Below are 72,089 nucleotides of genomic sequence, written 5' to 3'. Positions count from 1 at the left end.
CTTAGAGGCTCCGTAGACACTATGTGGGTTGTACATGGGTGCTAGAAAAGTCAAACAGATTATGTTATGTTTTGATCTCTTATTCCACTTTAGACTATAAAAAGGTATGTATTTGAGATATTAAAGATGAAGAAACTAATAGAAAGGTTTTGGTATTGTATATATATGATCTTCCTACTGTCTAATTAATGAAATCATACCTTCTCTTGATCATGAGTGAGCTGGCTAAAAAGTGTCTAACAGGCTTGCTCGACCGGGTTCACTCGGTTGAGCCCCGATCGCGCTCCCCGAGTTTGGGGCGTGACATTAGCAAAATTAGAAGTTAATAAAATATATGTATTTTTTTACATGGATATTTTAATGAAATAATAGTGTATGTATTGATTTTAAATGGTATAATAATTTATTGATAGTAGTGGGTATAAGGCCATATGTTTGGTTCAAATGTTTCTACGTGTCCAATTTTTGTACAACACTTGGTTATAATAGTAGTGTAATGTAATTAGAGGTGGGGGCTACGTGTCATGTATTTAGGAATTGGAAACAAATGTTGCACCATGATTACTACTATGTATGCCTTACTTCCACATGTTTTTGGTCTTATCACAATATGAACTCTTATCTTTAAGTGGGTCCCATATAAAAGAATAACTCTTGGTTATTATATGACCTTTTCTATCATTTTGTAATGGAGAAATAATAAGAATCAATAGCTTCTCACCGTGCTCTTAGCTTTGAACAAATTTTATGACACCAAAATTTACTACGAGAATATTCAAGGTGAGGTTGACTTAGGGATCAATCATGATTGTTTCTCCGGCAATTTTGCGGCTATAACATTAGTTTTCTCTGGATCTTAGCAAGTCAGAGATTAATTCGTACTAAAGTATGATATGTTAAGGCTAATCCTTTCTTCTTTTGGCATGATCCAAGCATTAAATGTCCATTTGCTTTCATTTTGGCAATAGCTACTTATAATATTTACACTTTATTTTGTGCGGAGAATGAATTAACAACATTCAGCATCTTTTTGTTTAATGATTAATTCTTTCATTTGGGGAATTCATGCCAACACTTTGAGGATAAGTTATTTTAGAATAAGTATGATATTGGCATGTATACGTGGGGCCATGACAATATGTAACATATGACTAATATCCTTTATCGGATTTATGAGCGGACATTTGAAAGAAGTTGGTGATATAGTGATATAATGAAGAGGTGGGTGAACCCTACAAACTATGATGGATAAAAACACTCTATTTGGACATTTCTTATGAGAAAGAATTGCAGCAAATATGATCCCCTTATCACTTTAGCTAAATATGGTGTTTCACAAATAAAACTAGGCAACAACTATTTTGGTTCCTTCATTTTCACGAGAAGTAGAAATATTTGAAGCAACCTTTCATCTTTGAAAATTATACATAGCAGCAGTACTACATCACGAGGGATATAGCATCAATGTGAATTTATATTGTAATAGCAGCAACGTGAGTTAGTAATTTATGGAAGAAGAGTGTAATCTTTCTCAAAGACAATATATGGGTTTTGCGCACCATCTCAATCTCGTTGTTTTGTTTTGGCGCATTAGTTAATCCGGGTTTTCTTCAGTGTGAAGTAAGGTACAATAAGAGTATTTCTTGGAAAATAAGGTAAGAATTTTTCTCTCCTTGTTATATTTAAATTCGTCTAGGTCATGATTAAATTGTGGAATGAGAATTATGGAATTAATAGCGGAAAATTACATTTTGACATTGTTGTTATTGTGTCGGCTATTCGGTAATGTTCGAAGTTGTGTTGTGGCTGGAAATCATTGGAGTAACTTGGATATATAGTTGTAGTTGTCATTGATATGTGTTTTTAAGGAAATAAATATTGGAGAAGTATGTTTGATAATCGTAGCCGAGCTTGTAGCTCATTGTATCATAGTTTGGGTTGTAAAACTTGTTGTGGGAGTTGCTAGTTGTGTTGTTGTATTACCTTGCCTATGGTAGGCTTGAGGAAATGATAAGAACAGGGGAAATCATTTCCATTTCATTGTAAGATAGGTTATTTTTTGTTACGTTATTAAGAGAATTATTCGTATGGTTGGCAATCGTATTATTCTTGTTATTGAATAGATCGTGAAGTGGATATGAGTTGAGCTCTTGAGCCAGTTGGTTAAGACTAGGTATGTTAAGGCTATCCATAATGTGCTATATGAGGTCTTTTTGGGACATATTATATATAAAATTGAATATCTACGAGTCTAATTTTCAACACATTAAACCGTTCATCGATACGACATCATAGTAGAGAGATATTCGCGTTTTTGCAAGACTGCGCAAGCAGCTTGGTTGGGACCCACTTGAGATGACCACCGACCTTACGTCTTTTAAAAGATGTTTCAGCCTCATTTCGGGTCATTTGTCACCCAAATTTCGTCCAAAAGCTCTCCAAAACCCTCCCTAACATATCCCAAGATCCCAAGAACCAAACTCAAGGGAAATCAACTCAAATCATCATCAAAGGTGTTAAAGACTACAAGAGAATGCTTCTATGATGTTGTGGTGTGATTGAGGGCTATTGTGAGCTAAGTTGAGATAGGGCTTCGAGTTGTAGCTGTTGTCCAAGATATGTATAACATCATCTTGATTGTTCCTAAGGTTAATCTTGTGTTGGTTGTGTTGTTTGAGTGAAAAACCATAAGATAGCACTTGAAAGAACATGGGATATGGTTGTCTTTTTGGTTTGACTTATTTTTGGCTAAATATATGGTTTTTTGTCACGACCCAAACCGATGGGTCGTGATGAGTGCCCGAATTCTACCTATCAAACACCGTTAAGCATTCGTCTAAGATATAAACATGAAATAAGTGTAGGTCATACATAACGTCTGGAAATAAACTACTGATTCATATGAACAATATACGTGGGAAAACATGCCCAAAAGACATATATATATATATATATATATATATATATATATATATATATATATATATATATATATATATATATATATATATATATATATATATATACGGAATACGGTAGGGCGAGCCGACAAGGCCACATACTATCCAACTATACATGACTGTCTATAGACCTCTAACAGAGTGTACAACTGTATAAAAGATGGGACTTGGCCCCGTCATACCCATACATTTACAAAAGTATCGTACCAAAACTCAATAGCAGCTCCGGATCAAATGGAGCACACCAACTCTCGCTGAGCCGATAGCCTACTAGGAGGAGTGCCAACCTATCTATCGAGACCTGCGGGCATGAAACACAGCATCCCCAGGAAAAAGGGACGTCGGTACAAATAAAGTACCGAGTATGTAAGGCATGAAAGCAGTATATAAAATACATGAAAGAAACATGGAGTAAAGGACTCAACCTGTAAGTCTGAATAGCTATGTGAATCATGAAACATTTATAATGTGATACATATGCATATAAATATCATATCATGCATAGGTATATGTGTACATAACATCATCAAGCCTCTGAGGATATCCCATCATATCATCTCGGCCTCTATGGGCAAAATCATCAACGTATATCAGCTGATCAGGTGGTGGTGCATATATAATGCCATAACCTTTCCCCATACCCCATATACATATACTAAACGTGTATATAACGCCATATGGTCATGAGTCAGTATACATGTATAAATGGATGCAATGCTCAATGAAGTAAGTCAATAAGATCTCTCAGATAAACTTTATCAACTTACGTATTTTTTTTTGAGACCCATGAACAAAAGATATAATAGTAGGACATTTGGGGAATCAAGAACATAGGCAACCCTAGTACTTCTAATAATAGAGTCATTTGTGAAAGTTCCGCGTTTGTTCATTTTGTTTGTATCATATGGATCATGCCAAAAGGAAAGAAGGGATAGCCTTAACATACCTCAAGTCGTCAATGCAACTCAACAACAAGCTTATGTTAACTAGCGCGCCAACCCTATAACAAAGAAATACATGTAGGACTTAGATGGTTCTAGTAGTATATTACGTATCTCAAATGATAACTCGATTCTAAAATAAAGCGGGCAGCATTTTCCCTGATTTTACTGCTCCCTCAAGCTTACTATAGGCGAGATACAAACACAATACAATCAGCAACTCAAAACCAACCTAATTACAATTCGGAACATTCAATACAACAAAAACCCCAAATATACCTAACACACCCAATCAAGAAGTTATCAATTAGCCTGAAACTGCAACGACGAGCGACCGACCTCCTACCCTACCACATGTGGCATTTATCCATGCCCTTTTATCCTTCCAAACTCCATAAATCAGCAGCGCAATAGGCCAACACGAGTGGACTGCAAAATAGTCCACTAAAAGTGGAAAGAAAATCGAATTCACGGCTTCCGATCACCGTCCCGTGAGTTCTAACTATTAGAAAACCAATTTATCAATCTTCCTTGATATTTAAACACTTAAATATAGAAATTATACATTTCTTAACTATCCCTTCTTTCCTTTTGGCATAATCCATATGATACGACGAAACGAGCAAGCACGCCACCTTCACAAATGATTCTATTCCTAGAAGTACTAGGGTTACCTATGTTCTTGATTCCCCGTATGTCCTACTATTATATCGTCTTTTCATGGGTCTCATGATATTCCGAGAGATCTTATTGACCTATTTCATTATGCACTGCATTCATTTATATATGTATATTGACCCATGACCAGATGGTGTTATATACGTGTATAGTATATGTATATGGGGTATGGGGGAAAGGTTATGGCGTTATATACGCACCACCATCTGATAAGCTGGTATACGTTTATGATTTCGCCCACAGAGGCTGAGATGATATGATGGGATGCCCTCAGGGGCTTGATGATGTTATGTACAGATATACCTATGCATGACATGACATTTATATTCATACGCATGACATTATAAATATTTTCATGATTCACAGAGCTATTCAGACTCACAGGTTGAGTTCTTTACTTCATGTTTCTTTTATGCCTTTTATATATTGCTTTTATGCCTTACATACTCGGTACATTATTTGTATCGACGCCCCTATTGCCTGGGGGCCTGCGTTTCATGCCCGCAGGTGCAGGTAGACAGGTTGAAGGCCCCCCTCATTAGGATCCTAGCTCAGTGAGAGTTGGTGTGCTCCATTTGATCCAGAACTGCTATTGGGTTTTGGTACGATACGTTTGTATACATATAAGGGTATGACAGGGCCCAGTACCGTCCTTTATACAGTTTCACACTCTATTAGAGGTCTGTAGACAGTCATCTATAGTTGGATAGTATGTGGCCTTGTCGGCTCTCCCTACTGCATTCCGCATGTATATGTATATATGTCTTTTGAGTATGTCTCCCCACGTATGTTATTCACATGATTCAGCAGTTTAAGGGTAGATGTTATGCATGACCTACACTTTTTTCATGTTTATATCTTAGGCATATGCTTAGGGGTTTTTGGTACATAGAACTCGGGCACTCAGCAAAGTCCATCGGTTTGGGTCGTGACAAAAGTGGTATCAGAGCAGTTCCATCTTGGGGTTGTCTACAGACCGTGTCTAGTAGAGTCTTGTTTATGAGTGTGTTGTGCACCACACTTATAAACAGGAGGCTGCATGACATATAGTATGTTACCCTCCTTTCTTATCTTAGATCGTGCGATATAAGAATTCATTTTCCTAACGTTATGTTATGTTTTCAGCAATGCCCAAGAAGGCTACAGTCGCCCAGAAGGGCAAGTCTGTGGATGATGAGACTACAAGTCGAGCGCCACGAGTTACCAGGGCTCAAGGAGAGTCACATAGTGAGACTCCATCTCAGACTTCACATACCCTACCCTCTCCGGAGGAGATCCAAGGGGCACCAACTCCAGCGCCTTCCCCAGTACCCCCAGTTCCTCAGCCAGATGCATAGGGTCTGGAGATGAGAGATGCTATTCAGCTATTGACTCGATTATTGACCGCATAAGCTTGACGCCAAGAAGTAGGTATCGGTCATGCAGATAGAGCCATCAGTGAGAGGGTTCGCGATTTCATTAATTTGGACCCTCCCGTATTCACTGGAGCAGATCCAAATGAGGACCCTCAGATATTTATTGATAGGATGCAGAGAACTTTGAGGGTAATGAAGGCCACTGCGACTGAGTCAGTTGAGCTATCTTCCTATAGACTTCGGGATGTTGCAGTTAATTGGTACGAGTCTTGGGAGTTGTCCAGAGGTGAGGATGCCCCTCCAACAGTATGGCAAGAGTTTACAGAGGCTTTTCTTTGTCATTATTTGCCACCAGAGCTTAGACGGGCCAGAGTTGATAGGTTCTTGACCCTTCGGCAGGGTAATATAAGTGTTCGGGAGTACAATCTTCAGTTTGATTCTTTGGCTAGGCATGCTCCTACTATTGTAGCTAAGATGGAGGATCGGATTCACCAGTTCGTAATGGGGTTGGAGTCATACCTGCTTAATGATTGTATGTCGGTCTCACTTCAGCCAGGCATAAATATATTTCTCGTATTCAGGCATACGCTCAGGGTGTAGAGGAGCGTAAGCAGAAGTAGAAGCATAGGGCCATTCGTCAGCATGATAGGGGCCAGAGTAAGAGAGCGATATCTTCAGGTCCTTCTAGTGAGTTTTGAGGTGGTCAGCGACAGCAGTACCCGAGGTATCCAGCCCACCTATCGGCTAGTGCACCCCCTCAGTTTTCCAATAGGAGATTTGATCGTTCCACATATTCAGGGCCCAGTCAGAGTACCGGGGCCTCTAGTTCTCAGTCCAGTTATACGCAAAGTTTTCAAAATGTGAATTTTGGCTTGAATCTGTCACGTTCTTGGGTCATGTTGCCTCTAGAGAAGGAATTAAGGTTGATCCTCAGAAGATTTCAGCGGTGAAGAATTGGCCTAGACCTACTACCCCAATAGAGATTCGTTGTTAGGCTTAACAGGATATTACAAGAAGTTTGTGGAGGGGTTCTGTACTCTTGCCTCTCCGTTCACTATATTGATGCAGAAGGCGGTTAAGTTCCAATGGTCAAATGCTTGTGAAAGGAGCTTCCAGGAGTTGAAATCAAGATTGACTACGGCACCGGTGTTGACCCTACCAGAGGGTTCAGATGAGTTTGTGGCATATTGTGATGCTTCAAGAATCGGACTTGGGTGTGTATTAATGCAACATGGAAAGGTGATAGCTTATGCTTCTAGGAAACTCAAAAATCATGAAAAGAACTATCCAATACGTGACATAGAACGTGTGGCAGTGGTATTTGCATTGAAGATTTGGTGTCATTATCTGTATGGGGTGCATGTGGATATATTCACGGACCATAAGAGCCTTCAATACATTTTCAAAAAAAAGGAAATTGTATCTGAGGCAGAGAAGATGGCTTGAGTTACTCAAGGATTACAACATCGATTGTCATGACCCAAACCGATGGACTTTGACGAGTGCCCAAGTTCTACCTACCAAACACCCCAAAGCATACATCTAATATATAAACATGAAATAAGTGTAGGTCATGCATAACATCTTTGTCGCTCTTGGATGAATAGAATAACGAGAATAGTGAGCTTCTCCCATCACCTGCTGGTGCAACCTTGCCACATTAGGAACACATAATCGACCTCGATATCTGAGGACTCCATCTCCTGTAATCGCAAATGGTATCTTCTCCTTTTGAGGGGTTTTATCTCTGTAGTGATATAGCATAGGATCTTAATACTGGCATTCCTTCACTTCAGTTACTAGAGAGGATGTTGCCGTGTCCTGAATAGTAACTCCGGTACCACCTGAATCTAGTAATCAAACTACAAGATTAGCTATCTGATGAATCTCACGAGCTATCTCACTCTTATCTGGCTGTAAATATGATAGGCTACCCATAGATCTACAGCTGAGGGCGTCGGCCACTACATTCGCCTTCCCTAGATGGTATAAAATATCAACATCATAGTCTTTTAGTAGCTCCAACCATCACCGCTGACGTAAATTCAATTCCTTTTGCTTGAATATATACTGAAGGCTCTTATGGTCCGTATAGATATCAACATGAATGTCATACAAATAGTGCCTCCATATCTTTAGTGCATGAATCACCGCAGCTAACTCTAAATTATGGGTCGGGTAATTCTTATCGTGGTTTCTTAGATGTCTAAAAGCATAAGCGACAACCTTACCATGCGGCATCAATACACAACCCAATCCAATGACCAAAACGTCACAATAGATAGCATAACCATCGGTCCCTTCTGGAAGTGTCAGAACCTGTACTAAAGTCAATCTGTCCTTCAATGCTTGGAAACTCCACTTACAAGCATCAGTCCACTGAAACTTAGTTGCCTTCTGATTCAACTTTTTCAATGGTGCTGAAAGACAAGAAAAACCCTCTACAAATCTCCTGTAATAACATGACAAACCTAGGAAGCTACGAACCTCCGTCGGTGTCGTGAGTCTAGGCCAAGTTTTCAATGCCTCAATCTTCTGTGTATCAACTCGGATACCCTCACCTGAAATAGTATGACCAAGGAAGGCTACATAATTCAACCAGAATTCACATTTAGAGAATTTTGCATACAAGTTCCTTTCTTGTAGAACTCTGAGTACAATACATAAATAATCTGCATGATCAGCCTCTGAACGGAAGTAAAGACAAATATCATCTATAAATACAATCACGAACATATCTAGAAAGGGTCTGAACACACAGTTCATCAAGTCCATGAATATTACTGGGGCATTGGTCAACTCGAACGACATAACTCAAACTCAAAGTGCCCATATCTGGTCCTGAATGTTGTCTTCAGTATATCATTCTCTTTAACCCTTACCTGATGGTACCCAGACCTCAAGTCAATCTTCGAGAAACACCTGGAACCCTGTAACTAATCAAATAAATCATCAATTCTCGGGAGCGGGTACTTATTCTTGATCGTCGTCTTATTCAACTGCTTGTAACCAATACACATCCGCAAGGAACCATCTTTCTTTCTTACAACTACCACAGGTGCTCCCCATGGTGATGTACTGGGTCTGATAAAGCCTTTTTCAAGCAAATCCCTCAATTGTTCTTTCAACACTCTCAGCTCTACAAGTGCCATTCTGTACGAGGAATAGATATCGACTGGGTATCTGGTAATGTGTCATTAGCAAACTCAACTCTCACGGAAGGCCTGGAAGCTCATCGGGAAAAACATCGGGAAACTCATTAACCACCGGGATAGACTGAAGGGTCTGTAACTCTGCTTTCACATCTTGTACCCGAACTAAGTGATAAATATAGCCCTTTGTGATAATCTTCCTTGCCTTGAGATAGGAAATAAACCTACCTCTTGGCAATGCAATATTACCTTTCCACTCTAGAATTGGCTCCCCTGGAAACTAGAACCGAACCATCTTTGATCTACAATCAACGTTAGAATAACAAGAAGCCAACCAATCCATACCCATTACAACATCAAATTCCACCATATCTAACTTAATCAGGTCTGCTACTATAGAACAACTATGAACTGCTACTATACAGTCTTTATATACTCGTCTAGCTATCACTGGATCCCCAATAGGTGTAGACACCTCAAAAGGTTCAATCAACTCAGGTTCTATCCCAAACTTACTAGCAACCAACGGAGTGAAGTACGATAAGTTGGAACCTGGATCAATCAATACATATACATCATATGAGGAGACTCATGATATACCTGTAACAACATCAGGTGATGACTCCTTATCTTGTCGACCCGCTAATGCATAAATATGGTTCTGAGGACTGCTCGAGCTAGATACTCCACTTCTTCCTATACTACGACGAGCTGGTGCCTGTGAACCTTGCCCAGGGGGCATACTGATGATGACGAACTGGCTATAGATCTCGCTGACTGAACTATACTTGCACCACCTTGCATCGAAAAACCTCTCATAATGTGTCCTGGATAATGACAAGTATAACACGGTTATTGGAATATCTTACCTTGTTGAGTTGTTTCTCATTCATTTTGTTATTATTGAGATTCTTGTACACATTGTGGTTGAGCCGTAGGTTATGTATTATAGTAACATTGTTATTGTTGATTTGGTAATGTTGTGGCATATGGGCACATGTGGTACGAGTTGATTATTATGTTTGGGATATTGATGTGTATGTGGCGATATAAGGATAGAGGTTGATATACATACGGCGAGATAAGGTGGGATTTATACGCATGTTCCTAGTAAAGGAATTACTTGAAGACACGCAGTGAGATAAGGGGGCTAAAGCGCGTGAAGCTATTTTGGAAAAATTATTTTCAAGAATATATGCTAGGCTCACGCGCCAATATAAGGAAGATTGTGACTTGTAAAATATGAATATGAGGTGTGTTACCTCAGTGTGATTTTGTTGTACATTCTACATTTGAAAGGTTTATTGATTTGAACAGTTATTGTTTTTTCTTAAATCATCTCAATTATAGTTGTTATTTTTGTGTTGGAACGATTGTGACTTCTTATGTGAGTCATGCATTCTACGTGAATTGTTGTGTTGTTTTAATATGCGGACATGTGCCTCCGTGTTACTTGGTGAATTGATTCTTAAGATGAATTTACTTGCGTGGAGTTATTATCTCATACTCTGTTGAGTTGTTGGTAACATAAAGGTTTTAAATAAAAAGATTATTAACATGCTTTATTTTATGTGACTCTTAAGATAGAACTTGTTATTTCGCTCGGTGCTTTGCTACTTTTAAATGGTTATCAGATTTTACTTTACATTGTTATCACGCTTTACTTTAACAAATTCTATATTTTATCGATAACTTATCAGATATTTTACTTATTTTAAAAATGTTAATTTGCTTTACCTTATTGATTTCTAAGCTAAACTCTTTTGATACTCTATTTTACATAAATTGTAATTTATTTTATTTTATTTGTTTTCTAAAATAAACTCATTATCTTATTTGATGTCTCACTTTATTCAAGATTATTATTATGCTTATTACATTTAAATAAATCTCTCGAATATTTTATTTGGCATTTGACGCGTATGCAATGTACATGGTAGCACGTGGACTTTGCAGTGCGAAGATGATTGATAATGTGGGCATGAGGTGTCATGCCGGAATTGTGACTTATGATTTGTGGATTACGAGGTGTGGTGCCTCGGGGTAATTCTTGTTGAAAGTCATACGTTGGGAACGATTTGATTACTTGAATTGTCATATGTTTCCTTAATTGAGTTCATTCATATTTCATCTGTGTTATGATTATGTTGCCGCTTTATTACATGTTACTCCTTGTTGCCAATTGTGTTTCTATTATTCCATTGTTGGCTTTATATTAATAATCTTTAAGTTGTTAGCCTTTACATTGATGTTCTTTTCATTGCTAGCTTTATGTTAATACCTTGCACAAGTTTTATGTCTAGTGAGTGTCTCCACTTACCTCGTCACTAATCGACCGAGGTTAGTCTTGATACTTACTGGGTACCGTTGTGGTGTACTCATGCTACACTTCTGCAAATTTTTGTGCAGATCCAGGTACTTCTGATCGTATTGGTTTTAAGAGTTGTGTCTGTGCAGCTAGAGGCTTCAAGGTATACCCACTTGATGTTCGCAGGCCTCGGAGTCACCTTCAGACATTATCTTTACTACTGCTTATCTTCATTTCAAAACAGTACTGTACTTAGAGATTTTTGTGTATTTCAGTAGAGCTTATGACTCTGTACTACCGGTTCTGGGAATTGCGTAATATTTGTTCATTTTTAGTTACGTTATTTCATTTATCAGTTTAAGTTTTATGTAGTTAAGTTGGTTAACTCTGTTAGATCTCCTCATGTGTGAGGCTTACCTAGTCTTAGAGACTAGGTGCCATCACGATTCCTAAGGTGAGATTTTGGGTCGTGACAAATACCCACCGAGCCATAATGCTCATACTTACTAAACACATGTGTAACCACAACAAGCACGTATAGTGCATAAGCATAACCATGAGAAGATGGATATCATAACGCGCTATGAAAAAGTCCAAGCACAATTAAGGTGCAATAAGCAGATCAGCATCTCAAGAGCCATCTCGCTCAATTATTTCCACAAGGCCTGAACAGAACCACAGAATATGGGTGAATAATCAAGTCGCCTTACAACATATCATAGCACAAGGAAGTAGCACATGAAACAAATCAAGGTATGAATAACATCCATTTCGCCCGATGACACACCCGTAGAAAATGCCGCGCTGAAAGAGCGAATCCAACCCAGTGTAAAATACACATTCTCATAAGGCCTACCAATGGGCCTCCAAAACCGATTCGGATCATTAGAAAATAAGTCAATAACCATTCAAAGGTCCACAGTGACCCCAACCATGATACATACAATCAACTGCTAATTCCTGAACGCACTTCCACAGTCCACAACCAGAGGTATAATATGCCTCTCTGAATTATGATCTCCAAACTGCAAGAGCACCAGAATCTCCATAATGATCTCTAACTCTTTCTCTCTCAAATGACTGACACGTTACAAATACACAATCACCCCATGGGTGATCCATTGGTAAATAAGTCCAAGTATGGTATGTATAATTGATTTATTCACATTCTTGTTCTTTCTAGAAAAGCTAAGGTATTTTTGGAGGTAATGAACTATACTCTTATTTCTTATGTTGGTGACTTTATTATTTTTATGGATGATGATATTTTAATGCATATCTAGTCATTAACCTAATATATAAGTTCAAGTACAAGAGTAATTTTCTTTCTTTTGAAATTGAGTATGACATAGATGATTGTGAATTCTAACTTGGTAGAAAGTGGCATGAAATTTGTAAGAAGAGGCTTGCGAATGAGTTAAATGTTCTTTCATCTCTTATGTCACGACTCAAAACCAACCGTCTTGATGGCGCCTATCATGGAACTAGGCAAGCCAACTACTCAACCAGATTAACCAAATAAAAGCTTTGAAAATTAAACGGAAGCAGTTAATACTTAAGGAAAACCCTTTAAAAACCGAAATAAAACCACAACGCAATACAATCTCTCCCAAAAATCGGGGTGTCACCGAGTACATGAGCATATATACCAGGATACAGCCTACTACAATGTCTGAGAAATAAGAACTGAAATACAAATAAAGATAATGAAGGAGGGTCAAGGCCTGCGAATGCCATGCAGCTACCTCGATAGTCTCTGAGATCTCGACTCCTCAATCAGCATCCAATTTAACCGGAAGCACCTGGATCTACACACGAGGTGCATGGTGTAGGATGAGTACAACCAACTCAATAAGTAACAAATCCAAAATGTGGACTGAAAGTAGTGACGAACTCAATCGGCACAGTTCAATACAAAAAATAACAGTGCAGAAATGTAGACATGCTTTCAAGTTCAATAGATATCTCAAAACAGTAAAAATGGATCAAATCTGAATGATATGAAGAATATAACTCCTCTACTTCTACATGCCAATGCACATACTGTATGTGATGCACCATGCTGACAACCTCATGTACTCACACTCTCAAATGCTCAATCACTCGGTACTGTATATGGCCCATACGGCCCAGGGAAGATCCATCACGGAATATATACATCACTGACCATCCGTCACCCAATACCGAGTAGGACCAATCCAACCCGTGGAGAAGATCCATCTCCAAGTATATAATGCTTCGGACAATATTCATGTCCAGGGAAGATCCATACCTCAATATAATCAACCGCGCTCACTAGGTGTTTGCGTAGACTCCGGAGGGGCTACTTCAGCCCAAGTGCTATCATAAATCAGTATAACCGTTGCGGCGTGCAGTCTGATCCCATAAATTCCACTCATAATCAGGCCCTCGGCCTCACTCAATCATCAATCTCTCCAGTCTCTCTCTCACGGGCTCACAGTGTCATGATACTAGCCCAAAAACAATGATATGATGTATCAATAAATAACAACAGAGACTGAGATGTGATATGAAATGAATGAATATGATTGAGTACGAAATATCAATGAAATCGGTAAGACAACAACAAGAAACGACCACTATGGGTCCCAACAGTATCGGCATAAAACCTAAACATGATATTTAGCATGAATGACAGCTCAATTACTTTATCACACGATAAAAACACGGATATTTACAAGATAGAACCACTAGACAGTGCCATGGAATCGACCAGGTCAAAATTCGCACAGTGCACACCCGCACGTCCATCAATTGGCATGTGCGTCACCTTAATACCAATCACATAACACATAAGTTCCGGGTTTCGAACCCTTAGAACCAAGTTTAGAAGTGTTACTTACCTCAATGCGAGCAAATCCCTACTCTAATATGCCTTTGCCTCGCAAGTCGGCCTCCAAATGACCCAAATCTAGCCACAAGCAGTACAATACAATCAATACGGGCTAAAAGAATAAATTATACAAGAAATTACGAGGTTATAACTCAAAAATCCGAAATCGGCTCAAACTCGGCCCCTCGGGCCCACGTCTCGAAATCCAACAAAAGTCACAAAACCCGAAATCCCATTCACTCACGAGTCTAGTCATACCAAATTCATCAAAATCCGACACCAATTGATCATTCACATCCCCAAAATCAACTCTCCAAATCCCTAGCCTCAAACCCCCAAATTACACCTCAAAAACACACCATCTAGGTGGAAAATCAGTGGGGAATATTGAAGAAAAATGAACACAAGGAACTTACCTCAAGAATCCCCTTGAAAATCCTCTCAAAAACCTCCAAAATATGAGCTCAAAATGTTAGAAAATGAAGAAAATCGCGGACCCTTACGTTTATATGTTCTCCCCAGTCAAACCGCACTTGCGGTCCCAAAATCCGCTTCTGTGGTCCCCCTCTTGCGCTGAAATCTCCGCATTTGCAGAATTCACTTACCCAGCATGCCTTCGCTTATGCGACGCCCAGTCCGCTTCTACGGACACGCTCCTGTGAAGGGCCATCCGCTTATGCGAAGCTGCCTCACCATGCGCCAATGCGCTCCTGCGATCCAACACCCGCATCTGCGGACATGCAGATGCGGAAAGGACCTTGCGTCTGCGACCTCCGCCAGCCTCCTTCTTGACCGCCTCTGTGGCCCCTTCCTCGCTTCTGTGAGCTCGCATCTGCGGTTCCCAATCTGCAGGTGTGATTACACCAGCAGTTGCAAATCTTCAGCAATTCTTCAACTTCAAACCTTGGTCCGTTAACCACCCGAAATCAATCCGAGGCCTCCCCGGGACCTCAACCAAACATACAAAAAATCCTTAAAACATCATCTGAACTTAGTCGAGCCTTTAAATCACCTCAATCAACATCAAAAACACTAATCGCACCCCCAATTCAAGCCTAATGAACTTTAAAATTTCCAAATTCAATAAACGACGCCAAAACTTATCAAACTACGTCTGATTGATGTCAAACTTTGCACACAAGTCACAAATGACATCGGGGGACCTACTCCAACTTCCGGAATCGGAAGCCTACCCCGATATCAAAAAGCCCACTCCCGGTCAAACTTTCCAAAATTCCAACTTTCGCCATTTCAAGCCTAATTCTACTGCAAACCTCCAAATCACACTCCGGTCATGTCCCTAAGTCCAGAATCACCCTACGGAGCTAAAAGAACCATAAAAATTCAAATCCGAGGTCGTTTACACATAAGTCAACATCCGGTCAACTTTTCCAACTTAAGCTTTCCATTAAGAGACAAAGTGTCTCAATTCATTCTGAAATCTCTCTGGACCCGAACCAATAAACCCGATAACTCATGTAGCAGCTATAAAGTACAAGTGGAGTAGTAAATGGGGGAACGGGGCTGTAGCTCTCGAAATGACTGGCCGAGTCGTTACATCTTATTCAAGTGTCTATTGAGTTTTCATGCGATAAATTGCTAGAATATAATTTTTGTTTTGCGATGGGGAGTCACTCTTTAGGTCATGTTGATTGTGAGCTTGTAAAAGTATTTGCTACTAGTAAAGATAATATGCATGATTATTGTGACGCTACTGATCAACTACTCTTTCATGAAACTATCTATGACTCTTTCTATGAAAATTTGAGCAATTGTTTAGAATCCATTGATATTGGACATATTATTGGGAATAATTATAATCATGAGCTTGAAATGTAATAAAAATTTTATTTTGGGATTTATGGGTTCTTCTAACCTTCTTGAAAACTTATGTGTTTCTTTGAATAGATTACATGTAGAAGAATCCATGGGATTTGTAATTGTAGATACTTAGTTATATCATAAAGGTGTCTTAATTGATACGTGTGGTAAAGATACTTGTTTTAAATGGATGCATTATTAATCTTTTGTAATTTCTTTGCCATGCACATTTTTGGTCTACCTTATTGATGAGTTCGAACTGAAAGTTTCATTGCACCGTGCATCTAAGAGAGTTCTTATTGTACTAATTTAAGTAGGCATACATTTTATTGGGATGATGATGTCCATATGCTTTATAAGGGAGTATTTACACATATTAGGCTTAATTGGATTAAGTGGACACATGGTCACTATCTTATTTTATTCCTACTATTTTTACAGATTAATGGATACCAATTACTAGTGTGCGTCTTCTTTTTGTCAGGCAAGGTCGAAATTTGAGGACGAATTTTCTTCAAGAAGAGAGGAACGATAGCATCCTAGGAAGCTAAACTCTATTCAAAGATAAGGATGAAGCTTTGGAATCTCAAAGAGGGTCTTTAACAAGATGTCAAGCTAAAGAGTTGCAAAACAAGGTCACTAGACTTCAAGTTTAAATAAAGAAATTATTAATTGGGAGAAAAAGCTCAAGGATAAAGGATATGAATTGGCTAGGTATTAAAATTATTTTATGGCCCAAATCTATTTCGAAGAAGAAGAGGATTGGATCCCAAGAGACATCCATTGAAGAAGGTCCTAATCAGTCAACTTTTGGACCCATTTGGCACCTAAAATGTGTCCAACTTGCAGCCCAATAAGTCCCATATGAAGCCCGTTTTATAACATAAAAAGGACTTACTTGCGTCCCTCGGGACCACGTCTTGAAATCCAACAAAAGTCACAAAACCCGAAATCCCATTCACTCACGAGTCTAGTCATACCAAATTCATCAAAATCCGACACCAATTGATCATTCACATCCCCAAAATCATTTCTCCAAATCCCTAACCTCAAACCCCCAAATTACACCTCAAAAACACACCATCTAGGTGGAAAATCAGTGGGGAATATTGAAGAAAAATGAACACAAGGAACTTACCTCAAGAATCCCCTTGAAAATCCTCTCAAAAACCTCCAAAATATGAGCTCAAAATGTTAGAAAATGAAGAAAATCGCGGACCCTTATGTTTATATGTTCTCCCCAGTCAAACCGCACTTGCGGTCCCAAAATCCGCTTCTGTGGTCCCCCTCTTGTGCTGAAATCTCCGCATTTGCAGAATTCACTTACCCAGCATGCCTTCACTTCTGCGACGCCCAGTCCGCTTCTGCGGACACGCTCCTGCGAAGGGCCATCCGCTTATGCGAAGCTGCCTCACCATGCGCCAATGCGCTCCTGCGATCCAACACCCGCATCTGCGGACACGCAGGTGCGGAAAGGACCTTACGCCTACGACCTCCACCAGCCTCCTTCTTGACCGCCTCTGCGGCCCCTTCCTCGCTTCTGTGAGCTCGCATCTGCGATTCCCAATCTGTAGGTGTGATTACACCAGCAGTTGCAAATCTTTAGCAATTCTTCAACTTCAAACCTTGGTCCGTTAACCACCCGAAATCAACTCGAAGCCTCCCCGGGACCTCAACCAAACATACAAACAATCTTTAAAACATCATCTGAACTTAGTCGAGCCTTTAAATCACCTCAATCAACATCAAAAACACTACTCGCACCCCCAATTCAAGCCTAATGAACTTTAAAATTTTTAAATTCTATAAACGACTCCAAAACTTATCAAACTACGTCCGATTAACGTCAAACATTGCACACAAGTCACAAATGATATCGGGGGACCCACTCCAAATTCCGGAATCGGAAGCCTACCCCGATATCAAAAAGCCCACTCCCGGTCAAACTTTCCAAAATTCCAACTTTCGCCATTTCAAGCCTAATTCTACTGCAAACCTCCAAATCACACTCCGGTCATGTCCCTAAGTCCAGAATCACCCTACGGAGCTAAAAGAATCATAAAAATTCAAATCCGAGGTCGTTTACACATAAGTCAACATCCGGTCAACTTTTCCAACTTAAGCTTTCCATTAAGAGACTAAGTGTCTCAATTCATTCTGAAATCTCTCTGGACCCGAACCAACAAACCCGATAAGTCATATAGCAGCTATAAAGTACAAGTGGAGTAGTAAATGGGGGAACGGGGCTGTAGCTCTCGAAATGACTGGCCGAGTCATTACATCTTATTCAAGTGTCTATTGAGTTTTCATGTGATAAATTGCTAGAATATAATTTTTGTTGTGCGATGGGGAGTCACTCTTTAGGTCATGTTGATTGTGAGCTTGTAAAAGTATTTGCTACTAGTAAAGATAATATGCATGATTATTGTGACGCTACTGATCAACTACTATTTCATGAAACTATCTATGACTCTTTCTATGAAAATTTGAGCAATTGTTTAGAATCCATTGATATTGGACATATTATTGGGAATAATTATAATCATGAGCTTGAAATGTAATAAAAATTTTATTTTGGGATTTATGGGTTCTTCTAACCTTCTTGAAAACTTATGTGTTTCTTTGAATAGATTACATGTAGAAGAATCCATGGGATTTGTAATTGTAGATACTTGGTTATATCATAAAGGTGTCTTAATTGATAGGTGTGGTAGAGATACTTGTTTTAAATGGATGCATTATTAATCTTTTGTAATTTCTTTGCCATGCACATTTTTGGTCTACCTTATTGATGAGTTCGAACTGAAAGTTTCATTGCACCGTGCATCTAAGAGAGGTTCTTATTGTACTAATTTAAGTAGGCATACATTTTATTGGGATGATGATGTCCATATGCTTTATAAGGGAGTATTTACACATATTAGGCTTAATTGGATTAAGTGGACACATGGTCACTATCTTATTTTATTCCTACTATTTTTACAGATTAATGGATACCAATTACTAGTGTGCGTCTTCTTTTTGTCAGGCAAGGTCGAAATTTGAGGACGAATTTTCTTCAAGAAGAGAGGAACGATAGCATCCTAGGAAGCTAAACTCTATTCAAAGATAAGGATGAAGCTTTGGAATCTCAAAGAGGGTCTTTAACAAGATGTCAAGCTAAAGAGTTGCAAAACAAGGTCACTAGACTTCAAGTTTAAATAAAGAAATTATTAATTGGGAGGAAAAGCTCAAGGATAAAGGATATGAATTGGCTAGGTGTTAAAATTGTTTTATGGCCCAAATCTATTTCCAAGAAGAAGAGGATTGGATCCCAAGAGACACCCATTGAAGAAGGTCCTAATCAGTCAACTTTTGGACCCATTTGGAACCTTAAACGTGTCCAACTTGCAGCCCAATAAGTCCCATATGAAGCCACGTTTTATAACATAAAAAGGACTTACTTGCTTCCCAAGAAGGGTCCAATAGGTGTGCTAGGATCTTGGTTTGAGACTTTCAAGATCCTATCCTAGATTGGTTTTAACTTATTTTCATATATTTTGGTACTATATTTAATGCTTTCCTAGGTAGTTAAAGTTATGTTTTTCTTTTCCTAAGATTGTTGGAGTTACTTTTCAAGATTGTCTTGGTTTTTGCTTCCTAAGGTAATTGGACTTGTTGTCCAAAGTAGTTTGGGATTTTATTTCTTTGTTTTAGGCTCAATTTCGTGAGCCCTTACTTGTATAAAGGGGTATTCTTTGTTTTTAGACTAAGATTATTGCAAACTATTATCAATAAAAATTGTGAGATTTTTCTTGCACTTTTGTGTGAGACTATTCTTGGATTTATTCTTCAACTTTCAAGGCTCAACTTAAGGTGGTAAGATGAATTCTTCGAAATCTTAGATAACTTCTAGGAACTCAATAAAGGTGATAGGTTTAGGAATATTGTTGATCTTGTTATTATAAAGGGTCGGGTTTCACAATCTCTCTCTTGTTTTTAATTCTCTACCAAAGGCGATTAGTTCTTCGTTAGCTAATTGTTGTTGTTAGGATTTAAAGTTCAAGAATAGACTTCTTGAATTCAAGAAACTCTTTCTTGAATTCAATCTATCTTTAATTTTTGTCTTCTTTTTCGTTTCTCTACTTTCTTTTAGCTTCCACACGTTTCTTGTTTTTTTTTAGTAATTTTTGAACCCCTATCGTGTTGTTATCAAGAAGGCTCTAAGGGATTCAAGATTCAATGTGTGGTATCTAAGGACTTCTAGATTTATGTGTGACTAGATATTTAAGATCTGCGTTCATGAAAGAGACTTGGAGCATTTCTGTACCATTATCGGTCCTACAAGGTAGTGTTTGAGAGACGAAGGGAATAGCTTCAAATTCATAGAAGGCTTCTTCAGAACAGGTACTTTGGTTTGAGGTACTACTAGATGTATGAGAGGGAATCAATGGCTCACGAGTCTTAGGACAATGAGATCACTTGGGATGAGTTTTGTTTGAGGTCCATAGTATACTTGGGAAGAGTAGCATTACCGTAAAGGCGGGTCATGAGTAATCTGAAGAAGTTGTGTCCATTATGGTTTGGTTCAACATTGTAATGGAAATGAAAGGTTCCTTTGATGTTATAGGGCTTTACATGTGTCTTTGTGGTAATACTGTTTGGTTTGGTACTCTATGTGACTTAAGTTATTTAGAGGCATTTAGTTTGGCTTGCTTGGTTATGTGCGTATGGATTCCGAAGAGTTTGTGATGATTTCGACCATGGCTTGCAGTTGCTTCCCTCTACAGGCATGGAAATTTTGTTGCGTGTTGTGATTTTTTCCTGAATTGAGCTCAGTCATGATTCAGGGTTTATAATGGGATTCTCGTATTTTTGCGTATTAGCATGATAGATGCCATGAGTTGTGGGGATTTGGGATTGCATGAACAATGTTGCAGTTCAGTTTTGAAAGGAATATCATTAGTTCTAGATAGCATAGAAAATATTGGATGTTTAAGAGAATTCTAGCACTATTTTTGTGTCGCCTGAGAAGGGTGTGTTTCGTCGAAGGTACATTTTGTATTATTTGTGGATGCTTGACTTGTACTACATGAATCGCGTGGTTGGTAGCCATTGACATTCAGGTTTTTCCATTTGGTGTGTCATAAACCTGTAAATAAGGATCAAAATAGTCAAAAGGTTCAATAACAAAGAATTTAATCAAGCTTTTATCTTCCACCATCCAACAAGAATTGATTTCGCCAAATTCATGTTGGAATCCAATTGGATCCTTTGCCACCATCTTTTTCATCTTACCTCCCCTTTCAAAAGGTTTTTCAACACTTGGCTGCACAAAATCACAAGAACTAAAACAAGAAAGAGTTAATAGGTTAGGAAGAAAAGAAAAATATTTCTTGCTTATACTCTCTTTGTCTTTTATCGAAAGACTAACCTTTTTCTCACTCCTAGCCTCTTTTATCTCACCAAAATGCTCTTGTTTCTCTACTTCACAACCTTTTTCTATCTCATGGCCTTCTCTCTTTTATTTTCTCTCAAGCTCACTCTTTTTCTCACTTGACATCCCACTCTCTTCACTCAGCAAAACCTGTCCTTTTTTCCTCTCTTAGGATGTCAACATGCACTCCCTTACTCCTCTTATTGGATTCCAATTTGCTCTTGCCCTTGTTTGTATTGATTTAGGAGAAGATTTCTCCTCAGATTTCGGTCATGATTTCTTCGGAGTAGTAGTTGGTCGGCTTCTCCATGAGCAAAATTGTTGTCTCCTTTTGTTTTGTCTTTCTACCCTTACAGGCAATTCAACTAACTTATTTAAGTTTATATATTATTGTAATTCTACTACATCGGTTATTTCTTTATTTAAACCATTCAAAAACCTTGCCATTGTAGCATTCTCTTCCTCCATACAATTAATTTGGATTATAGCTATATCCATAGCCTTAAAGTATTCATCCACAGACATGGACCCTTGCTTTAAATTTTGAAGGCATTGTTGTAGCTCTCCCTGAAAGTGTGATAGCACAAATCTCTTCCTCATCGCCCTCTTCATCTCAGCCCACATAGCAATAGGGTCTTGTCCTTCTTGCAATCTGTCTCTAGTAATCTTTTTCCACCAAACAATAGCATAGTCAGAAAACTCAACAACAACAACTTTAACCTTCTTACCCTCAGAATAGTTGTGGCAGTCAAAGATGATTTTAACCTTTCTCTCCCAATCAAGGTACAAGTCTGGATCCCTTGTTCCCTTGAAAGATATCATCTTCTACTCTACCTCTTAGTCCCCTCATATCTCTTGCTACCCTATCAAAATCAATATCATCATTAAAATAATCTATATGGTTTTCTTGATTTACAGTGGGAGAAAGGGGTACATTTCTCCTAACTTGGGACCTAACATTATTTCCCCTTCTAAGTTCAGCTATTGTAATATTTTGCTCAGCAATGGTGTCCCTCATCTCTTGGAATTGCAAATTTCACCTTTCAAATTGTTGGTACATAGCTTGCAAGGTAAAATCATTCCTTGCTTCAATTTCGGATTCTTGAAAAACTCTTCGTTCATCATTACTCTATGTGTGAGACATCTTAAACAAAGCAATATATATATATCTAAAATTTGGCTTTTTCCCTCTAATGCTCTCACCTCTCTTGCCTTTTTCACTCAAAGCAACTCTTGGTCGATATTTAGATTTATTATTAAACCTTACTAGTCACAACCCTTAGTGATAAGAATACAAATTTAGAAAAAGAAAAGTGAAGAACCAAACCTAGGAAGAATAGGAATTGGTTAGTAAAAAAAATGCAAAAAATCCAAAACCCACAAGAATAAGGAAAGAAATTACCTTAATCTTCAAGAACTGGGATCCCCTCTTTTTGTTTCCTTTCTTGACTTGGAAACCAAATAATATTTGAATTCTGAAAATAATAATGAGCAATAACACTTTTTTGGGGGGGCTGATTTTCATTTTCTTTTTAGTAATTTTTGGCTCAAAACCTCATAAGATTATCAAGAATAAAATCTTGATTAGCCTATACTCTGATACCACTTGATAACAACAAGATAGGGGTTCAAGAATTACTAAAGAAAAATAAAAAAAATTAAAAAACATGCGGAAGCTAAAAGAAAGTAAAGAAATGAAAAAAGAAGACAGAAATTAAAGATAGATAGAATTCAAGAAAGAGTTTCTTGAATTAAATAAGTCTATTCTTGAACTTAAAATTCTAACAACAACAATTACCTAACAAAGAACTAATCGCCTTTGGTAGAGAATTAAAAATAAGAGAGAGATTGTGAAACTCGACCCTTTAGAATAACAAGAACAACAATAAGCCTAAACCTATCTCCTTTCTTGAATTTCTAGAAATGATCTAAGATTTCGAAGAATTCATCTTACCAACCTATGTTGAGTCATGAAGGTTGAAGAATAAATCCAAGAATAGCCTCACACAAGAGTGCATGAAAAATTTCACAATTTTTATTGATAATAGTTTGCAATAATCTTAGTCTAAAAATAAAGAAGACACCCCTTTATACAAGTAAGGGTTCATGAAATTGAGCCTAAGAACAAGGAAATAAAGTCCTAAACTACCTTGGACAATAAGTCCAACTACCTTAGGAAGCAAAAACCAAGCCAATCTTAGAAAATAACCCCAACAATCTTGGGAAAAGAAAAATATAACCTTAACTGCCTAGGAAAGTAATAAATTTAGTACCAAAATATATGAAAATAAGTTAAAACCAATCTACAATAAGATCTTGAAAGTCCCAAACTAATTTTGGATAGGATCTTAGAAATCTTGAAAATCTTGAAGGCAACTTACAAGCAACTTGGCACCAACTTGCACTCAACATATAGAATGCCTATTGGACCCTTCTTGCAAAGCAAGTAAGTCCTTTTTATGTTATAAAATGTGGCTTCATGTAGGACTTATTGGGCTCCAAGTTTTGACACCTTTTAGGTGCCAAATGGGTCCAAAAGTGGATTGATTAGGACCTTGTTCAAAGGATGTCTCTTGGGATCTAATCCTCCTCTTCTTGGACATAAATTTGGGCCATAAAAAGATTGTAATACCTAGATAATTTATATCCTTTATCCTTGAAATTTTTCTCTAAATTAACTTCTTTATTTCTACTTGAAGTCTAGTGACCTTATTTTGCAACTCTTTAGCTTGACATCATGTTAAAGGCCCTTTTTGAGATTCCAAAGCTTCATCCTTCTATTTGAATAGAGTTTAGCTTCCTAGTATGATATTTGTCATGACCCAAAACCCATTATAGGCCGTGATGGCGCCCAACGACACCGTTAGGCAAGCCAACGGTGAACCATCTAAATAACTATTCATTTATTACTTTTGAAATCATAAGTTTTATTAAATAAAGAATTTAATACATTTAAAATCATAGATACATACAATTTTAGTAAGACATAAAATAAAAGGTGACAATATTAATGAAAATCATTAACATCGACTAGAAAATCCCAAAACCCGGTGTCACAAGTACATGAGCATCTACTAGGAAGTACAATAATAATACAATATTTATCTAGAATGAATAATAGACACGATAGAATAAATGAACATGATGCAGACTACAAGTGATGCGGATCGTATCATGGGATGCAACTCACCTTAAAGTCCCCTCAATAGTTGCACCCTTGCGCCCAAATGAACACCAGAAATATACCTGCATAATAAGTGCAGAAGTGTAGCATGAGTACGTGAATCAATGTGTACCCAGTAAGTATCTAGCCTAACTCCGAAGGAGTAATGACGAGGGGTTGACATTGACACTTTTTACTGGTCCAATAATGAAATATAATAAAGCAGACAAGTATGAAATATGATAAGTAAATAGTGAGATCAGATATAAGCATATAATACGGTCTACAACTGAACAGTGAATGCAAAGTCCTCAAATACCGGATATCTCCTCAAATGGAATATGTAATGGTCAATACCAAATCAATAGTCACATCTCGAGTCAGGAAACCTCATGAGTACACAGACTCCGTATCAAGTATTTCGCACAATTCTGCTGAGGCAAGCAACACGATCCTGTAAGAGTAAAGGCATGAATTCCTGCCATGGCGTACGGCCCAATCCCTTAATCGTGTACACTGCCGAGGGTCGACCAGCATGAACCATAGATGCATATCTTAATATTGCAGAGGCGAACGGCCTGATACCATAATGATACTGCTGAGGCGATCAGCCCAATCCCATAGGAATTGTGAACACTTGACAGGTCACTGACCCTACTCACGAATATACGTGTGAGTTGTGAAATTCAAGAAAACTTTTGGAAAAATACATACAACACGGGAGAAATCCGTAATAGGAAGTCAAATATATATTTCTAATCAAATAACTCTCCATATATCACGATTCGTAAGTCCGATACTTTACGCAAGTCTAGTCTCAAGCAAAAGGTATATTAAAGCAACTAAACATGCAAGAATAACTCAAATATTATAATTAAAACATGGCGTGAGTCTAAGTCTACCCGAACCTAATCATGAATTCTATTATACGCACGGACACTTGTCACCTCATACGTGCGTAGCCCACACAACATGTAGCACATAGCAAATGTAATACCTGCGGGGTAAATTTTCCCCTCACAAGGTTAGATAGGAGACTTACCTCGCTCTGAAGTTCCATAACCGGCTCCAACACCTATGTAACACCTAAAACCGATGCCCATCAATTTGAAACTAGTCAAATAACATGCAAACCAATAAAAATATACCCGAACACTCATAACTAATCAATTTATAACAATTCCCAACTCTACTCGAAAAGTCAACAAAGTCAACCCTCGGGCCCACGTGCCTGGATTCCAAATATTATCAAAAATAATATTACCCACAACTTATATAGTCTATATCCAGAAAATCATCCAATTTCATCCATGAATTTACCCTCAAATCAAGGATTTATCATTTCTCACCTTTGGGGCTCAAAATCCTAATTTCTGCAATTCAAACACGGATAAAAATTATAATCAACGAAAATAATCATCGAAAAACATCAAAATAAAGGTTATATATTTACCCCTTGTTGATACGAGAACAACGCCACATAAATTATCTCAAACGGAGCTCGAGAACTCAAGAACTCAAGATATGCTCAAAATACTAAAATACTCGGTTTATACATTTAAAACATTGCCTAGTTGATTTTTGTTCTTCGCCTTCGCGGGACACCTTCGCATTCGCGAAGAGCAAATTTTTGCATTGACCGATCAACCCAGAATTCCTTCTCCATGTTCGCGGGACCACTCTCGCGTTCACGAAGAACAAAAGTTCGCACCAGAAACCAACAATCTTTCCTGGCACGGAAATGTGCATAACTCTCTCATACGACCTCAAAATTCTATGATTCTTGTTGCTACGGTTCTGTAATTATGATATGGATCTAATGATACAATCTATTCACAAATCAAAGGTGGTTTTCTCAATATGGTACCTTTTAAGCCCAAAGAAATGATGCAGAAACATCAAATAAGAGTGCGACACAACTCAAACCCATCCAAAATACACCCGAGACCCCCGGGACCCTGTCCAATCACAACAACAGGTCCCAAAAACTAACACAAACCTAATCGGGGCCTTAAATCACACCAAACAATATCAAAAGTATTTTGGCCCAAATGAAAGTTTAAAGAAAGGTTCTGGCCGTCGATTCGTCGTTTTGATGTTGGTTGGCGTGATTTGAGGCTTCGACTAAGTTCGTATCATGTTTTGGGTTGCGTTGGTATAGTTGGATGGGGTCCTGATAGCCTCGGGTGCGAAGCGTATTGGAATCGGGTTGAGTTTTGGACTAAAGGAATTGCTGAAGCTTAAGGCTTCTGGTGTGATCGCACCGGCGAGGTTTATGGCCGCAGGTGCGGGACCGCAAAAGCAGCCAAGGGGTCGCAGAAGAGGTTCTGGGTGAGCTGGGCAGTGGTCGCAGTGCGAGCAAGATTTCCACATCTACGAGCCCGCAAATGTGATGAGGCTCCGCAGATGCGGAGTTGGAGAGGCGTGGCTGGCTTCACAGAAGTGGATGGGATCACGCAGGCGCGAAAGCGCAGAAGCGAGGGGAGGGCTACAGAAGCACCCTCGCAGGTGCTTGCTTTGGGCCTCAGGTGCGACTGGTCGAGGGCCTAAGTGACTTCCGCAGGAACGGACTTTTTTTCGCAGGAGCGGACTTTTTTCCGCAGAAGCGGAGCCGCAGGTGCCAAGACGCCTGGGCAGAATATATGTTGCTCAATCGGGATTTTTGCTCATTTCACTCATTCCTCTCTTGCTTGGGCAATTTTTGGGGTGATTTGGAGGAGCCAAATACTTTATCTATCTTGAGGTAAGGAACTTCTACACATTGTGAACTAAGTACACCACTTATATATGGATTTAAACATAGATATGGGTAGAAATTGTGGGATTTTTGGTAGAAATCCTAGAATTTGGTATTTTTGGATTTTGACCATGAAACTGGACATGGAATTAGGAATAAATTATATATTTGGGTTCGTGGCGTTATGTGTAATGATTATCTTCAAGAATTTTCAGAATCAGGGCATGTGGCCCCGAGGGTTGACTTTGTTGCCTTTTCGAACGGAGTTGGGAATTATTATAAATTGTTAAATTATATGCATTGGAGTATATTTTGATTGATTTGCACATTGATTGACTAGTTTCGGATCGTTTGGCTTTGAATTAAAGAGTTAGAGAGGCTTTGGAGCTGGTTATTGGAACTTCAGAGAGAGGTAAGTCTCATGTCTAATCTTGTGAGGGGGAAACTACTCCTAGGTTATGTAATTGTTATGTGCTACTATTTGTGGGTGCTACGTATGCACGAGGTGACGAGAGTCAGTACGTAGCTAAAGTATGTTTATATCCGGGTAGACTCAGGATTCTATCATGTAATATTTGAATTATTTGAACTCCATTTGCTAGCTTATAGAATTGAATTTATAATTGAAATTTGTTTAGAAATTCATATATATATATTAGTCTGAGCATTATCACCTTGAGTTGTTGGCCAATTATTTGAGAAAAGGTAAAGGTTATATTCACTTTACGCTCATGTATTTGTATTGTAAGCACGTGACTCGTAATTCGATAAATTCCTTCCTTTCTTGGGGAGAGGGCCGAACGCCTTGGCAGTTTATTGAGATGCATCTCTGGTTCGTGTTGGTCGACCATCGGCAGTGTACAAACCACTCTGGAGCGGGTCGTATGACCTCGACATAATTGTGCGTTACATCGCTAGCAGTCCGAATATTCACGAGATATTTTCCTTCTACTGATGCCTGGCATTTTATATAGTATCCCTTATTAGTTTGATACTGGCACTTGATATATCTGAGCTGTTGAGATAGAATACGAGATTGAGAAATTTTAATCTTTAAAAGAAATTTTGGAAGATTATGTAAATTACATCCTTACCCCATTATTATTGTTGTGCTTCATATCCGTTTATGATTTATTATACTGCTTTATTGGACCTCTAGTAAGTGTCGATGTCAATCTCTCGTTACTACTTCTCCGGGGTTAGGCTAGATACTTACTGGGTACGCATTGATTTACTTACTCATGCTACACTTCTGCACTAAATGTGCAAGATCTGACAGGTTCATTTGGTGGTCATCTTGGCGCATAGGCACAGTTGCTGAGGAGACTTTAGGTGAGCTGCATTCCAGGCTACGTATCACAGCCCACAGAGTCTCCATCGTACTATTTACTATATCCTGCCTTATTTACATTTCGGACAGATATCGTATTATTATTTTACTCCTTAATAAATGCTCATGCACTTGTGACACCGATTTTTGGAGATACTCCCGTGATTGTTATGGTTCGGCTTAATATTGTCATCTTTTATTTTATATCTTACTAATATTTTAAGTATTCATGATTTTTAAACGCATTGAATCCTTTACTTAATAAGACTTGTGATTTTAAAAATAATAAAATGAATAATTAAGCTAATACTTTATTGTTGGCTTGCCTAACTACGACATTAGGCGCCATCACGACCGATAGTGGGTTTTGGGTCATGACAACTTCCGAATTGAGAATTATTCTTCCAAATCAACTCCGAACTTCTCAAAAAGCAAAACCAACCACGCGTGCAAGTCATAATACATGAAGTGAAGCTACCCAAGGTCTCAAAATGCCGAACTACATGCTAGAGCTCAAAACGGCCGGTCGGGTCGTTACATTCTCCCCCACTTAAACATACGTTCGTCCTCGAACGTGCCAAGAACCATCCTCGAGTTACCCAAAATCACAGTTTAACACCTCGTGTACCTACCCGTGACACCACAACCCATATGAGCACATTAGCTCAAGTCAGACTGAAGGTCCTTCCTTCTACCTTAGGTCGCAAGCCTTAGAACCAAATTCTAACATCCGAAATTCTCTACCAGACGTGATTCTAACATACGAACACTGCCTCAATCTCAACACGCTGTACCAAAACATGATCATGCACCCATGATGAAATCACACAATGCACCGCATAATTCATACGCCCATAATAACATCCTCCAACCACTATAGCTGCAAATTCACGAATTGGATGCCCGTAGTATACCTCATAACACATATAAGTCCAGTTTCGACTCTCGCAATACTGCAATGATGAAAGGGATGTGTAGAAACTCATAACCACCTGCTAAATCAATAACTCATGGAGTATCTCCGCTTGACAAGAACCATAGCCTCATTCTTAACTGATTAGTGATATTTTCCCTCAAATATACATTATACAAATCTGATTGCAGTTATTTCATATCCAACAACCTCGTCTCAGACAGTAAAAGCTACTCGGGCAATAAGCCACCTTAAACACCGTCTAAAATCTTATATGGCTCCAACAAGCCACAACTCAAATGTGACCCATAAGGAATAACGAACTCTGGCAAAGAACTACCAAGCCCGCATAATATTCAAATCAACCAGGAAAACACTATAAACCTGTATCAAGGGTAAGAAACAAACATACGAAATAGTATAATGAACCGTACCCAACATGATATCATTGCGGCACACAACCCGATCCGAAAATCATACTGTGGTAGCATGCCACCCGATTCACACCTAACAATCAATAAGGAAATTCCCGTCAATCCATACTGCTCATATAATACAACAACTACACAGGATCGCAACACGTGTGCAAATAATCAAGCCGCCTTACAACCCTCATGACATGAAAGAGTAGCACCCAAAATAGACGAAGGCAGGAATATCATTCATCGCGCCCGAAATCCCATCCATAAGTGATGCTACACCGAATAAGCACATCTTATCTAGTGTAGAATATGATTTCACATTAGGCCTACCAACGGAACTCAAGCCGATTCCGATTTTCCCAAAATAGGTCAATGACCTTCCAAAGATCCACAATGATCTTATCCATGACACATACGATCTACCGTCCAATCTGGAACAACTTCCACAGTCCGCAACCAAGGGAATATAGTGGTCTCACTGACATAAACTCTCCCATTAGCGATAGTACCAAAATCTCCATACCTGATTTCAATCTCTGCCACTTAAATAACTGACACGTCACACTTATATGGTCATCCCGTGGAAGATACTCCCACAACCTTCTGCACCAGGTAGCAAAATTTGCACATCCATGGATACTAACCATACTATTTCTGTAATGCAATTCAAAAATTCGTGATCCAATAGACAATGCCTCTTCCACGGAACACCATTCTCGGGCGACACAAAAATAGCGCCAGCATACTTTGAACACCTGAGATCTCTCCCCAGCTCTTTCGAGCTCGTGACATTCCTGTCAAAACTGGATCACAACATTGATCCTCAAGTTCCAATTCTATACCGCTCAGTGCACCTATCATGTTGCTACGCAAGAGTACAAGAATCTCATCATAACTCCAGAACCACCAGTAGAATTAATACTTCACCGACTAGAAACCTTTCACTTAACTCATCTCAGAAGAAGAACCCCAACACACAACTAACTTCCCATAACTGTAGAAAATGCAAATCGTAAGTCATGTTCTAAACCACCATAACTCTTTCGGGACCCATTTACACATAACAAAACCATCAGAATCAAATACCTCCAAATCAATCAGATTACGGAGGCTATCGAGCCCGCACGTTCAGCCACGAATCATCTGTATAGCCTTACCACACCAAAGGAACCGATCCTTTCCTTAACCATGTCGATCCAAACCACTACTAGACTGATTCAGCTTCTTCCGATTTACTCTTGACTTGCCGTCGAAATAATACCTTTTTTTCATACACATAACGGACCTCAATCAACACTCATCCCGAGTGACCCAAATCACGAGACCACGTCATCTTAACATCTATAATCCATTTTATACCCCATCATGCACTCAATGGTATCTCTAACTAATACACCTACGCTGATTAGATCTTCTACGAATCTGAAGTTGTTTCTCCCATTTCTCTAACACTGCATTGCATACCCGATGATAACATAGAATACTCCAAGTACCCTTCACACTCTACTGCAAAATCAAATCTTCAGCCACATAACGAACCCGAAAATCCTTAAGCACCACACCTTAAATCTTGAATCCACTATGACCATTATTAAGAGTTGTCCACTATAATCCAGTCCCGATTATTTAATCAAATAACTAGTGCTCCGTTAGAACATGAGCACTCTAATGAAGTAACCGGATGAATCCTTTTCCTTGTACATCACATCCACCAGAAGTATAAAATTTGAATCATTCCACAACCCTCACATATCAATAAGGTTACACGTCGCACACATCCATCAAATCCATTGCTTGAATTACCCCCGATGTTTTCTTCCCTTAGTCATAACTAATCCACCAACATATCGATAACCCGAATCTGCCAAGGCACATAACCACGTGACCCAATCATAGACGGTAGGCTCCCCCACTTAGCTTTAAGCTACAATCATATAAATCCAAAACCCACAACAACTCCTCTTTCTATGCTACCATGGTCTCGCACCGTTATTCAGCCAAAGTTCTCATAAATTCTTGTTGCACTAATCATAATACATCCTGAATTATCAACCACAATCGCACACTCGACCTCTTGACATTCGTACCATCTTCTTAAAGTGATCCAATCTCACATCGAAGTACATACACCCCATTGGATAGAAGGTAGAGCTCTTCATAGGAACTTTACTAGAAATCACGCAACTCCTAACATCCTCAAAGGAGATAGCCCACCTGTGTAACCCCATATCAACATCTTCCAATGACATTGCCCTGGTTACAACAACCACGAAATCAGTTAATCTTCCTGAGCCCACACTCACCCACCAGTTATAAGCGCCCATTCATTTCCATTAATATTAACTGAAGATCCAGCAATGCGTTCAAAACTTGAAGTCATATTGCATCCCAAAACGATAATCAAGCTTTCACATACCTCTACATTCCAAGCAAACACTTCTCATCACATCTCTATCCCTCGTACTTGACCTGCTAACAATAAAACTACTGCGAGACGTAACCCTCCATGCCCTTCCTCATCTTTCGCTAATAAAATAGTGCCTCAATCATAATCCATCTCTGTAGCACCCGAATAATAAATTGCCACCAACTCTAAGCCTCCTTCAAGATCATCTTCCTCGAGCTATCAACATCAGAGACATCGATCTGACCCTACAGTCGCAATACACCGTCATCTCCGGTACTTCTTAGGTACCATTTCAGGACACCTTGCTTCGAAGGCAAACAAATGAAGACCAACACACTGACGAGACTTAATGAATTTAAACAAGGACATCGACACCACATCATAACCAAGGATTCCACCAAATCTAAAAATACCCCATCTTACAACCCTGTCAACCAACGACTGAACATCCATAGTCCAATTACCTCTTCTCCACTGCGATAGAACGCCGAATATCTAAAATATCAACCAAATAATCCTCCTTTTAGGTCATTCACTGCCGCAACACATAAGCAAGTACCCTACCATTCACACCAGCACTACGCGATAACAACACATGCACATCAAATTTGCGGTGCAAGGCCTCGAAACCATGGGCAACACTAACACTGGGCTAAAATAATAGAACACTCCTCCATAAGGAGATGATAATAGCCCGCCTGTATATGCAAAAAAAAACATCATGCACCACATCTGCAGTACCATCACGACTCCTCGATGCCCAATTGATAATAAATGCTCAACATCGTACAAGAATGAGTGCGAAGTAAATGAAGACATAAGCTTCAATGGAATCAAATCGCACGACGAGGAATCAAGTAGGGAAGTTCTCCTAACAGCCTTGTAGCCTCTCGAAGATAAGTACAGATGTCTCCAGGTCGATCCGCAAGACTCTACTAGACTTGTTCATGACTCATGAGACCTAAGTGAACCTAGAGCTCTGATACCAAGCTGTCACAACCAAAAACCCACTATAAGTCGTGATGGTGCCCAACGATGCCGTTAGACAAGCCAACGATGAACTATCTAAATAACTATTCCTTTTATTACTTTCGAAATCATAAGTATTATTAAATAAAGAATTTAGTACATTCAAAATCATGGATACATACAATTTTAGTAAGATATAAAATAAAAGGTGACAATATTAATGAAAACCATTAACATCTACTAAAAAACCAAAACCTAGTATCACAAGTACATGAGCATCTACTAGGAAGTACAATACTAATACAATATCTGGCTGGAATGTATAATAGACAAGATAACATAAATGAACATAATGGAGACTTGCGGATCGTATCATGGGATGCAGCTCACCTTAAAATCCCATCAATAGTTGCGCCCTTGCGCCCAAATGAACATCAGAAATATACATGCACAATAAGTGCAGAAGTGTAGTATAAGTACGTAAATCAACGCGTACCCAGTAACTATCTAGGCTAACTTCGAAGGAGTAGTGACGAGGGGTTAACATTGACACTTACTAGTGCTCCAATAAATCAAATATAATAAAGTAGACAAGTAGGAAATATGATAAGGAACCATTGAGAATAGATATAGGCATATAATACGGTCTACGACTGAACAGTGAACACAAAGTCCTCAAATACTGGATACCTCCTCAAATGGAATATGTAATGGTCAACACCAAATCAACGGTCATATCTCGAGTCAGGAAAGCTCATGAGTACGCGGACTCCATATCAAGTATTTTGAACGATTCTGCCGAGGCGAGTGGCCCGATCCCATAAGAGTACATGCATGAATTCCTTCCATGGCATTGTCACGATCCAATTTTCCCTCCGTTGGGTATCGTGATGGAACCTAGTCTTAGGGACTAGGTAAGCCTAATATTTACTGAATAACAAAAATAATTAAATAAGATCTAACAATTTTTGAAATGGAAATTTCTATAAAATTTACAATTCCCAAAACCGGTAGTACAAGGCATAAGCTCTACAGAGTTCGTTAAAATTTTCTAAATACAACTGTTTGAAATAAAGTAAACAGTGTGAAAACAAGTCAGAAGGTGACTCTGAAGCTTGTGAACGCAACAGTAGGTTTACCTTGAGTCCTCACAGCAACAGTCTGCACAGCTAGCAAATGATCAACTGACTTCAAAATACCTGGATCTGCACAAAATTATGCAAAAGTGTAGTATGAGTACACCATGGCGGTACCCAGTGGAGTAGTGGCGAGGTACAGTCAAGATACCTACTGGACTAAATAACCTGAACAAAGTATAAGTATAGAAACAACAGAGTATAATATCTACATAAAATAAAACTACGCGATATGTCTAACAATACAGTAATTGCAATAGGAAAGGACAACAACAAGTATCAGCGGAATACCAAAATAATGACACAGAAGGATGAACGGAAATGCAACATAAATCTGAAATCACAGATACAGAAAGGACAAGTAATCACTCAACCACAATGACCATTTTCACATCAAGTTTCAGTCAATAAACTCCACGAGGTACCGAACCTCGGACAAATCACAACTCACGTGTTCCAATACCTGAACCATAACACTTGGCATCATGTGCCCTCATTACACTTCATAACCGCACTGACGACTCACGTACCAAATAGAGCCATTCTCACATAGAAGGCAAGTAAACAAGGGTGTTCATCTATACTCAACAATATCAAGAAAACTTCTTAACTGATAAGAGTGCTCAACTACGTGTATGTTTGTGCAAGTGTCCTAACACAGTTCATGCCAGCTAGTAAGTACAGGAAAAGAAATGGACAGCACGTAGAATGTTTTCACATAACTTTCCACAAGATAAAGCTCACACGGGTAAGTGTACCACTACACAAGTATCAACCACAAGAATGCCCCCAGGCCATTACAAGTCATCACAAATCAATCCCTGACATAGCCCACCTTGTCTAGCCACATGTGCAATAGTAAAGTAAATGCCCATCTTGTCTCGCCACACGTGCATAATAATATTCCCACCTTGTCTCGCCACATGCGCAACCCATATATATATCCTGCCTTGTCATGCCACATGTGCAAAATATCAATAGTAACAATAGAATGGCAGAAACCTCGTGTGACCCCATAACAAAAGGATGTCAACAAAGGGCACTCCCGAGATATCGTCTCGTAGTCCCAAAGGTAAATGCTCAATAGGGGATCTCCCAAGGTACCGCCTCATAGTCCCAAAAGTAAATATGCAAGATAGGGGGATCTCTTGAGGTACCACCTCGTAGTCCCAAAGTAAATATGCAAGAACAACAAGTACAACAGCAACAATAACACTAATACAAGGGCACGACAAATAAATCAACTGAGAAATTCCAGAACTCAAAGAAACGGAGGAACTAATTCACAAGGAGTAGTCACAATAAAGAATACTAGTCAAAATAAGGATAGCTCAAAAAGGAAGGAAATAATATGTAACAACGGTCCGCAATGTACAGTTCGACAACGAGGGAGCTAACACAAGGGGAATAATTCCAAATAAGGACAAGTCAACCAAAATATAGGATATCTAACTTCTTTTAAGGTTGGAAATTAAGAAAGAGATACAACAAATTCAATTAGGAATAAGCAGCAAAAAGATAATCATAGCCTCAATTAAGGATGAACAATTACAGAAGAGATAATTATAACTTCAAATAAAGATAAGCAGTTAGGGAAAAGATAACATGACAATAGAAGAGATAACAATTTTAGTTAAGGCACAGATGAATCAAATAAACAACAAGAGTGGATCATGAAGCGATTAACTCTAACTAAAGCAGGTAGAGTTGAAACCAGTAATTAAGAAATGTATTCATAACAAAACAACTGCATATTCAGAAAATACAAGAACCTAAAAACCCTAAAAGGCCAACTTTCCACAAATAAGTCCGAGCGCGTACTCGTCACCTCGCGTACATGGACTACAATTAGCATAGAGACTCAAATCCTAAGGGGTAGTTCCCTCACACGAAGTTAGGCAAGATAATTACCTCGAACCAAGCTCAATCAATCGGTAACAATGCCTTTTCCTCGATTATCCGACTCCGAATGCCCCAAATCTAGCCAAACAATATTACATATCATGAATAAAATTACGAGAAACTAATTTAAATAATAAATCTACGACTTTAGCAAAGAATCGAAAATCTGGCCCAAAACGTCGACCCGGGCCCACGTCTCGGAATCGGGCAAAAATTACAAAATCTAAAAGCCCATTCACTCACGAGTCCAACAATACCAAATTTATCAAAATCCGACCTCAAATGACCACTCAAAACCCAAAATCAAACTCTTCAAATGCCTAGCCTCAAACTCCCAAATTCCACCTTAAATACACACTACTAGGTGGAAATATAATTGGGGAAGCAAGATTATTGATCAAAAATAAGCACAAGGAACTTACCTCACGAAATCTCTCAAACATGCTCTCAAGAAATCGCCAACCCGAGCTCAAAATGAAGAAAATGGCCAAAAATCCCAAAGCCTCGCTTAAAAGGGTTCTGCCCAGGCATTACCGCATCTGTGGACCACCGGTCGCACCTGCGATGCCGCACCTGCAGAATTACCCTCGCAGGTGCAAAAATGACTTATGGAGGCTGGGTCCTCATCTGCGAGCAAGGGGCCGCACCTGCGCGCCCGCTCCTGCGAATATCTTCCGCTTCTGCGATCCTCACGCTCCAGGCCTCGTCCGCTTCTGCAGTCCATCTTCTGCAGATGCGGCTCCGCTTTTGCGGGCCAATCTCACACCTGCACCCACAGACCAAGCTTGACCAAACTGCACCTGCGCTCCTCCTTCCGCATGTGTGAGTCTGCACTTGCGGCCACCCCACTGCAGGTGCGATTACACCAGAAGCTTGAAAGCTTCAGCAACTACACAAGTCCAAATCTCAATCCATTAAGCATCCGAAACACACCCGAGGCCCCCGGGACCTCAACCAAACATACCACTAGTCGTAAATCACCATACGGACTTAGTTGAACCCTCAAATCACATCAAACAATGCTAAAAATATGAATCACCCTCCAATTAAAATTTAATGAACTTGAAACATTAAATTTCTACAACCCATGTCGAAACCTATCAAATCAACTCGGAATGATGTCAAATTTTGCAGGCAAGTCGCAAATAACATAACGGAGTTGTTCCAACTCTCAGAATAACATTCTGACCCCGATATCAAAAAGTCCACTTCCGGTCAAAATCTCTGAAAATTTAACTTTCGCAATTTTAAGCCTAAATCATCTACAGACCTTAAATTCACCGTCCGGACACGTTCTTAAGTCCAAAATTATCCAACGGAGCTAACGGAACTGAGAAAACTCCATTTCGGGGTCGTTTTCACACAGTTCCGACTACGGTCAAAATCCTAAGGCTTAAGCTTCCATTTTAGGGACTAAGTGTCACAAATCACTTTGAATCATCCGGTAATTGAATTCAACCACGCACACAAGTCAATACATATAATACGAAGTTGCTCAGGGCCTTAAGCCACTGAACGGGACTTAAATTCTCAAAATGACCAGCCGGGCCATTACAAGCGTACGGCCCGATCCTATAATACTACCACTGAGGCATTCAGCCCGATCCTATAATCGTGTACACTGTCAAGGGTCGACCGGTACGAACCATAAATGCATCTCATAATACTGCCGAGGCAAACGACCCAATCCCATAATGATACTACTAAGGCGATCTGCCTGATCCCATAGGAATAGTGAAGACTTGACGGGTCACTGGCCCCACTCACGAATGTACGTATGAGTTGTGAAATTCAAGAAAACTTCTGAACAAATACATACAACACGGGAGAAATCCGTAAAAGGATGTGAAATCTCTACTGCTAATCAAATAGCTCTCCATATATCACGAATCGTAAGTCCGATACTTTATGCAAGTCTAGTCTAAGGCAAAAGGTATATTAAAGCAACTGAACAGGCAAGAATAACTCAATTATTATAATTAAAACATGGCGTAAGTCTAAGTCTACCCGAATCTAATCATGAATTCTGGCATACATACGAACACTCGTCACCTCATACGTGCGTAGCCCCCACAACATGTAGCACATAGCAAATGTAACACCTACTAGGTAAATTTTCCCCTCACAAGGTAAGATAGGAGACTTACCTCGCTACAAAGTTCCATAAACAGCTCCAACGCCACTCTAACACATTCAAACTAATGCCTATCGATCCGAAACTAGTCAAATAACATGCAAACCAAAAATAATATACCCCAACACTCATAATTAATCAATTTATAATAATTTCCAACTCTGCTCGAAAAGTTAACAAAGTCAACCCCCGGGCCCACATGCCTGGATTCCAAAAATTATCAAAAATAAATATTACCCATAATTTATGTAGTGTATATCCAGAAAATCATCCAATTTTGTCTATAAAGTGACCCTCAAATCAAGGATTTATCATTTCTCAACTTTGGGGCTCAAAATCCTAATTTGTACAATTTAAACATGGATAAAAATAATAACTAATGGCAATAATCATGGGAAAACATCAAAGTAAATGTTATATATCAACCCCCTTGTTGAGACGAGAAAAACGCCGAGAAAATCACCCTAAACGGAGCTCTAAAACTAAAGATATGCTCAAAATACTAAAATGCTCGGACTGCCATTTAAAACACTGCCCAGGTGATTTTTGTTCTTCACCTTCACGGGACACCGTCGCATTCATGAACAGTAAATTTTTGCGTTGATCGGTCAACCTAGAATTCCTTCTTCGCGTTAGCGGGACCACTCTCGCATTCGCGAAGAACAAAAGTTCTCACCAAAAACTAGCAATCTTTCCCGATACGGAAATGTGCATAACTCTCTCATACAACCTCAAAATTCTATAATTCTTGTTGCTATGGTTCTGTAATTATGATACGGATCTAATGGTCCAATCTAATCACAAATCAAAGGTCATTTTCTCAAATATGGTACCATTTATGCCCAATGAAAGGACTCTGAAACATCTAATAAGAGATCTACACAACCCAAACCCATCTGAAACACACCTGAGGCCCCCGGGACCCCGTCCAATCACACCAACCAGTCCCAAAACATAACACGAACTGACTCGAAGCCTAAAATCACACCAAAAAATATCAAAACTATGAATCGCACATCAATTCAAGCCTAATGAACTAATGAACTTTTAAACTTCTAAAACTCATACCGAACCATGCCAAATCAGCCGGAATGACCTCAAATTTTGTATGCAAGTCCCAAATGATACAAAGGACCTATACCAACTATCGAAACCACAATCCGGACCCGATATAGGCCAAGCCAACTCTCGATCAAACCTATCAATCTTTCAAACCTTCAATCTTCCAACTTTCGCCAAAAAGTATCAAATCAACCTACGGACCTCCAAATCCAAATCCGAACATATGCCTAAGTCCAACATAACCATCCGGACCTAATGGAACCATCAAAACTCTGGTCCGAGGTCGTTTACTCAAAAGTCAAACTTTGGTCAACTCTTTCAACTTAAAGCTTCTGAATTGAGAATTATTCGTCCAAATCAACTCTGAACTTCTAAAAAATTGAAACCAACCATGCGTGCAAGTCATAATACATGAAGTGAAGCTACTGAAGGTCTTAAAACTCTAAACGACATGCTAGCACTCAAAACGACATGTCGGGTCGTTACAATATCACTTCTCAAGAGTTACATACTCAGTCCTAGTTCTGAATACGTAACCAATCATGCCGAATAATTAGTGCTCTGTTAGCACATGGATACAACAAAATGAAATAACCAAGTGAATCCTTCCGTTGTATATTATCTCCAAAGAAAAATATCGAACCTGAGTCCTTCCATAATATCCATATATCACTAAGGTGAAATGCAATATGCAACCAGAAATTCCTTGCTCAAATCATCCTCAAAGTCATCCTCCTAAGATCATATCTAATCCCTAAGCATCCCTTAGTCCAGAATCTATCACAAATTATGACTAGGTGACCCAATCTCCACTGGTAGACTCGCCCACTTGGCTTCAAGCCACAATTACATAATCTAAGAACCAATAATGACTGCCACTTCTTATCTGCCATGATCTCGAACTTAATGAACTTTTGAACTTTCAACTTCCAAAACTCGTTCTGAACCATATCAAATCAACTCGGAATGACCTCAAATTTTGCATATAAGTCCTAAATGACATAATGAAGCTATTCCAATTCTGAGAACTACAATCTGAACCTGATAACATCAAGGTTAACTCCCGGTCAAACTTATGAACATTCCAAACCTTCAAATTGCCAACTTTCGCCAAATAGTGTTGAAACCTTCTAGAAACATCCAAATGCAAATTCGGGAATACACACAAGTCCAACATTCCGAACCTAATAAAACCATCAAAAACTCCAATCCGAATTCAAATACTCAAAAGTTAAAGTCAACTCTTCCAACTTAAAGCTTTCTAGTTGAGAATCTGTAACGACCTGGCGGGTCATTACGAATATTTTAACCCCGATCCCCTAAATTTTTATTTCCTCAATGCTATATCGTGGTGTTGTAACTTGCCGGGGTGTTTGGATTTTGGATTCGGAGTGAAATGGGACACTTAGTTCCTAAGTTAAAGACTTAAGTTTAAAAGGTTAACCGGATATTGACTTATGTGTAAACGATGCCGGAATAGAATTTTGATGATTTCAATAGCTATCTATGTATGATGATTTTGGACTTAGGAGCGTGTCCGAAAAATTATTTGGAAGCCCGTAGTTAAATTAGGCTTGAAATGGCTAAAATAGAAATTTAAGTTGGAAGTTTGACCGGGGAGTTGACTTTTTGATATCGGGGTCGGAATCTGATTCTGGAAATTTGAATAGGTTTGTTATATCATTTATTACTTGTCTGCAAAATTTGACGTCAATCGGACTTGATTTGATAGGTTTTGGCATCGAATGTTGAAGTTGAAAATTCTTAAGTTTCATTAAGCTTGAATTGGGGTATGATTCGTGGTTTTAGAGTTGTTTGATGTGATTTGAAGTTTTGACTAAGTTCGTATGATGTTTTAGGACTTGTTGGTGTATTTGGTTGAGGTCCCGAGGGCCTCGGGTGAGTTTCGAATGGTTAACGGATCAAATTTAGACTTAGAACAATTGAAACTTGTTGCGGCCTACTGATGCAGTCGCACCTGCGGAAATTAGCTCGCAGGTGTGAACCCGCAGAAGTGAGCTTGGCGAGCGCAGAAGCGAATAGGGGCTGGTGAGGCAGAGTGCGCAGGTGCGAGCATTTTTCCACACCTGCGAGGTCGCAGGTGCGAAGGGAAGAGCGCAGAAGCGAAAATGGCAAGGAGGCCGGGCAGCGCAGGTGCAAAATTTTGGGCCGCACCTACGAGACCGCAGATGCGGCTAATTCAGTCGCAGGTGCGAAAGGCCCTGGACAGAACATATAATTCGGGGGTTGTCCATTTTTACCGATTTTTGAATTTTAAGAGCTCGGGTGAGGTGATTTTCAGGAGACTTTTCAAGGGAAACATTGGGGTAAGGGTTCTTAACTCAATTTTGGTTAAAGTACCCGAATCTATGGTAGTTTTTAACATTTAATTGGTGGATTAAGTTGGAAAAACTGTGAAGCTCCCTAAGTTTAGATTGAAGATTTGAGGGTCGAGTTGATGTCAGAATTTAGTAATTTTGGTATGGTTGAACTCGTGGTTGAATGAGCGTTCATATTTTATAACTTTTGTCGGGTTCCGAGACGTGGGCCCCACGGGCAATTTTTGAGTTAAATTTTAGATTTTGTTGGTAAATTTGTATTTTCATATGGAATAAATTCTAATAATTTGTATTGATTGAATTGAATTAATTTTGACTAGATAAGAGGCTTTCGGAGGCTAACTCACGAGGCAAAGGCATAGCGGAGTAAAGAATTACCTGGTTCGAGGTAAGTGACTTTTCTAACCTTGTTCGGGGGAAATTTCCCTTAGGATTGGTATTGATATGATAATTGTGATGTGTTGAAAGTCGTGTACGCGAGGTGACGAGTGTGTACACGGGCTAAATGTGGAAAAGTCTGGTTTCATATTGTGTAGATCTCTGTTACATATTGATCAAATTATTTTATCCGGTTATATTCATCATCATTGGTCTATTTTTACATTTTAAATTTGCCTTATTTTTCTTTTCTTGCTAATTTCTTTACCTGTTTAGTTGAAGCTTTATTTCTTTTATTCTGTGTTCATTGTTTGAAAGTTGAATTTCTTACTTGAATTATTATTAATATGAAGTATTTGACATTTAAAATTTGGTATTGAGGCAAAGTGTTAAAATTGCGAAATATTATTTTTGTTAAGTTATTTACTCCCGAATATTTTTTGAGATTTTGTATTCATTGTGATTGAGACATGAGCTCTTTATTATGGAAACATAATGTTGTTGTTGATTTATTTTGGCAAGTTGAATTATTTGGGCACTTGAGGTGTAAATTGGGATATATTGTGATATTGATACGCATGCGGTGGTATAAGGTCTAGGTGTTGAAACGCATGCGGTGAGATAAGGGTGGCTTGATACGCGTGGCTAGTAGTGTGATAAGGGTGGCTAAAACACGGGATGTTATTTCGAAAAAAATATTTTCTTTAAAATCAAATGAGAAGGCTCCCGCGGTGATATAAGGAAATGAGATATTGTGAATTTATTTATGATTTGGGACTACGAGGCAGTACCTTGGGAGTGCCCTTGTTGATATTTCTTTATGGCTGTATTTGCCTTTGGTTATTTTGTGTTTTCCTTAAAGTTGTAAATTTTTGTTTTCCTTCCGCGAGGTATTATTTTTCCTTATTCTGTGTAGTTAAATTATGACATACTACTGACTTGATTCATTCCCATTGTCATTTTATTATTATTATTATATCGTTAAACTTTCTACCCTGTCTTTTATTATTTCCAGTAGGGCCTGACCTGACCTCGTCACTACTCTACCGAGATTAGGCTTGGCACTTACTGGGTACCGCTGTGGTGTACTAATACTACGCTTTTACACATATTTTGTGCATATCCAGGTACTTACTATTAGACCAGGCATCGGTGAACTAGCCGTACGTGGAGACTTCAAGGTACATCTGCCAGCGTCCGCAGACCTCGGAGTCCCCTTCTATCATTATTATGTTGCTTTCCTTATTTTCTTTAGACCCTAATGTATAGAGTTTTAGAATAAATTCTTAGAAGATTGTGACTTATTTCTACCGGATTTTGGGAGTTGAAATTATTTGAATTGCAGTTTCATTTATTTCAGATTTCTATTATGTTATTCTGCATTGATAGGCTTACCCAGTCCTAGAGACTAGGTGCCATCATGATATTCTACGGAGGGAAATTGAGGTCGTGACAAGTTGGTATCAGAGCTCTAGGTTCATAGGTGTTATGAGTCACAAGCAGGTTTAGTAGAGTCTTGCGGATCGGTACGGAGACGTCTGTACTTATCTTCGGGAGGCTATGGAACTGTTAGGAAATGTTTACTTCTTTGATTCCTTATCATGCACATTTGTTGACTTCGAAATTCTCTCAGAGATGGTGAGGACACGCACAAATGGATTCGATGATCAGACACTCGCGCCCCCTGTTGGAGCCGCAAGAGGCCGGGGTAGAGGCCGAGGAAGACCACATGGTGCAGCTAAAGCACCTGTACGAGCTGTTGCAGAGGAGCCACCAGTAGCTCCAGTTGGAGAGCAGGCACCTGAGATGCATACTACTACTCCTGCACTTCAAGAGGCTCTTGCCTAGTTTTTGAGCATGTTTGGCACTCTAGCTCAGGCAGGGTTGATTCCACTTGCTCCTGCCACATCTCAGGCCGGGGGAGGAGCACATACTCCCGTCGCTCATACCCCAGATCCACGGGCCCAATTTGACCATGCCCCAGAGGTTATACCAGTGCAGCCAGTTGTCCTAGTTCGACCCGAGGTAAGGACAGCACTTTCGGAGGGAGAGCAGCTCAGGCTCGAGAGGTACAAGAAGTACCACCCTCCTACCTTCAGTGGCTTGGTGTCAGAGGATGCCCAGGGTTTTCTTGAGGAGTGCCACCGTATCCTCCGTACTATGGGCATTGCGGAGACTAGTGGGGTTTCTTTCATAGCATTCCATCTTAGAGGAGTGGCCTACCAGTGGTGGGGAGCATACGAGCTGGATAGTCTGGCTAAGGCAGCTTCACTCACTTGGACTCAATTTTCAGATATGTTCTTAAGGGAGTATGTTCCTCAGAGTCTCAGAGATGCATAGCGCGCAGAGTTTGAGCAGTTGCGCCAGGGTTCTATGACCGTGTCAGAGTATGCGGCCCAATTCAGTGATTTGGCTAGGCATGCACCAGCCTTGGTTGCTACTATTTGAGAGCGGGTTTATCGATTTATTGAGGGGCCCCACCCTAGTATCAGATTTAGTATGGCCCGAGAGCTGGAGATGGACATCGCATACCAACAGGTGGTGTCAATTTCTAGGAGATTAGAGGGTATGCGAACTCGGGAGAGAGAAGAGAGGCTATGTGAGTTGTCCTATTCATTCAGCACTTCCAGTTTCCAGCGGTATTTCGACTACTCCCAGACCACAAGTTCCATATTATGCACCGCCAGTGTCTACTGTACCTCCTGTACGGGGTGCTTTCAGCGGTCAGTCCGGTCTATCAGGCCCAAGCTAGTCCCAGCAGCCATGTCCTCCGAGGGCTTGTTTTGAGTGTGGTGACACTCGTCATATCATGAGGGATTGCCCCAGACTTAGAAGGGATGCACCTCCACAGATTTCTCAGGCCCCACCCATTCCACAGGGCCCTCAGGCTTCTCAGGCCATTATTATTGCACCAATTGCCACTCCACCTGCACAGCCAGCTAGAGGTGGAGGTCGGACAGGTAGAGGTCACCCTAGAGGGGGAGGCCAGACCAAATATTATGCCCTTCCTGCTAGGACGGAGGTAGTTGCATCTGATTCTGCTATCACATGTATTATTTCGGTTTATCATAAGGATGCATCAGTCATATTTGATCCAGGCTCCACTTATTCTTATGTGTCATCTTATTTTGCCCCGTATTTGGGCGTATCCCGTGATTCTTTGAGTTCTTCTATTTATGTATTTACACCCGTGGGTGAACCTATTATTGTTGATCACGTGTACCGGTCGTGCTTGATTGTTATCAGTGGTTTTGAGACCAGAGCTGAATTATTATTGCTCAGTATGGTGAATTTCGATATTATTTTGGGCATGGACTGGTTGTCTCCCTATCACGCTATCCTTGATTGTTACTCCAAGACAGTGACATTGGCTATACCAGGTCTACCGCGGCTAGAGTGGAGACGTACCTTAGATCATGTTCCTAGCAGGGTTGTCTCATTTCTTAAGGCTAAACGAATGGTTGAGAAGGGGTGTGATGCGTATCTAGCCTATGTGAGAGATGTTAGTGTTGATACTCCTACTGTAGAGTCAGTTCCGGTAGTAAGGGATTTTCTAGATGTATTTCCAGTGGATCTTCGGGTATGCCGCCTGATAGAAATATTGACTTTGGCATTTAGTTGTTACCGGGCACTCAACCCATTTCTATTCCACCATATCGTATGGCCCCAACAGAATTGAAGGAATTAAAAGAGCAGTTACAAGAACTGGTTGATAAGGGTTTTGTTCAGCCCAGTGTATCGCCCTGGGATGCTCCTTTCTTATTTTTGAAGAAGAAGGATGATTCTATGCGGATGTGTATTGATTACCGCCAATTGAACAAGGTTACAGTGAAGAACAAGTATCCATTGCCACGTATTGATGACATATTTGATCAGCTTTAGGGTGCCAGGGTGTACTCTAACATCGACTTGCGTTCAGGCTATCAACAGTTGAAAATTCGGGAGCCAGATATCCCGAAGACTGCTTTCAGGACTCAGTATGGTCATTATGAATTCCTTGTAATGTCATTTGGGCTGACCAACGCCCCAGCAATATTTATGCATTTGATGAACAGTGTATTTCAGCCCTATCTTGACTCATTCATCTTTATGTTTATTGACGACATTTTGGTGTACTCCCGGAGCTGGGAAGATCATGAGCAGCACCTGAGGACTGTGCTTCAGACTTTGAGAGAAAAGAAGTTGTATGCAAAATTTTCAAAGTGTGAATTCTGGCTTGATTCAGTAGGATTTTTGGGTCATGTAGTAACGAACAAGGGGATCCAGGTAGATCCGAAGAAAATTAAAGCAGTGCAGAGTTGGCGCAGACCGTCATCAGCTACTAAGATCCGGAGTTTTCTTGGCTTGATGGGGTATTATCACCGATTTGTAGAGGGTTTCTCTTCTATTGTTGCACATATGACCAAATTGACCCAGAAGGGTACTCCGTTCAAGTGGACCGAGGAATGTGAGGAGAGATTTCAAAAGCTCAAGACAGCTTTGACTACAGCCCCAGTATTGGTGTTGCCTACAGGTTCAGGGTCTTATACTGTGTATTGTGATGCGTCACATATTGATCTCGGCGCAGTGTTGATGCAGGACAGTAGGGTGATCACCTACGCGTCCAGACAGCTAAAGGTACATGAGAAGAATTATCCGGTCCACGACCTCGCGTTAGCAGCTATTGTTCATGCCTTGAATATCTGGTGGCACTATTTGTATGGTATCCCTTATAAGGTCTACACCGATCACTAGAATCTACAGCATCTGTTTAAATAGAAGGATCTTAACTTGCGGCAGCGGAGGTGGTTGGAGGTTCTTAAGGATTATGATATCACCATTCTCTATTATCCCGCAAAGGCCAATATAGTGGCTGATGCCTTGAGTCGTAAGGCAGAGAGTTTGTGCAGCTTAGCATATCTACCAGTGGTAGAGAGGCCTTTAGCCTTGGATGTTCACGCCTTGCCAACCAGTTTGTCAGATTGAATATTTTCGAGCTGAGCCGAGTTTTGGCTTGTGTTTTCTCAGTCTTCTCTTTATGATTGTATCAGAGAGCATCAGTATGATGACCCCCATCTACTTATCCTTAAGGACATAGTTCATCACGGTGATGCCAAGGAAGTCACTATTAGAGATGACAGTGTATTACGAATGCAGGGCCAGCTATGTGTGCCCAATGTAGATGATTTGCGTGAGTTGATTCTCAAAGAGGCTCACAGTTCGCGGTACTCCATTCATCCAGGTGCCGCAAAGATGTATCAGGACTCGATACAACACTATTGGTGGAGGCGGATGAAGAAAGACATAGTGAAATATGTAGATCGGTGCCTAACTTGTCAGTAGGTGAAGTATGAGCATCAGCGACCGGGTAGATTACTTCAGAAGTTAGAGATTCCAGAATGGAAATGGGAGCGGATCACTATGAATTTTGTTATTGGACTTCCACGAACTCATAGGAAGTTCGATGCAGTTTGGGTGATTATGGATAAATTGACCAAGTCAGCTTATTTCATTCCGGTGGTTACTACTTACTCTTCGGAGCAGCTGGCCCATGTTTATATTCGCAAGATTGTCAGGCTTCGGGGCGTACCGGTATCTATCATCTCTTACCGGGGTACGTAGTTTACATCACAGTTTTGGAGAGTCGTATAGCGAGAGTTGGGTACTCATGTGGAGTTGAGTACAGCATTTCACCCTCAGACGGACGGACAGTCCGAGCGCACTATTCAGATATTGGAGAATATGCTTCGTGCGTGTGTGATGGATTTTGGGGGTGCTTGGGACCAGTTCTTGCCACTTGCAGAGTTTTCTTATAACAACAGTTATCAGTCGAGCATTCAGATGGCACCATATGAAGCTTTGTATGGTAGACGATGCCGGTCTCCGGTGGGTTGGTCCAAGCCGGGCGGGCTAGGCTATTGGGTACAGACCTGGTTCAGAACCCTTTGGAAAAGGTTAAATTGATTCATGATCTACTTCGTACAGCCCAATCTAGACAAAAGAGTTATGCGGGTCGGAAGGTTCATGATGTTGCATTCATGGTTGGTGAGCGGGTCTTGCTCCGGGTTTCGCCCATGAAGGGCGTTATGAGATTCGAGAAGAAGGGCAAGTTGAGCCCTAGGTATATTGGGCCTTTTGAGATTCTTGAGAGGGTTGGAGAGGTGGCTTACAGACTTGCACTACCACCTAGTCTCACTGCAGTTCATCCAGTGTTCTATATTTCCATGCTCCGAAAGTATCACAGCGATCCATCTCATGTGTTAAACTTCAGCTCAGTCCAGTTGGACAAGAATCTATCTTATGTTGAAGAATCAGTGGCCATTTGGAACAGACAGGTTAGAAAGTTGAGATCGAAGAGCATTACTTCAGTAAAAGTACAGTGGAGGGGTCATCCGGTCGAGGAGGCGACTTGGGAGACCGAGCATGATATGTGCATACGTTATCCTCATCTTTTCACCACCTCAGGTATGTCTCTATATCCATTCAAGCACGAACGTTTGTTTAAGAGGTAGAGAATGTAACGACCCGACCGGTCATTATGAATACTTTAACCCCGATCCCCTAAATATTTGTTTCGTCAATGCTATATTGTGGTGTTGTAACTTGCCGGGGTGTTTGGTTTTTGGATTCGGAGTGAAATGGGACACTTAGTTCCTAAGTTAAAGACTTAAGTTGAAAAGGTTGACCGGATATTGACTATGTGGAAACGATACCGGAATAGAATTTTGATGATTTCAATAGCTCCGTATGGTATTTTGGACTTAGGATCGTGTCCGAAAAATTCTTTGAAAGTCCGTAGTTAAATTAGGCTTGAAATGGCTAAAATAGAAATTTAAGTTTAGAAGTTTGACAGAGGAGTTGACTTTTTGATTTCGGGGTCGGCATCAGATTCTGCAAATTTGAATAGGTCTGTTATGTCATTTATGACTTGTGTGCAAAATTTAAGCTCAATCGGACTTGATTTGATAGGTTTCGGCATCGAATGTAAAAGTTGAAAATTCTTAAGTTTCATTAAGCTTGAATTGGGGTATGATTCATGGTTTTAGCGTTGTTTGATGTGATTTGAAGTTTTGAAAAAGTTTGTATGATGTTTTAGGACTAAGATCGTATAACTTTTGTCGGGTTCCGAGACGTGGGCCCCACGGTCGATTTTTGAGTTAAATTTTGGCTTTTGTTAGTAAATTTGTATTTTCATATGGAATAAATTCCAATAATTTGTATTGATTGAATTGAATTAATTGTGACTAGATACGAGGCTTTCGGAGGCTAACTCGCGAGGCAAAGGCATAGCGGAGTAAAGAATTACCTGGTTCGAGGTAAGTGACTTTTCTAACCTTGTGTGGGGGAAATTCCCCTTAGGATTGGTATTGATATGATAATTATGATGTGTTGAAAGTCATGTACGTGAGGTGACGAGTGTGTACACGGGATAAATGTGAAAAAGTCTAGTTTTATATTGTGTAGATCTCTGTTACATATTGATCAAATTATTTTATCCGGTTATATTCATCATCATTAGTCTATTTTTACATTTTAAATTTGCCTTATTTTTCTTTTCCTGCTAATTTCTTTACCTGTTTAGTTGAAGCTTTATTTCTTTTATTCTGTGTTCATTGTTTGAAAGTTGAATTTCTTACTTGAATTATTATTAATATGAAGTATTTGACATTTAAAATTTGGTATTGAGGCAAAGTGTTAAAATTGCGAAATATTATTTTTATTGAGTTATTTACTCCCAAATATTTTGTGAGATTTTGTATTCATTGTGATTGAGCCATGAGCTCCTTATTGTGGAAACATAATGTTGTTGTTGATTTATTTTAGCAAGTTAAATTATTTGGGCAGTTGAGGTACAAATTGTGATATATTGTGATATTGATACGCATGCGGAGGTATAAGGTCTGTGTGTTGAAACGCATGTGATGAGATAAGGGTGGCTTGATACGCGTGGCTAGTAGGAGAACTACTATAAGTCATGCGATTTGATAAGGATGGCTAAAACGCGAGATGCTATTTAGGGAAAAATATATTCTTTAAAATCAAATGAGAAGGCTCCCGCGGTGATATAAGGAAATGAGATATTGTGAATTTACTTATGATTTGGGACTACGAGGCGGTACCTCGGGAGTGCCCTTGTTCATATTTCTTTATGGCTGCATTTGCTTTTGGTTATTTTGTGTTTTCCTTAAAGTTGTAAATTTCTGTTTTCCTTCCGCGAGGTATTATTTGCCCTTATTCTGTGTAGTTAAATTGTGATATACTACTTACTTGATTCATTCCCATTGTCATTTTATTATTATTATATCGCTAAACTTTTCATCCTGTCTTTTATTATTTCCAGTAGGGCCTGACCTAACCTCGTCACTACTCTATCGAGGTTAGGCTTGGCACTTACTGGGTACCGTTGTAGTGTACTCATACTACGCTTTTGCACATCTTTTGTGCATATCCATGTACTTCCTATCGGACCAGGCAATTAGTGAACTAGCCGTACACGGAGACTTCAAGGTACATCTGCCAGCGTCTGTAGACCTCGGAGTCCCCTTTTATCCTTATTATGTTGCTTTCCTTCTTCTCTTTAGACCCTGATGTATAGAGACATTTAGAATAAATTCTTAGAACTTGTGACTTATTTCTACCGGATTTTGGGAATTGAAATTATTTGAATTGCAGTTTCATTTATTTCAGATTTCTATTATGTTATTCTGCATTGATAGGCTTACCTAATCCTAGAGACTAGGTGCCATCACGACATTCTACGGAGGGAAATTGGGGCCGTGACAGAATCATTCTTCCAAATCAATCATGAATCACCTAAAAACCAAAACCGATGATTCACAAAATTCATAATATATCATATGAAGCTACTCGAGACTTCAAACAGCTGAACGGAATGCAAATGCTCAAAATGACCGGCTAGGTCGTTACATTCTCCCACACTTAAGCATACGTTTGTTCTTGAATATGCCAAGAGTGGTTCTAAAGCCGTCAAATCACTGTGTAACCTTACCATGCACATATCTGGGGGTGATCCCACATCACCCATTCTATATAAGTCTGTCAACTTAACATAACCAAAGATTCTTCCTTTAACCTTAGCCATAAACCTTGGAACCCAATTTCCAACATCTGGAATTCCTTACAAGACCCGAATCTTACATCTACATATTGTATAAGTGTGAACAAGCTCTATCGAGCCATAACCATAACCCAAGATGTAATCACATGATATACTACATAACTCGCATACTCGTAGCAATAATTCCCGATCACAATAGTTGCTCAAAAACAAACCCAGTACCGGTAACAAGTCTCATATCAATTAAAACCCTATTCTAAATGTTCATAAAACTGCCAATGATGAAAGAAACACACAAAGACTCATAACCACCTAAAAAATCAACAAGTCGTGGAGCTCTCTCGCCAAACAAGAACCATAGCCCAAATTCTAATCTGACTAGTGACATCATCACATCTCCAAACATACCTTACTCAATCCCGATAGTGCTCATTCCAAGTTCAATAACCTCATCCCACTCAATACAACTTGCTCGACCAACATGCTACACCAATAACACCTAGAGCCACATACCATGCAATTCATGCACCAATAAGCAACAGCTCAAATGCACCCAAACATGGAAAATGATTCAAATTAGAGAACCGCCCCACAAGCTCAATAAGTACCACCACAAATGCAATTATATGAACCCATCACACATAGTAGAACCAAGACACATAAATATATCACAAAGGATCATATCCCATCATAACCCTGCTGTAATGCATGACCTATCCAAACACCGATCCATATGAAATACCTCAAGCCACAATGCTCAAAATCAACAACCACGCGCAATTCGCCATCAAGTACACAAAGTGCATGACCATAACCATGGAGAAGCGAATAACACAATATACCACAGCCCGGAAATACCATAACCAAGGCACAATCAACCATTCAACACCCAATAACCATCTCACTCGAATTTGGCCATAAGGCCCAAACATAAATGCATCTAGTATGCAAATAACCAACAGATCACAGCCCATTGTAGCATGGAAGAGTAACACATAAAACATATCGGAACACGAACATGCTCAAATCCAACTGAATGACACACCCCTCAATAATAACAGTGCTGAGTCAACAAATCTGATCCGGTGTAGAAAACACATCCTCATTGGGTCTACCAATGGGCCCCCAAATCAACTCCGGTTATCCAAAATTAGATAAATAACCCCGCAAAAGTCCACAATAACCTAACCATAACACATACTATTAGCCGTCTAACTTTGGCTATACCTTTACAGTCCGCAACCAAGGAATAATCTCCCTCTGGGAACTCCCCGTCTCCAAATCCCTAGATTACCAGAATCACCATATCTTATCCCAACTCGACCACTCAAGTGACTGAAACATCTTTCATACACAATCATTCCACGAGAAATACTTCCATAATTTTTTTGAGCCACAAAGCAAAATCTGAATGCTAGTAGTCGTTCAACCAGTCGAGTACCGCCATACCAATGAAGCATCTGTAAGTCAAAACACAGTGCCCCTTCTAAAATGCGTGCCCTTCTCAGGTAATACCAAGTAGTACTAACATTCATCTAAACATTAGAATCGTCTATGCTGTCTAAGAATTCGTGACCTTCCTTCAAAACTGAACCGCGACCTTGTAGATGCAAATATCAATACCACACGACGCACCGCATCTATCATGCCATCATATGAAAACACGAGAACCACATTATCAACCGTGAGTCACAAGCAGATTACATATTAAATTAGCTAGAAACCTTCCACCTGATCGTATTCAGGAGAAAATCACAACGCACAACAAACTCCACATGCCTGTAGAAACTATCCATCCCAAGCTGAGGTAGAAATCATCAAGAACTCTATGACGCCCATTTGCACATAACCAAGCCATCAGAACTGAATCCCTCTAACTCAACCAAGTCACGCAGGTCGCCAAACCCAAGGTTATTGCCACAAAACACCTGTAGAGACTCACCACATCATAAGAACCCAAAGAACCGATTATACCCATTACCATGTTGATCCGATCTACCACCAAGTTGTCCTATTTCTCCGAGTTCCTTCCGAACTGCCTTCAAGTTAACACTTCTCCTTGCCCACACACTATGACCCTTAACCCAACGCTCAACATGATAAATCCTAGCATAAAATCACACTGCCCTAAGGCCCATAAGCCGTTATACTCCCTCTTAAGTACCCCAAAAATACCACAACCGAGACACTTACTCTGAAGAGACCTTCTGTGAATTTAAAGTTATTCCTTTTATCTTTCTAATACTGAAATGTAGAATCCATAATGATATAGAAATACCATGAGTCTCCACACCATCCAATTCAAATCTCAGATTCCAGCCATATACAAATCCGGAAAATTCTCAATTGCCACATATAAATCTTAAATTCATTACTACATTCTTGAGAGTCATCCACTCTAATCAAATATCAATTGCACCTCCCAAACGGTCCAAACGACATGTGCCCCATTAGCACAAAAACACCCAAATAAGTAACCTCGCCTTAATGTAACCAAGTAAATTCCTACTACATGTGCACTACATCCGTCACGAATAACAACTCAAATCATTTCATGATTTCCATATACCCATGAAGTGTAATATAACCCATATCCAGAAATTTCCTTACTCAAGTCATCCTCGATCTCAACCTCTGCAAGTCATAACTGATTCACAATTATGCCTTAAACGGAAACCAGTACAACATATAACCATGCAATTAAATCGCCGATAGCAGACTCCCTCACTTGGCTCAAAGCTATAGAAAAAAACATTCGATAACTCACAGTACCCATACTCTATTACTTCCATAATCCCGCACTGAAATTCAACTAAATCCTTCTTAATCTCATGCAACATAAAGCATAAAATACCTCAAATCATTCGCTAAGCTAGCATTCATCCTCGTGAAAGTCATGTCAACTTTCTCAACTGATCCAAACTCAAATCGCAACACATATAACCCAATGGTAGAAAGAAACTCTCCACACAACATCATAAGTATCAAACATCCGTAGATTATCCCATAGGTGATAACCTACCTGCTTAGCCTCAAATTGGCATCTCTCTATACCCTTTCACAGCCACAACTACTACACAATAAATTAATCTTCCCGAGTCTAAACTCATTAACAAGACATGAGAATCTACTTCATTCCACAAATAAACAACATGAAAGACCCCTCGACACATATATCTCAAGACTATTCAGCACATCAAGAGAGACCCAATAGTCTGTTTCACATCCCAAGCAACTCTTCTCATTACATCAAAACCATCTAAACACATCTTGCAGTCACATGATACACATCATATAGCTATCCAACCACTCACCGAGCCGCTAGTCCCACTCCTAGGAACACCACCGGACATAGAAATCCCAAAACACATACTCACACAACTTAAATCACTGTGCCCAAGCTGCGGTCAAAACCCGGCCTCAAGTCCTCCAGACTAGCCCATCACCAAAAAAAAAAATACATCTCGTACCTCATCCATGGAATCACAAGTCGTCGATGAACAGCTGATACCGAGCGCTCACATAACATACGAGTGAGTGGAAGAAATTCAAAGAGATACGCTTCGAGATGAATCAATGTTGCACGATGAGGAAAGAAAGATGGAAAGTTTATTATAGATACCTTGTAGCCTCTTAAAGATAGGTATGGACGTCATCATACCGATCCGCAAGACTCTACTAGACATTTGCTCGTGACTCGTAGAACCTATGAACCTAGAGCTTTGATACCAACTTGACACGACCCAAAACCCAGCTAGTCATGATGGCACCTAACCCAACCCTCTAAGTAAGCTAAATGATAGACAACACAACTCAAATAGGATAACAAGAATCAATAAATAAAATAATTGATCTTTCTATACAAAATCCCAAGGATTGATGGTATAAGTCATGAGCTTCTTTGTGATGACCCAAAAGGTCATCTTACATTTTAGAGCTCGAATCTGCACTTTTAAGCCTTAAAAATCTCATTTTTACCCTCCTCGATTTATATGCGCAGTCCGGGTAGGTTTTCAGAAAGCTTTTATGTTGAAAATTGATGAAAATAAGAATTTATAACTTAAGAGTTAATTTTATTTGACTTCAGTCAACCTTTTTGGTAAACAGACCCGGATCCATATTTTGACTATCCTGGTGGGTCCATATCAAATTATGGGACCTAGTCATATGCCCGGAATCGAATTCGGAGGTCCCTAGCTTGAGTTATGAATTTTTGATAAAAATTAAAAAACTAAAAATTATTTGTTTTTAAGAATTGATTGATGTTTGGCATTGTTAGTACCGGGTTTGTATTTTGGTTCCGGAGCTTGGTACATGTTTATTATGATATTTAAGACTTGTCTGTGAAATTTGGTGAGAAACGGAGTTGATTTGACGTGATTCGGACGTCCAGTTGAGAAGATAGGAATTTTAAAGTGTTCTTGAGAATTTCATTTGATTTGGTGCTAACTTCATAGTTCTAAGTGTTATTTTGGTGATTTGATCGTGCGAGCAAGTTTGTATGATGTTTTTATACTTGTGTATTTTGTTTGGAGCCCCGAGGGCTCGGGTGAGTTTTGGGTAGGCCACGAGATGTTTTGGACTTTGAAAATCTGGTATTTTGCTGCAGCAGGTGTTCTGGCAGGTCCGTCTTCTTCGCGAACGCAAAGAGTAAACTGGGCAGCTGAAGTTTTCTTCTTCGCGAACGCGAAGGCTTAGTCATGAATGCGAAGCGATGGGGGCGTTACCCTTCGCGAACGCGACCAGCTCCTCATGAACGCGTAGTGTTAGTCATACCTGGGGAAGAGTCGATCGTTCCTTCATCGCGAACGCGAGAAATGTCTTGAACGAGAAGGCCAGGGGGTAGCCTACGCGAATGCAAACACAGTCTCGCAAATGCGAAGGCTTGGCAGCCTATACTCTTCGCGAACGCGACAGTGCTCTCACGGACGTGATGAACACTGTCGCCCAGATATGAGAGTTAATGCACGAAGGGTGATGTTGTGTCATTTCTATTAATTTTATGGTGAGATTGAGAGTAAAAGCACGAAGGGTGATGCCGTGCATTTTTCCTTTATTGTATTCACTATTCCTGTTGATTCATGGTATATTGACTGCTTCGGTAATCATTCTGTTGTATTTCTTTATCTTGTATCCCCCTCAGTATGTTCCCCTCCCGACATTTCCTATTTAGTTCCTCATTTCTGTTATTTGTATATACACTATTAAATTGTATAGGTTGATTTGTAGGTGCCTTGCCTTAGCCTCGTCACTACTTCGTTGAGGTCAGGCTCGACACTTACCAATACATGGGGTCGATTGTACTGATATTGCACTCTGCACGTTTTGCGTAGATTTTGATACCGGCTCAGGTTGATCAAGATTTTGCTATTGGTCCGCTATCCGGAGACTCAAGGTAGATCTGTCGGCATTCACAGACCTTGAAGTCCTCATCTATCTTTTCTGTTCTACTGTTTCTTTCATTCAAATAGTTGTATTTCTTTCAGACTATTAATTGTAGTAAATTCTAGCATGCTCGTAAATTGTGACTCCAGATCCGGTTGGTAGTAATTGATACAGTTTTATAATATTCCACGCTTATTATATTTCATCTTAGTTAATTATTGTTATTTATTAAATGGAAATAAGGAATTGGTTTAATGATTCTCTAAAGTTGGCTTGCCTAGCAAGTGAAATGTTAGGAGCCATCACGGTCCCGTTGGTGGGAATTCCATGTTGTGACAGTTGGTATCAGAGCACTAGGTTGCCTAGGTCTCACGATTCACGAGCAAGTTTAGTAGAGTCTGCAGGATCGGTACAGAGACGTCTGTGCTTATCTTCCAGAGGCTATGAAGTTTAGGAACAAGTTTCACTTCTATTCTTCTCTGTCGTGTGATTTTGCTTTCTCAACGCTGATTGAACTCTTTTACTCTTATTCTCTCGCAGATGGCAAGAACACGTACCGCTTCCTCAGCTGAGCAGCAGCCAGAGCCTCCAGTGGCAGCTCCTACGCGGGGCAGAGGTCGAGGCCGAGGCCGTGCCAAAGGCCGAGGTAGGGGCAGAGCTCAGCCTAGAGCCCGAGCAACAGCCCCAGCAGTGGAGCCTCAGATAGAGCTTGACGAGGAGGTTCCAGCCCAGACTGTTCCTGCCGGAAGGTTCATTGCTACCCCAATACTTTAGGACGCGTTGGTCCGTTTGGTGGGCCTTATGGAGAGTGTGGCCCAGACTGGCGCATTTCCCATGGCACTATGTCATGGCCTAAACCGATGGACTGCGACGGTCACCCGGTACCTTACTCAACCGAGTACCAACATAACGTATCTTTCTTATTACATCATCATATACACGTGACATACGGACCTAATAGGCCAACATGGTCATTTATAAACTCAAAACATAGGCCGACAAGGTCGTACAATCTTTCATGTACATGACATATGTCTACAAGCCTCTAAGAGTACATAATTGTCATAAAGGTCGGGGCAGAGCCCCGCCATACCAAACCATACACATCTAAATCATACTGATCAAACAAGCAACTCCGAAGCAAATGGAGTGCAGCAATATCTTCTGCTGAGCTGATCGCCTACTTGGAGGACTCTCGACCTGTCTATCGAGACCTGTGGGCATGAAACGCAGCGTCCCCAGGCAAAAGGGACGTCTGTACAAACAATGTGCCTAGTATGTAAGGAATGAAAATCAGTAAATAATAGACATGAGAGAAACATGGAGTAAAAGACTCGACATGTACGTCTGCATAGCTCTGTGAATCATTTTATTTTTATAATGTCATGCATATGCATATAAATGCCATACCATGCATAGGTATATGTGTTCGTAACATCATCAAGCCACTGAGGGCATCCCATCATATCATTTCGGCCATTGTGGGCAAATCATCAACGTATACCAGCTGATCAGGTGGTGGTGCGTATATAACGCCATAACTTTTTTCCGTATCACATATACATATAATATACATATATACGCGTATATAACGTCATCTGATCATGGGTCAATGTATATGTATAAATGCATGAAATGCATAAGAAATACGTTAATAATATTTTCTCGGAATGTCATAAAAATAATATGCCTTAAGAAATATGTTAATAAGATTTTCTCGGAAGGTCATAAAAGTAATATGTCTGTCGGATAAATTTTATCAAATACGTATTTTTTTAGACCCATGAACAGAAGATATAATAATAATTCACATGGGGAATCAAGAATATAGACACCCCTAATATTTTTATGAATAGAGTCATTTATGGAAATTGTGCATTTACTTATTTCGTTTGTATCGTATTGATCATGCCAAAAAGAAATAAGGGATAGCCTTAACATACCTGAGCCAATTTTCTTGACAATCCCTCTAACATACTTCAATTGTGCCAAAACACGTAACGGCAGAATCGAAATAGGGAACGACCAAATTTAATCACAACGTTAGCGCAACCCAGATGCCTACCAAGAGCTCCATCGTTTGTAATTTGATACTGTAGTAGGGAGATGTTATGATTTCCCTTCAATAATTTCTAACGTGAGTCTCTAATGGAAAGAACAGTACTTGAATCTTTGGAAAGTCTAAGAGACGAAATGAATCAAAATGGTCTCAAACCTTTAAGTGTGTTTGAATGGGTGTGGGCCCACTAAGTGGTGACTAAGTCACTTTAATCCTCCATAATATGACATATGTGCAAGACTTTGAAAAGTCATTTTAATTATAAGAGGGGGTGCTGCCACGTTTTTTGGCCTTTTAGGCCTTATCCCAGGGTCTTAATTACCCGACTAATGTCCTATTTAACTAATTAATCTCCCATTAACCAATAATCAATCAATTATCCGATTATCCATATAATTAAGAATTATATCAAATTACTCAAAATACTACTCACTTTTAACACACTTCATACACCGTACTATTATGGTCATGTGGTACCTTGTATGGTACTAGTCCATAAATACCAGGTATTTTAGCTCGGGTCGTATTTTATCCCAAAATGCCATCTTTGACGAAACTCATTTTCTTTGATTTGCTTACCCTCGCACCTTCACGAATTTACTCATTAATTGTCTGAAATATCATAATGCTTATAATCTCGACTTACGTCGATTAACTTATGACGAAACTTTAACGTACGAAAATGCGGGATGTAACACACCAGCAGTCTCTCAGGCTGGAGGTGGAGCCCAGACTCCCACCACTCCCGCTCTGGAGTAGATAGCTCCCCAGTATCAGGCTCCAGCAGCTCAGCCAGTCGGATTAGTTCAGTCGGTTATTGCGGCACAGGTCGGAGATGGGCCAGCTATGTCTTCTAAGGTTTTATGGAGATTGGACAGGTTTACCAAGCTCTTTCCTGTTCACTTCAGTGGTGCTCCTTTAGAGGACCCCCAGGAATATCTTGACAGCTGTCATGAGGTCCTACGAAATATGGGTATAGTGGAGACCAATGGGGTCGATTTTGCTGCATTTCAGATGACTGGTTCTGCCAAGAAATGGTGAAGAGATTACTTGTTGACTAGACCAGCTGGGTCACCTGCTCTTACTTGGGACCAGTTCTCTCAGCTCTTCATAGAGAAGTTTCTGCCTATCACATTGAGAGAGGAGCGTCACCGTCAGTTTGAGCGTCTCCAGCAAGGCAGTATGACTGTTACTCAGTATGAGATTCGTTTTGTGGATTTGGCCCGTCATGCTATTCTTCTGCTTCCCACCGAGAGAGAAAGGGTGAGGAGGTTTAGTGATGGACTTGCTCAGCCTATCAGATTGCATATGGATAAGGAGACTGGGAGTGAGATTTCTTTTCAGGCGGCTGCTAATGTCCCCAGACGAGTCGAAATGGTTCTTACTCAGGGAGGTCAGGGGTCTGACAAGAGACCTCGTCATTCCGGTGAGTTCAACGGTGCCTCATCTAGAGGCAGGAGTACTTTTGGTAGAGGCCATCCTCCCAGGCCGTTTCATTCAGCGCTCCAGGCATCCAACGGTGCCTCAGGTGGTCATGGCCCTCAGATGCATTATTCCGACCAGCTAGCCTACAGTGCACTACCAGCTCCTATTAGTGTACCTCCACTCCAAAGTTATTAGGGTGGTTATTCAGGTCGATAGGGTCAGTAGTCACAGCAGCCAAGGTTATGTTATACTTGTGGTGATCCGAGGCACATTGCTAGATTTTGCCCTCGGGCAACAAGTAGCTCACAGCATCAGAGTTCTCATGCCATGGTTCCGGCACCAGTTGCTGCACCACCTGCTCAGCCAGCCAGAGGTAGGGGTCAGCAGCCAGAGGTAGAGGCCAGAGTGTTAGAGGTGGAGGTCAGGCCGTTAGAGGTGGAGACCAGCCAGTTAGAGATTGTCCTAAGGACGTAGTTCAGGGTGATGGGGCCCAGCCACAGTGTTATGCTTTCCTAGCCAGGCCTGAGGCTGAGTCATCTGACGTTGTTATCACAGGTACTATTTCAGTTTGCAGTAGAGATGCTTCAGTCTTATTTGATCCGGGATCTACTTACTTCTATGTGTCATCCTATTTTGCTTCCTTATTTGGTTATGCCTCGTGATTCTTTGAGTGCTCCTGTGTATGTGTCCACACTAGTAGGAGATGCTATTATGGTAGATCGGGTTTATCATTCATGTGTGGTCACCATTGGGAGTCTTGAGACTCGTGTAGATCTTCTACTTCTCGACATAGTTGATTTTGATGTCATACTGGGTATGGATTGGCTGTCACCTTATCATGCTATATTAGATTGTCACGCCAAGATGGTGACCTTAGCCTTGCAGGGATTGCCTCGATTAGAGTGGAGAGGGAATCTTGGCCATTCTGCCAGCAGGGTTATCTCTTATGTGAAGGCTCGGCATATGGTCGAGAAGGGGTGTTTAGCTTATTTGGCTTATGTCCGCGATTCTAGTGTGGAGGTTCCTTCCATGGATTCAGTACCGGTTGTTCGTGAGTTTCCATAGGTGTTTCCTGCAGACATGTCGGGGATACCACCCGATAGGGATATTGATTTCTGCATTGATTTGGCTCCGGGCACTCAGCCCATTTCCATTCCGCCATACCGCATGGCCCCGCCAGAGTTGAAAGAATTGAAGGTGCAGTTGCAAGATTTGCTTGATAAGGGCTTCATTAGACCTAGTGTCTCGCCCTGGGGTGCACCTGTGTTGTTTGTGAATAAAAAATATAGATCGATGAGGATGTGTATAGATTATCGGCAGTTAAACAAAGTCACTATCAAAAACAAGTATCCATTGCCGAGGATTGATGATTTATTTGATCAGCTTCAGGGTGCCTAGGTATTTTCGAAGATTGATTTGAGATCTGGCTACCATCAGTTGAGGACTAGGGCATCGGATGTCCCTAAGACAGCTTTTCGGACTCGGTACGGGCATTTTGAGTTTCTAGTGATATCATTTGGGCTGACAAATGCCCCAGCAGCATTCATGGATTTGATGAACCGAGTGTTCAAACCCTACTTGGATTCCCTTGTGGTTGTGTTTATTGATGATATCTTGATCTACTCCCACAGTCGAGAGGAGCATGAGCAGCACCTTCGGATCGTTCTTCAGACTCTGAGAGACAGCCAGTTATATGCGAAGTTCTCAAAATGTGAGTTTTGGTTGAGTTCAGTTGCTTTCTTGGGTCATGTTGTGTCAGCAGAGGGTATTCAGGTGGATCTTAAGAAGATTGAGGCAGTTCAGAACTGGCCTAGGCCCACCTCACCTACATAGATCCGTAGTTTCCTGGTTTGACGGGCTATTACCGTCGATTTGTGGAGGGGTTTTCATCCATAGTAACCCCGTTGACCATATTGACCCAGAAGGGTGTCCCGTTCAGGTGGTCAGACGAGTGTGAAGCGAGCTTTTAGAAGCTCAAGACAGCTTTGACTACGGCACCATTTTTGGTGTTACCCACAGGTTCAGGACCTTATACAGTATATTGTGATGCATCCCGTATTGGTTTGGGTGCGGTATTGATGCAGGGTGGCAAGGTTATTGCATATGCTTTACGGCAGTTGAAGGTTCACGAGAATAATTACCCTGTTCATGATCTAGAGTTGGCAGCCATTATTCACGCTCTGAAGATTTGGAGGCACTATCTTTACGGCATGCCATGTGAGGTATTCACTGATCATCGGAGCTTGCAGTATTTGTTCAAGCAGAAGGAACTCAATTTGAGGCAGAGGAGGTGGCTGGAGCTATTGAAAGACTATGATATCACCATATTGTATCATCCCGGGAAGGCCAATGTGGTGGCCGATGCCTTGAGTAGAAAGTCAGCCAGTATGGGCAGCCTTGCTTATATTCTAGTTAGTGAGAGACCGCTTGCATTGAATGTTCAGGCCTTGGCCAACCAGTTCGTGAGGTTGGATGTTTCTTAGCCCAGTCGTGTTCTAGCTTGTACAGTTGCTCGGTCTTCTTTGTTTGAGCGCATCAGAGATCGACAGGATGACGATCCTCATTTACTTGTCCTTAGAGACACAGTGCGGCACGGTGGTTCCAAGCAGGTTACTGTTGGAGATGACGGAGTTTTAAAGATGCGGGGTCATATTTGTGTGCCTAATGTGGATGGACTTCGTGAGTTGATCCTTGAGGATTCCCACAGTTCCCGGTATTTTATTCATTCGGGCACCGCCAATATGTATCAGGACTTGAGGCAGCATTATTGGTGGAGGCAAATAAAGAAAGACATAGTTGCATAGGTAGCTCGGTGCCTAAATTGCCAGCAGGTAAAGTGTGAACATCAGAGACCTGGTGGTTTACTTCATAGGTTAGAGATTCCTAAGTGGAAGTGGGAGCGTATCACTATGGATTTTGTTGTTGGACTCCCACGAACTCAGAGGAAGTTCGATGCAGTTTGGGTCATCGTGGACAGGCTGACTAAGTCAGCGCATTTCATTCTTGTGGAAGTTACCTATTCCTCAGAGTGGTTGGCAGAGATTTACATCTGGGAGATCGTCCGTCTTCACGGTGTGCCCGTGTCTATTATATCTGACCGAGGTACTCACCTTGCACTTCTGGAGGGTAGTACAGCATGAGTTGGGTACGCGGGTTGAGTTGAGCACAGCATTCCATCCTCAGACGGACGGGCTGTCTGAGCGCACTATTCAGATCTTGAAGGATATGCTCTATGCTTGTGTTATAGACTTTGGAGGTTCTTGGGATCAGTTCTTGTCCCTTGCAGAATTTGCCTACAACAACAGTTACCAGTCGAGCATTCAGATGGCTCCCTATGAGGCATTATATAGTAGGCGGTGCCGGTCGCCAGTTGGGTGGTTCGAGCCGAGAGAGGCTCGGTTGTTGGGCACAGACTTAGTACAGGATGCCTTGGATAAGGTCAAGATTATTCAGGATTGACTTCGCACAGCTCAGTCCATGCAGAAGAGTTATGCCGACCGTAGAGTTCGTGATGTTGCATTCATGGTCGGAGAGAGAGTATTACTTCGGGTATCACCCATGAAGGGGGTAATGAGGTTCGGAAAGAAGGGCAAGTTGAGCCCTAGGTATATCGGACCTTTTGAGATTTTGGAGAGAGTAAGAGAGGTGGCTTACAGGCTTGCGTTGCCACCAAGTTTAGCAGTTATTCATCTGGTATTCCATGTGTCCATGCTTCGAAAGTATCACGGTGATCCGTCCCATGTGTTAGATTTCAGCTCTGTCCAGTTGGACTAGGATTTGACTTACGAGGAGGAGCCGGTGGCAATTCTAACCCGGCAAGTTTGTCAATTGAGATCAAAGAGTTACCCTTCAGTTCGAGTGCAGTGGAGAGGTCAGCCTATTGAGGCAGCTACTTGGGAGTACGAGTCCGATATGCGGAGAAGATATCCCCACCTTTTCGCCAGCCCAGGTACTTTTCTATGTCCGCTCGAGGACGAATGGTCGTTTTAGAGGTGCAGAATGTGATGACCCAAAAGGTCATCTTATGTTTTAGAACTCAAATTTGCGCTCTTAAGACTTAAAAATCTCATTTTTACCCTTCTCAATTTAGTGTGTAGTCCGGCAGGTTTCCGAAAAGCTTTTATGTTGAAAATTGATGAAAATAAGAATTTATGCCTTAAAAAGTTGATTTTATTTGACTTCGGCAAACATTTTTGGTAAACGGGCCTGGATCCATGTTTTGACGGTCCCAGTGAATCCGTATCGAATTATAGGACCTGGGCATATGCCCGGAATCGAATTAGGAGGTCCCTAGCTTGAGTTATGAATTTTTTATGAAAATTAAAAGTATGGAAATTATTTGTTTTTAAGAATTGATTGATGTTTGGCATTGTTAGTACCGGGTCCATATTTTGGTTCCTAAGCCCGGTACATGTTCATTATGATATTTAAGAATTATTTGTGAAATTTGGTGAGAAACGGAGTTGATTTGGCGTGATTCGGACGTCCAGTTGAGAAGGTAGGAATTTTAAAGTGTTATCTAGAATTTCATTTGATTTGGTACTAAATTCGTAGTTCTAAGTGTTATTTTGGCAATTTGATCACGCGAGCAAGTTCGTATGATGTTTTTAGACTTGTGTGCATGTTTGGTTTAGAGCCCCGAGGGCTCGGGTGAGTTTCGGGTAGGCCACGGGATGTTTTGGACTTTGAAAATCTGGTATTTTGCTGCAGCAGGTGTTCTGGCAGGTCCTTCTTCGTGTTCGCGAAGGTACTCTCGCGAACGCGAAGAGTAAACTGGGCAGCTGAAGTTTTCTTCTTCACGAACGCGAAGGCTTAGTTGCGAACGCGAAGCGATAGGGGCGTTACCCTTCGCGAACGCGACTAGCTCCTCACGAACGTGTAGTGTTAGGCACACCTGCGGAAGAGTCGATTATTCCTTCATCGTGAACGCGAGCAATGTCTCGCGAACGCGAAGGCCAGGGGGGTAGCCTACGCGAACACGGTCTCGCGAACGCGAAGGCTTGGCAGCCTATACTCTTTGCGAATGCGGCAGTGCTCTCGCGAACGCGATGAACACTGTCGCCCAGCCCATAACAGAATCCAAAGGCGGGATTTAGCCAAAAAATTCATTTTTCTCAAAATCCAAACGGTGTAAGGCAATTTTTCAAGAGCCATTTCTTCTCCAAAGTGTTGGTAAGTGATTCTAAATCATTTTTTTTCAATTACCCATTACATTTCTTGAATTATCAACCTAAAATCTAGAGTTTTCATAGTAGAATTAGGGGTTAGGGTAGAAAACTAGGGATTTCGGAAATTTGGGAATATAGACCTCAATTTAAGGTCGGATTCCAAAACTAATTACATATTCGGGCTCGCGGGTGAATGGGTAAATGGATTTTGGTCCGAATCTCGGGTTTTGACCAAGCGGGCCCAGGGTTGATTTTTTGACTTTTTGGAGGAAAATTTGGAAAATTTAATTTATGCAATATAATTGATTTCATTAGCAATATTTGATATTATTTAGTCATTTTTGAATAGATACGAGTGGTTTGGAAGTGAATTCCAAAGGAAAAGCTGTGATTGAGAATTAAGTGGCCTTCGGAGCGAGGTAAGTGTTGTGTCTAACCTTGACTTGAGGGAATTAGGAACCTTAGATTATTTTCTAAGTAAAATTCATGTGAGCGGCGTATATGTGAGGTGACGAGTACTTATGTGCCGCCAATTTACCTGTATTCCATGTTTCTTCCATTTTCTTATATTGTCTCTTTCCTATGCCTAATTGCTACATGTTTATACTAGTGTTGTTAAATTGATCGTCATTATCATGGTTACAGATTTTCTAATGGTAATCGAGTATTCATTTAAGAGTTGAGATTTATATTGTGGAACCAAATGTTGAAGTAAGGTTTGTACTTGTTATTTTATCTCCCTGTTGTTATTTATGCATTCCATTATAGTAAGGGAGAGTGTTAATGCACGAAGGGTGATGTCGTGCCATATTGTGAGTGTTAATGCACGAAGAGTGATGCCGTGCCATATTGTGAGTGTTAATGCACGAAGGGTGATGTCGTGCCATATTGTGAGTGTAAAAGCACGAAGGGTGATGTCGTGCCATGATATGAGAGTTAATGCACGAAGGGTGATGCTGTGTCGTTTCTATTAATTTTATGGTGAGATTGAGAGTAAAAGCATGAAGGGTGATGTCGTGCATTTTTCCTTTATTGTATTCACTATTCATGTTGATTCATGGTATATTGACTACTCTAGTGATCATTCTGTTGTAGTTCTTTATCTTGTATCCCCCTCAGTATGTTCCCCTCCCGACATTTCCTGTTTAGTTCTTCATTTCTATTATTTGTATATACACTGTTAAATTGTACAGGTTGATTTGTAGGTGCCTTGCCTTAGCCTCGTCACTACTTCATCGAGGTTAGGTTCGACACTTACCAGTACATGGGGTCGGTTGTACTGATACTGCACTCTGCACTTTCTGTGCAGATTTTGATACCGGTTCAGGTTGATCAAGATTTTGCTATTGGTCTGCTGTCCGGAGACTCAAGGTAGATCTGTCGGCGTTCATAAACCTTGAAGTCCCCGTCTATCTTTTTTGTTCTACTGTTTCTTTCATTCAGACAGTTGTATTTCTTTCAGACTATTACTTGTAGTAAATTCTAGAATGCTCGTGAATTGTAACTCCAGATCCGGGTGATAGTAATTAATACAGTTTTATAGTATTTTGCACTTATTATATTTTATCTTAGTTAATTATTGTTATTTACTGAATGAAAATAAGGAATTGGTTTAATGATTTTCTAATGTTGGCTTGCCTAGCAAGTGAAATATTAGGCGCCATCACGGTCCCGTTGGTGGGAATTCCGGGTCGTGACATTCTAAGACTTAGAATTTATAAAGCTGGTATGAAATAAATACATCATCTATTCGAAATATACATAAACAGATTTATAAATCTAAAGCTACCAAGAATAAGAGGCAGTTATAACCGGAACACAGGTACATCATCAATGCTAGCTCCCGCCATACACAGTAACATCAGCTCCAAAATATGCACGCGCGGTGCAGAAGTGTAGTATGAGTATAACCGACCTCGTGTACTTAATAAGTAACAAACCTAACCTTAGGTTGAAAGTAGTGACGAGATCGGATGAAGGTCGGTGTCCCACACCAAAAGCCAATATTAACTCATAATAATATTATGGAGGCAGTAAAAGTGATAGCTCAAAAGATATTATGCTCAGCTCGTTCACAGTTACGAAAAAATAGACATGCTTTCCAGGTATAACAGTCAAGTCCAAATATTACAACTAAAAATCAACTAAACATGAGTTTATCAATAGAACTATATTTCCAATTCACAACACCAGAGAAGAATTTCCGTTCACCAATTAGCATGAGGAAAATACGTCTCTATGCCTACATGTCAAAATACATGCCAAGTCATAAATTACCATATACCGTCTAGCATGAAGAATATACATCTCTATGCCTACAAGTCAAATCATGAATGTCACAGTACCGTCTAGCATGAGGAAAAAAGCATCTCTATTCCTACATGCCAAGAATGCATGTCAAATGATTGATTTCACTGTGATATTTCCAGGTACTCTTACCCTCAACATACTCAAGTTGTCTGTTTCAAATGCCCACTTCATCACATAAACACACACACAAAAAAAAAATCACTCATTATTGTATGGGTGCCTCGCTCATAAGCCCCTCACCAAAGCACGTGTATATATATATATCATTGTGCCTCTGCTCACTGCTGGTATGCCAGACTCCAGAGGGGCGGATCCTACTCAAGCGCTAATCAAACGCCTATAAGGCCGATTGCGGCGTGCAGCCCAATCCAAAAAAATAAATAAGATAATAAGGCATGATGCGGCGTGCAGCCCGATCTACAATAACACTCATAATATGGCACTCCTTCCCACTTCAATCATCAATCTCTCAAGAATCAAGGGCTCACAATCTCGTACCACTCAGCCCAAACAATGATAACGTGTTATGCAACAATGAATGATGAACAGAGACTGAGATATGATATGCAAATGAAGAATCATGATTGAGTATATAATTACAATTAGAGCAGAAAACTCAAAACAACATAAATAGCCTCATTAGGTCTCAACCGAATAAGCACATAACCTAAATATGATTTCTAACATGAATCACATCTCAATTACTCTAACATGTAGGAATTACATGGATAGAACAAGATATAATAGCAAAACAAGTCTGGTCATAGTCTAATAGTCAACTTGAATCATGATTATCCCAGTGCACGCCCACACGATCGTCAGCTTGCATGTGCGTCACCCCAATACATCTCTTATAACATAGTTCCCAGGGTTAAATACCCTCAAATCCAAGTTTTGATATGTTAATTACCTCGAACAAGACAAATCCAATATCGAGTTAACCAAAAAATACTCTAGAAATGCCATCCCATGCGTATCAACCTATGAACTGTTCAAAACTAGCCAAAAGCAACTCAAAAATGCCTAAGGAAACAATCTCAAATGATAAAGATCGAATCTTTATACATTTACTCAAAGTCAACCAAAAAGTCAAATTCGGGCCCGCACCTTGAAACCCAACAAAACTCACAAAATCCGACAATCCATTCAATTACGAGTCCAACCATACTAATTTCACTCAAATCCGATTTTGAATCGATGATCAAAACTCAAAAATTCACTTTAGGAAAGTTTAGACAAAAACCCTTAATTTATCTTTAAAATTCATAATCCAAATCCCAAAATCGAAGATAGATTCATGAAATATAATCAAAACCGAGTAGAAAATAATTACCCCAATCCATGTGGTGAAAATCGCCTTCAAAATCTGCTAAATTCGAGCTACATAGCTCAAAATATGATAAAATGACCAAGACCTTCGAAATAGAGTGTTCTATACACTGCTTCAGAGGTACCCTTCGCGATCGTGGTCACCAACCTCACGATTGCGATTCCAAAATTTTCCAGCACAGATGTTACCCTTCGCAATCACGGCCATTTCCCCATGATCGCGATGAACAAATTTCCATTAACCCTGGGCAAACTCTTCTCAGAAAGCCTGTAATGTATTAGCCATAACGTTTATTACATAACTCCAAATGATAAATTGTTTGACTTTCTAAAAACTAGAAACAATGGGCTACAACTTTCGTTTTTGGATTGTCTCCAAATTCGTTATAGATTTTAAGATTATAAGCTTCCGAAGTCAGCTCAATAACAGCAGAATTTCTTCTTCGCGAGCGCGAAGCTTCCTCTGCGAATGCAATTCACATGTCCATTTTTTTTTTAACTCTCTGTGATCGTGACCGATGATCCACGATCACGATGTACACCCCTGTAGCCAAAAACCAACAGTTAAAAATGGCCTAAAATGGTCTGATATCAATCTGAAACACACCCGAGCCCCACGGGACGCCGTCCAAACATACCAACAAGTCCCATAATATAACACGGACTTACTCGAGGCCTCAAATCACGCATAACAATATCAAAACCATGAATCGCACCTCAAATCGAACTTAATGAACTTCTAAACTTCCAACTTTCAAAACTCGTGCCGAACCATATCAAATCAACTCGGAATGACCTCAAATTTTGCACATAACTCCCAAATGACATAACGAAGCTATTCCAATTCCCGGAACCACAATCCAAACCCGATATTATCAAGGTCAACTCCCGGTCAAACTTATGAACATTCCAAACCTTCAAATTGCCAACTTTCGCCAAATATTGCTGAAACCTTCTAGAAATATCCAAATGCAAATTCGTGCATATGCTCAAGTACAAAATCACATTCTAGACCTAACGGAACCATCAAAACTCCGATCTGAGATCAAATATTCAAAAATCGAACTTGGTCAACTCTTCCAACTTAAAGCTTTCTAGTTGAGAATCATTCTTCCGAATCGATCCCGAATCACTTGAAAACCAAAACCGATGATTCACACAAGTCATAATATATCTTATGAAACTACTCAAGACTTCAAACAGCTGAACGGAATGCAATTGCTCAAAACGGCCTCTAAACATTATCATAAGGATTATGCGACTAATATGCGGTCCACGAAACGGTTATGCCGTCGCACAGTGGACCGTGAAAAGACCCTCAAAATTAAGTTTCTCATAATCAAATCCGCAATGCTTCTACGATTAGAAAAATTGATCTACGGTCGCATAATGGATCGCAAAATTGCCATTTTTCTGCAAAATCTTTCCACCAACTCCTTGATGCATTGCAAGTCTGACAATTTGTACCACGGGTAGCTTGCGAGCAGAGAATATTATCTACAATCTTCCAAAATACATTATCCGTACCTTAGCACCATAAACCTCAAATTCTTGGCGAAATTTTACGGCGCCTCACAATATCTGACCCCAAAGTCGTAACACATTGTCCCCACTAAGGACCACCTCCTTAGCACTACCTCGCAATACCGTATTTGAGGAGGGGCAAACTGAAACCATAATACCGACAATCCTTAATGTGCTCAAACAAGGATGCATGCGCAATAACACAAGCGAGGGCTCCACTCAACTCAAAATACCCAATCTCATGAATCTATCGGTAAGGACCTAAACATTCATAGACAAAATGCCTCGCTTCCAATGGTACAAATGGAAAACTCTGAATCGTGAAACAAGTAATCCTTCTCATGGGTTGCTACTACCGCAAGCTTAAGCAATCACCCTACAATTCTGCTCCCACACCACATCAAGGCCAACGCGTGAATCATCACAATACTCAGTATAAGGCCCCGAACTCGTAGGCGACACGCAAAGCGACAATGGTAGTTTAACATCGTCACATAGGGACAAACATAACACACCACAATGGTATCATCATCACAACTCGCCAGTACCCAACTGACATCGAGTACTCTACTTCGCATATAGATGAATGGGGACAAACAGAAGACATAGGCTTCAAGCCAAGATAAAATCGCACGACAAGGAATCAAGGAAGGAAAAGTTTCCTAAAGCCATGTAGCCTCTCGAAGATTGGTACAGACATTTCTATACCGATCTACAACACTCTACTAGGCTTGCTCATGACTCGTGATACCTAAGAAACCTAGTGCTCTGATATCAACTTGTCATGACCCAAATTCCCACCGGAGCTGCGATGGTGCCTAACACCGCTTGCTAGGAATAAATATGCAAAAATAAACTTCAATAATGATAAGAAATAGTCTCAAAAGCAGAATAAAAAAATAATCGAAGTTAAAATGTTAATACAAATGAATCCACCCAAAGATCCGGTGTCACCGAGTGCATTAGCTCTATAGAATACTAAATACAAGGTCTAAACAAAATACAATACTGTGTGGAAGGCTGAATAGTAAGAACATAAAATAAAATAGGGCACTTCAAGGCATGCGAATGACACATCAATTTTACCTCGAGAGCTCCAAGCAAATTCGAAAATAGCTCATGGCAAACACCGCTATCAGCAACACGTAGATCTGCACACGAAGTGCAGAGTGTAATATGAGTAAAACCAACCACATGTACTCAATAAGTAGCAAGCCTAACCTCAGGCTGAAAGTAAGTGACGAGCTGGACAAGGTTTGATGCTCATTTTCCACAATCAACAATAACATTAGAATAATAGCATATAAAGAAAAGCAGCTCAAATAATAACAGATTTAGCTTAACACAACATGAGGAAAGCTAGACATGCTTTTTAGATATAACAGTCAAAGGATCAACTTTTACAGAATTCACTTAGACATGTATTTTACAAGATAAAACTATCATATCAAGAT

Source organism: Nicotiana tabacum, chromosome 21 (genome assembly GCF_000715075.1).
Source record: "Nicotiana tabacum cultivar K326 chromosome 21, ASM71507v2, whole genome shotgun sequence".
NCBI lineage: Eukaryota > Viridiplantae > Streptophyta > Magnoliopsida > Solanales > Solanaceae > Nicotiana > Nicotiana tabacum.
This window is presented reverse-complemented; position numbering follows the sequence as displayed.